General features: G+C 42.2%; 3 protein-coding genes across 9 annotated transcripts; 2 read left to right on the forward strand and 1 right to left on the reverse strand.

The window, feature by feature from the left end:
- The first annotated feature begins 1,820 nt into the window (after window positions 1-1,820).
- Window positions 1,821-5,721, forward strand: LOC115028399 (amphoterin-induced protein 2-like). The gene is made up of 2 exons (XM_029462171.1): window positions 1,821-1,984; window positions 2,869-5,721. The coding sequence occupies exon 2, from the start codon at window positions 2,905-2,907 to the stop codon at window positions 4,417-4,419; it is 1,515 nt and encodes a 504-aa protein (XP_029318031.1). The 5' UTR covers window positions 1,821-1,984; window positions 2,869-2,904; the 3' UTR covers window positions 4,420-5,721.
- A 13,760-nt stretch (window positions 5,722-19,481) lies between these two features.
- Window positions 19,482-60,620, reverse strand: LOC115028297 (anoctamin-4-like). 7 transcript variants are annotated; one of them, XM_029461982.1, is made up of 29 exons: window positions 60,241-60,620; window positions 57,547-57,621; window positions 51,741-51,965; window positions 44,371-44,571; window positions 43,467-43,600; window positions 43,182-43,331; window positions 42,609-42,709; window positions 41,728-41,772; window positions 41,515-41,643; window positions 41,289-41,395; window positions 36,072-36,127; window positions 35,746-35,867; window positions 34,851-34,985; window positions 34,064-34,160; window positions 33,809-33,869; window positions 30,049-30,131; window positions 29,477-29,617; window positions 29,022-29,186; window positions 28,825-28,861; window positions 28,598-28,709; window positions 28,209-28,266; window positions 25,773-25,870; window positions 25,495-25,637; window positions 24,767-24,919; window positions 24,518-24,665; window positions 23,988-24,107; window positions 23,026-23,131; window positions 21,495-21,698; window positions 19,482-20,610 (listed from the first exon to the last, which is right to left on the reverse strand). In XM_029461982.1, the coding sequence occupies exons 1-28, from the start codon at window positions 60,464-60,466 to the stop codon at window positions 21,507-21,509; spliced, it is 3,420 nt and encodes a 1,139-aa protein (XP_029317842.1). In that variant the 5' UTR covers window positions 60,467-60,620; the 3' UTR covers window positions 19,482-20,610; window positions 21,495-21,506. The 7 variants fall into 7 exon arrangements, with proteins under 7 accessions (XP_029317842.1, XP_029317840.1, XP_029317843.1 ...); XM_029461980.1 differs by having other exon boundaries at window positions 19,482-20,811; XM_029461983.1 differs by having other exon boundaries at window positions 21,472-21,698.
- A 7,266-nt stretch (window positions 60,621-67,886) lies between these two features.
- On the forward strand, window positions 67,887-71,564 carry LOC115028451 (angiopoietin-related protein 5-like). Its single transcript, XM_029462238.1, is given in 6 exon segments — window positions 67,887-67,952; window positions 68,158-68,289; window positions 69,640-69,757; window positions 70,207-70,232; window positions 70,234-70,387; window positions 71,114-71,564. Coding segments are annotated over 6 exon segments (786 nt in total). The 5' UTR covers window positions 67,887-67,889; the 3' UTR covers window positions 71,407-71,564.
- The last annotated feature ends 525 nt before the right edge of the window (window positions 71,565-72,089 follow it).

The raw sequence follows: 72,089 nt of genomic DNA on the forward strand, positions 1-72,089 counted from the left end.
TGAGGTTTCTTCCATTTTTCCCCCTTTAATTGTTGGTTTCTTTTAGGAAGTTCTTCCTTGTGCGATGCGAGGGTCTAAGGACACAGGGTCTCAGGACAGAGGGTGTCGTATACTGTACAGTCTGTAAAGTCAAATCAAATAAATTTGATTTGATTTGATTTGAAGAGATTAAAACATCTATTTTGGCTGTCCCTGTACTGTAATCAATCAATGTGAGAGTTCCTAGTGTTAGCCGCCATGTTGAAGCCTGTGAGGTTTCTGGAGCGGTCATGTGACTAAAACTATGAATAAAACCACAGATTGTGTCTTTAAACTGAAATACTGTATTTTATTTTATTTGAAGAACCTTTAGAAAAACTGCAATTTGAGTTGTGTAAAGCTACAGTTCAGGATGTTTCCATGACTTGTGCTCAGTGCATGCTGGGACAATGGGACGGCCTCTAACCCTGAACAGTATAAAGTGGTCGGAGCCAACACATGGACGGTTGTTGACCTGCAGCAGAACATCAGGAGTTCAACCCTCAGAATGTTGTTTTACACCTGGAATGTAAGATAGATGAGAAGGAGGAAGTCGACACGTATCGACCACATGATCCTGGAGCGATGTTGGACACAAACTGACAAAATCCCAGGAGGACTTCCTCTTTGGTGGTCGGCGCCATGGAAACATGCAGCGATCTGTGTGTCACCGTGACCCGGTGGAAAACTCATAATTACAAGTGATTAGAGTCCGGACTGTAAGCAGCCGCCCTTACACTCACTTCTGTCAGCTCGGCATTAACTCTTCTTCAGATACGACAATCTAATGGATTTTTAGTCAAGTGTTGAAAAATGTGAGGATCCACGAGACTGAACAAGAAGCTGACGGAGCTTCAAACTCGCAGCTGTAAACCCTGACAAACTGATAGACACCATCTGCTACACACACACACACACACACACACACACACACACACACACACACACACACACACACACACACACACACACACACACACACAAAAAGCGTTGTAGTAAATTAAGCTGGTCAGAGGAGTGGGGAACATTTAACGAATGAATAAAGCAGCAGACTACATTTTGTATCTGACACTACACGGATAAACAAATGTTGAAAAATGAGAGGATTATGTAAACCCTCTGCACATCTTAACAACGTCGGAAATGTTCTGCCTCAACAAGCAAATCCTAAAATGCTGCTCTGCTTCTACAGTGAACACAAGAGAAGTTTCATTGAGCTGCACTGTGTTTGTGTTTACAACACTCACTTCCTTTCTTCTGTCTTCTGTAAACCTTCAGATGAGCAGCTCAGTGCAGCTGTTAGTGTCTAACATTTACTGGACATGGACTGTGCACATATGAACCGGATTCACTCCAGATAGATTTAAAGATAATATTATATATATATAGCTGCAGTTACTATTATATGATGTGAGACGGTTTATATTTCTTTGGTCTTCTCATTCAGCTCAGAGTCACCTGCTGGAGATTATACTATATATACTATATATATATATATATATATATATAAAGCAGATTCTGTGGCATTTTACTAATTATATGTTCAGGTTCAGCAGGTGTTAAAGTGCACGAGCACATTTAGACCCAGTTTTATTCTGAAACAACAGAGAAACTGTGTTCTGTAACTTGTTCTAACCAAAGCGTCAGAGAGGATGCTGCGCCCTCCCCTCACAGTATTGGCTCGTGATATGTTCCGTATTGACTCTCAGGGCGACCCCTCCCCGTGCAGCATGCAACCCGAGCTGCAGGTGAACAGATCGGCTTCAGCTTCCCTGCTTCTCTTCGCTCTCTGGATCATTTCGCGGAGCGCAGAAGTTGCCTCTTGGATTTTTTCGGATTCGCAGACAAGACGCAGTCCTGCGTCGTGGATCTGCAGGCGGAGGTCTGGTGGTCCAGTGGTCTGAGGTTCTGGTGGTCTGATGGTCTGAGGGTCCGGTGATCTGATGGTCTGAGAGGCAGCTGCTGGGTTTGTTCGTTTGTTTTGGTTTCACAAAAATCGTATAATCCTCGTTGTTATCTCCATCGTGAGCCGGATTATGTGTGGGCTCATAATAATAATAATAATAATAATAATAATAATAATAATAATAATATAGAATATTATCTTTCAGTTCATTCCACCAGTCTATGACTTCTTGTTGCTATTTGTGCTGTTTCATGTTCGTACTTCTTAAACTTCACCTAGACTGTAACTGTCGATTATTTTCAGAATCGCTTAATCTGCTAATTATGTTCTTGATTAATCGATTGATCGTTTGGGCTGCAAAGAGTTAGAAAATAGAGAAAAATGATCATCAAAATTAAACACATTAAAGAGGCTGCAACCATAGAATTGTCTTAATTAATGATGATTTAAGACAATTCTATGGTTGCAGCCTCTTTAATGTGTTTAACATTAAAGAGGCTGCAACCATAGAATTGTCTTAATTAATGATGATTTAAATGATGAGCGATTAATTAATTAGCTAAACGTTGCAGCTCTGAACTTTTAGTTTGAGAGAGAACACAGCTGCATGTGGAGATTTAGAATCATAGAGTTGTGTAATTTAATTATAGTATAAATATTGCAGAGGTTTTGTATAATATTCTTGGTTTAATAATAGTGCTATCATTTTAAATAGAGAGACATTAAACATGTCAGGTGTTATAAGAAGATGCACCAAATGTTAGGATGGACTAAAAGTGCCATCATGGGAAATTATTATTTATATATCTAAAGAAAATATTGTTGCCTTTTGTTGCTGTTTAACTTCTTGTGATTTTTAGACTCGTGGGGACTCGTGGTGGATTATTTCTAACAGTATTCTAACTGTCCATTGATTTCCTTGTTTCCTCTCTGTGTCTCTTCAGTTCTCTACTGGATGCTTGTAACCGTGCTGAGGGAGGATGCGTCCCACGGCCTCACAGCTTTCAGGGAAGACCGGTGTTAGAGGCTGCCGCTGGATCCCGGCCGCTGCTGCCCTGCTGCTCTCCCTGCTGCTCTCCATGTGTCTCGGCTTCCCCCCCCCTGTGGCCACGTGCCCACTTTATTGCCTTTGTGCCAGTGATATAATTTCCTGCAGCGGGCGCAATCTGTCCGTGCTGCCCTCTGATCTCCCAAGCTATGCCACACGGTTGGACCTGAGCCACAATGCCCTCGCTGTCCTGCCTGTGGACTGGATTTCCCGACCGTTTGACCGGCTTGCTACGCTGGTTCTCAGCCGGAACTCAATTAGCCGAATCGAGGTGAATGCCTTCTCTGTGGCGCCGCATCTCCTCCATCTGGACATCTCGTCCAACCAACTAACAGTGCTGAACTCGTCCATCTTCTCTGGGTTGAAGGAACTGAAAGAGCTGCTGCTGTTTGGCAACCACATCCTCCAGATTAAACCCGGGGCCTTCGGAGATCTTTACAGTCTGCAGAGGCTCTACCTCTCCGGGAACAGACTGACGGATTTCCCCCTGGGGCTTTATTGGGAACCTGGAGGGCCTCGTAATCTGACCTTTCTCGATCTGTCGTACAACAGGCTCTCCAAGGTGCCCGTCCAGAGCCTGCTGTCTCTCACCCAGCAAGGTGGAATTTATTTGCAGGAAAACCCTTTGGTCTGTGACTGTAGTTTACTCGCACTGCTGGAGTACTGGATGTGGAGACAGTATTGCCCCCTGGTGGTCTTCCAAGGTGAATACCCATGTAGAGACGATTCACGGTCTGAATGTAGCCAGCAGGTAGTTTCAGATATGTCAGCTGAGGCACAGATTTACCACGGAGAGCCTGGTAAATGGCTGGGAGTGCCATGTCCAGGGCTGACTGCTCCAGCCCAGGAGGTGTTCTGGATTACCCCCAGGACCGTGCTGAATTCATCAACCAATGATCCGAGTGCTCACCTCATAGTTTCCCCCAATGGCACCCTTGAAATCCGAGGAGCCCTGGTGGATGATTCTGGTATATATGTGTGCGTGGCAGCCCGCGGGCGCCACAATGGCCCCGTCGAGTCTCTGGAAGTGAACGTTGTGGTCGGAAACGTAAGCACCGCCTCTGCCAGCGGCTTAGCACACAGTAGCAGGGCCGAGCATTTCAACACAGCCTTCACCACCCTGGCTTCCTGCGTGGTCAGCATCATACTGGTGCTGCTCTACCTCTACCTCACTCCCTGTCGATGCCAGGAGAACCGGGGCGAGGGGGCGAGAGGGTGCGGCGGACGAGCCTTCGTCCTCTGCTCAGACCCCAGAGAGGTAGAGTCAGGGCAGCGGCGGTCAAACGGAAAGAGAGTGGCTTTCTTAGAGCCTCAGGGGGAGGACTCTGATGTTGATGGTCCAAAAACACCAGCGATGAATTCAGGCCATGTTAGCACTGAGGGAATTCTCAAGAACGGAAGTAGGACAGCAGACCAGACCCTCACAGACGCCACTCACATGGCATAGCAAGAACACATTCCTGTACTCTCTCTGAATTAGTAGTGAAGTAGTGTAATGTCTTGAGAAGTGAAGGCTGCTCCTTTTTTCAGCAGTATTTCAATTATGTCTCGACTAAGTGGTGTCTGTTTTTTACATTAAGGGTTCATATGGAAATTTCACCGTTACCGCGGGAAATTGTAATTGCAGAGATCACAAAGATCATATAAACGTGGGCGGTGTTTTAAATTGGGCGGAGAGGAATATTCACACCTGATGTGATGAGCTGCTTGAGGCCTCGATGGTCATTACGCAGTGTGTGCTTTGTGCAAACTGCCACAACACTGACCCTTGTTATTTCTAACCACCTGTCTCGTACTGTGGATCATTTTCAAAACACGTCGGTAATATGTGTGAAATTATCTGAACTTTGATGTTTTGCGGATCACGCTATGTCTGCTACACGTCCTCTTCGAATTATGTAAATCAAATATAACCCTGTGAAAGTTCCTTTGTTGAAACGAAGAAACGTGTTGCTTTGAGATGGAAACAAAATGTTAAGAAACGTAGACTTGTGTTTCGTCAGCCAAAAATGTGATGAACTAAAAAGTACTTTTGGGAAGAAACACGATTACAAATGAATACTTAATCCTGGATGTGTAGCAGGGAGCTGATACACCCAGAGTACACTGCTCCACCAGCTGGTGGAGACCAAAGCAGAGCTACAAGGAATGTAAAGTACAAGGAGAGTGAATGTTGTGGAAACACGACATGTTGCTTCATGTCAGTGAGGAGATAATGTATCAGTGTTGTTGTTTACAGCTTGTATCACTGACTCCAAGTGGCTAAACAATGTATCAATAATGCTTTAAAGAAACATTGTTTCAGACTCTGAAATGTTTCCAATAACATGAGCAATTAAAAACCTTCTTTCTAAACATTCCCTAAAACCCCGTCCACTGTGGTGTTGTGGATCATTACAGTGTTAAGTGCCATTTTTCAATGCTCTGATAAAACATAATATATTGATTTATTGCACTGGTGGAAATGTCCTGCATGTCGAGATATCCCAGGACGACACCGACTGATGGAAGAACTTAAAATAAGATTGTGAAAATGAGACAAACACAAAGTGCACTCGATTCACCTGATCCTGATTCAGGACCCCCCCCCCCCTGTGTTGATTGTCTTACATGTGTGGACTCGTTTCCAAGGCTTCCTGAGCCGCTCTTGTTCCTGCTACACTGTCTGAATATTAACTTCTTGTATGTTTTCTGTCATATTAAAGCAGTGACACTTTGTCATGACTACAATTACTGACAGCTGTGAAATAAAAAGTTAAACCTGGAGTCTGAGTGTTCTTATGAAGCGAGTATAACAGTGATGCTCGTATTGGACTCGTGTGATCATGTTCGGCTCCTCTCCGGAGATCTGCTCAAAGCTGTTTCGGTATTACTCTGAGCTCAAATGAAAAGAGGCCGCCTGGGTGAAAAATGAAAAGTCGTGTTACATCAGAAGGATTTAAGCATGACAAATAACCTCTTAGTGAGTCAACAAATCGCATTTCAAAAATCCTCTTACAAGCCTCTTCGATGGTTTGTGAAAAGAAAAAGCAAAATCCTTTAAATCTTCTTTTTCTTGTGCACTTGTTGTCCGTCCTTCTCAGAGGGGACAACATGTGGTGCTTCTCCACCAGTGTGTGTGTGTGTGTGTGTGTGTGTGTGTGTGTGTGTGTGTGTGTGTGTGTGTGTGTGTTATTACATATCTTTTGTCTGGGTAGTGAGGACACAACACACCGATGGCAGCTGAGACTCACGGCAGTGACGGATCACACTGGGACTCATTTAAGCGTCCCTCGTCTCGCTCCGTCACAAGATGCGTTCACAGGTCAGGACTGACGAGTGTTGCAGGTGTTTTCTCTGCAGTGGAGAAAACTAACGACATCAGCCGGCAGCTCACTTCTGAATAATATCCTTTTAATGATGACAATCGCTGCAGCAGTTTATAGTATTTGTCGTAGAAGCCGAACCCTCGTTTCATTTCTGGATTCATTTATTTACAGGTTTTAACACAAACACACCTGATGAGCTTAAATATAACATTTATGGCAGAAAGCCACACAAAGAGTGAAGATGCAGAAACAACAGATCATTCAGAGTTTTAAAATATGTATTGTTCTTAAAGAGGAACTCCACTAAAGATGGTTTTGCTCTGCACAGTTCAGTCTATTATATTATTGTAGGTTCTGTACTTTAGTAGCAGCATACTGCAGTCGTACTCACACACAGATAATAACAGATAGTTTACGTTTATATAATAATATAAGTTATAAAATACCCTGCAACATGTGATCGACACAGAGGCGTTTAATCTCCCGGAGCCCAATATAAATGTAGTAATTTCACGACTATCCATAATTCAATGCTGGAGGAGCGTAATGGATGTGTGTGGGCTGCAGCTGAAATAGGAACATTAATATGAACACAGTCCAGACAACGGGACCATTTAGAACATTGTTTAATTAACATTATCTTATTAATGTTCTGCTCTCTGATCCTTCCTCACCTGTGATTTGCCTCCTGCAGATCGACTGTTTCATCACCAAACCTTTCTTAATATAACACTTTCAATCTTTCTCCTGCAACTGATTGGATCCGCTCTCCCTTTGGAGCCAAAGCTCAAACTGCAGCTCATAAATTTTTGAAAATATTCTTACAATATCCATCAGAGATGACTTGCAGCACATTACAGAACAGTAAGTGTGGACATTTGGAGCCCCGGTGGATTTGAACACCGTGTGCACCTGATACTCCTCATATTAGAGAGCAAAGCTGCTGACGTGCAGGAACATATTCATAAAAAGACGTTTCATTTTTCATAACTCATACAAACGAAGTGAAGAAATATTGTTGACTCTATAAAAATGAGAAATCAGATGAATAATTGTAGGGCAGGATTGTGAGAGGTAAATGTATAAAGTACTAGTTTGAGCTTGTAACATTATTACAAAGGAAGAACAGAGACCAGGTGTGACTTCTGTAATAACTGTGAGAGCTGCAGCAATAAGGTGGCGATTAGGTTTCAGACTTCATCTCTTCCTGCAGGTTTCAGACTTCATCTCTTCCTGCAGGTTTCAGACTTCATCTCTTCCTGCAGGTTTCAGACTTCATCTCTTCCTGCAGGTTTCAGACTTCATCACTTCCTACAGGTTTCAGACTTCATCACTTCCTACAGGTTTCAGACTTCATCACTTCCTGCAGGTTTCAGACTTCATAACTTCCTGCAGGTTTCAGACTTCATCTCTTCCTACAGGTTTCAGATTTCATCTCTTCCTACAGGTTTCAGACTTCATCTCTTCCTACAGGTTTCAGACTTCATCTCTTCCTACAGGTTTCAGACTTCATCTCTTCCTACAGGTTTCAGACTTCATCTCTTCCTGCAGGTTTCAGACTTCATCTCTTCCTGCAGGTTTCAGACTTCATCTCTTCCTGCAGGTTTCAGACTTCATCTCTTCCTGCAGGTTTCAGACTTCATCACTTCCTACAGGTTTCAGACTTCATCACTTCCTACAGGTTTCAGACTTCATCGAATACACGAATACAAGATGGACTTTCTTTGTCATATCTCTCTTTTTCCATCCTTTCCTGCTTATCAGTTATTAATATCAGGTTATAATCTTTCAAGCAGAAACACAGATTTGCATTTGACTCAAGCATAGATAAAATAATAAATAAATAAATGCAAATTTATGAAGATAAAATATATTTATTATTAACAAAAACGATTCCCCTTCATATGAGTCACCTTTTTAATATCACTGCATCAGGACAGTTTGAAAGATTAACACGCAACTGAGAAAGTTCAAATTGTCACACGATACTGTCAGAGAGCAGAAGGAGCTGAGGAGACAGAGAGGTTTCTGCTTTAGTTTAGGAGGCCTGTGAGTGAGGGTGGAGGAGGCAGACAGAGGACTGAGAGTGAGGACAGTGTTCAGGGAGGGATGTAATGTTATGACTGATGTAGACATGTGGAAAGATCTTTCTAAAAGAACGGAGTTGGGACGAGGTGGCAATGATTATGAGGTCATATCGCACCTCATTAAAAGGTATAATATGGCAGAGTACAGGGATACACAGAACATCAGCTGTGAAATATAATAAGTTGAATGAACATCCGCAGCTGAAGTGAGCAGAAAACAGCAGCAAGCTGCCATGTTCGGACTCCATGCTGAAAATGACACCATTTATAAGTTGCTTGTCCTCTCGATCCAGCAGAGAAAGAAAGTGAATCGATTGTTTGAAGCTGATGATTAGGATCTCTTAAGCATGATTCTATGAGGTGTGTGTGTGTTTTCCAATAATCAAAGTATTGTGAGCAGGAAATCTCCTCTGAGGGGCAAAAAGAGAAGGTCATGCACTAATGACAGCCATGAATAAAGCCAGATAATTTGCAATAAAAAGCTAATGATGGCAGCGTAATGATGTGGAAAGTAACTATGAAGCTTGCAAGGACACAATTAATTCAGCCTCATTTCTCCTCAGGCTTGCTGGTTAGAACCCCCCCCCCCCCCCACACACTTAACCGTCGTGTTGCTATTTTCTCCGAACATAAAACCCAAGCAGAGACGTTTGTGCAGTGAAAAGAAAATGTGTGTTCATGCACAGCCAACCTGTAATGATTCACTTTAGCAGCTCTCATTTACAATCAGCGATGGTTCTTCCAGCTGGTGCACGCTGAGCGACACCTGAAGGAGAGTCGGGAGCAGCGGCTCTCTAACGTTATCCTGGTTCTGATGCACCGCTGCACAGATGCACAGGCGCCGTGCAAGACGTTAGATTGAGTCGTTCAAAAAGAACAATCTGTGGTTGGTCTCGATATCAACCTGCAAGTGTTGCAGCATAAATAAACCATTTTCAAGCATAACAGTTTTTGTATCTTAGCTGTAGAATGCCTTGAGATGAAGGCCATCTTGTTTTTACTCTGATAAGTGTGTTGTGAGGACAACAGTGTCTCAGAGCGAGACAACAGGTTCAGCAGAATGAAGGTGCAGCAAACACAAAGCTCTGCTCCAGCAGGAGTTCTGCTGTGCACACTGCACATGCTCGATGTATGTCAGACAGCCATGATGCCCTTCAGCAGATAATTACACCGGCTATAAGACAGACAGGTGTGAAGTGCACCCTCGCACATACGGCCGCTGACGCTGACCCAGATTCCCTGAGAGAAGGTGAAAGCAGCGTCTTATCTCCAGTCATTTCCTCTGAGGCCGGCCCTCACAATGTGCCATCACATATTTCAGAGTGGATGTCGGGTCAGCGTCTGGGCAGGATGTGAGCTGCTCACACGTTCTTATCTGAGTGTGTGTGTGTGTGTGTGTGTGTGTGTGTGTGTGTGTGTGTGACCACATGATAAGAGCCAAATGTCTCACAGAGTAAATCAGATGAAGCACTTAGTTTGAAGGACTTTCTTTTTCATATATGTTCACATTATCATTTTCATGGTGTTGCTATTCTGTACACTCGACATCTGTTGCACGTGTGTCCGTCCTCTGTCGCTCTCCCCGAGGTTTCTTCTGTTTCCCCGGTCATTGGGTTTTCATTAGCCACAGCAAGGCTCTCAGCACAGAGGGGCTTGTATGCTCCACAGATTGTAAAGCCCCCGAGGCAGATCTGTAATTTGTGATATTGGACCTATAAATAAAATGTTCTATCTAAGTGAGCAGCTTAGAGTAAGTTCATGGACACTTTACATGACCAAAAGATCTTTGATTCAAAGTGGTTAAAATCAATACCTTCATATTAACAATGGAGATGGAAGAAGAGGAGATGAACTTGTCACCTTGGCAACTGCAGCCAGGAAGCGGGAGGAGGGTTTTATTTTCATGCTTTGTCTTTGTTTTCACAGCAGCGACGACCCAGGATGTGACATCAGGGCGTCGCTCTCTAATGTGTGAGTGCAAACAATGTGCCAGGCAGCGCATGAGCAGCACAGGAGCAGCACGAGCAGCACACGTATGTGAAGCACGCGGGGCTTCATCTGTACGGCGTGCTGCAGGTTGCACTGTCTCTGATGCAAATGTTCCACGTAAAGAAGGATTTGTGAAGGAACCAGAACACATAACTCAGAGCTGAATGCATCACATGAGATGAGACACAAATGCAACAACAATTACATACAAATTTATATTTAAGTGTAAATGAAGATTCAAATAAATTACAACCATTTACCATTTCTGCTGTAAAATACATTTGTCCATAAAATAGTTTGAATATCAGCACACAGCTGAGCTGATGACAGTCAGGGACCAATTAAATGCAGGTCAGCTGTCTGTGGCCGAGTGATACAAGTGATACAAGTCACACAAGTGATACAAGCCATACAAGTCATACAAGTTGTAACTCCCTCCAAGCACAGGCAGACACAAGTGGCTTTCTTATAACGGGTTTATTTGGAGCTTTCTCTCCTCCAGATCCACTGTGAAAACTAAACATAACACAAACAAACAATGTAGCATAACCTCCTACCAACTTAAATAACATGGCTGCATGCTATAACCTGAGGAAGTCTTGTGGTGTCGTTAGAAGAGCACTCAAGTCTTTTGTCACCGGTCCAAACTTTCCTCCGGAGCTCTTAAGTGTCTTAAGTGCAGGTGTTGCGCGTCTTAATTACACAGGAGCAACCAAACGAGACTTCCGCCGAGACTTCACAATAAAACTTATGTATACTAAATTAAATAATGTGAACAACAAATGCAACTTAAAGAGCCTACGAAATGATATTTCGTTAGTGTTATTGGCTTGGTATATGATAGAGGTTGCAAATCTATTGTGAAATGTGGCATATATATATTTTTAATATTGATGTATTCGTAATAAATCACGATCATAACAGCATAAAAATGACTTCCAATAACAACAATCGATCACTGCGCCGAAAGCATCCACTTTGGCAATGTTCGGGCGATGACGTCACAAGTAGAACACAGCCGCCGCAAGTAGAATACAGCCGCCGCAAGTAGAATACAGCCGCCGCCAGTGTTAGTCTGCGTTACAGCCACCGACGATATGTGACTATTCTTGGGGAGTATTGCCGGATGCTTTACGTGTGGGTGCAATGAGGCTTGATTTAAGCGTCCTCCCACTCTTACGATACCATCTTCGGCAACGAATGGATTCAACTTGTACAGATGAATGTCTTTGCTCTTGTCAATTACTTTCTTTTGTTTCAATCTCTTTATCTCATCTGAGAATGCTTTGTTCTTGCACTAACTTGATAATAAAAAGTTCTGCTTCTTTTCTTTCTTCTATACTTGTACATTTGTTGGTTCTTTCCTTTGAACCTTAGAATTCTTTGACATGCCTTTTCAATCTAGCAATTGCTCTTACTGTCCTTGACCAATCAGATAATTTCTGTAAGCGATCTATTAATGATCTGTCTTCCTTTGCCTTAGTGTTACACACAACCGCCTTGCGAAGTTCAGGATCATCCTCCTTCATTTCTCCCACCTTGTGTTCTCTGTCAGGTAGTTCTTTTTGCCAAAGAAACTTTGGTCCACTTAACCAGTTTGAGGTCTTAAGTTGCTCTGCAGTCAAACCTTGAGAGGCATGATCTGCGGGATTGTTTTCAGAAGCAATGTAAGTTCATGAGAGTTCAAGTCTTGGTATAGTTGTAACCTTGGTTGGTGAAACTCTTGACTTTTCTATTACCAGACTGCAATGGACTTCATCTAATTTGTTGATGACTCGCAGGTAAGTACATTCTCCATATCCAGAGACACTTGCATCCGCAAAGTGGTGCAGCTCATATGTCTTGACATTGCCGAAACTTGATGATACGAAGCATCTTTTTATTTGTATTTCTGCCAGATTGGTTAGGTCTCTGACCCAGAACTCCCACTGAGACCATAGTTTTTCCGGAAGTTCCTTCTCCCAGCCGATCGTGTGTCTGCACATTTGCTGGAGTATTTGTTTACCCAAAAGGACGAAAGGTGCCATGAAACCCAAGGGATCATAAACAGACACTACAGTAGAGAGTACACCTCTTCTTGTTAGAGGATTGAGTTTTGCTTGCACTCTGAATTTGAAAGAGTCTGATGTGATGCACCACTCTACTCCTAAAGCTCTCTCCATATGCGGTGAACTCAAGGCCATGTTAAAATCTTTGGTTGTGGTGTGGTGGAGTACATTCTTTCAACATCACACATGACTGCAATGGAATCTTGTCGAAAGCGGCACAAAACACCCACCAATGTGTTTGTTAAGTCAGGACCGATGACTCGTTGAAGGATGTCTCTTGATACTTATCAGAACAGTCAAATACTACACGTATTTTTCCTGCTTTCTGTGGATGATAAATTCCATGATGAGGAATGTACCAAGCCATATCTATATCAATTTCTTCTTCCGGAACCTTCTCTGCATTTCCACGTGAAATGAAGTCATCCATGAAGTTTAAGTCGTCCTTGTAGTACTTTGGATCTTTCTTCAGTCTCCTTTTAAGACAATTCAGGCAGTGTATCGCACGTCTTGTTGTCCGGTAATTTCGGTCTTTCCCCTTTAAACGGTAATGGCCTCTTATAGTGACCATTTTCTTTATGTGTGATGCTCTCTCAACATCGACAGGAACTTGAGATCTTCTTGGGAAACAGGATCATCTTCTCCAATTCTTTCTGAGAAGTCTGATTCAAGGACTCTTAATATGTCTGAGGGAGTTATTTATTTTACTTTGATTCGACTCACATAGTGTATTACATTTTTGAGATTGAGAGAAGGTTCCACCTCTGGTGTCACTATACGATGGCTGATTCCAATGGCGTCGCCATAATTTACACAGGGATTCCCATGGCCAATAATACTCCATCCAAGGTCTGTAAACTGTGCATAAGGCTAACATTCTTTGCCAGATACAACTTTTCTTGGAAGTAAGGCTTGTGAGCAATTGTAACCAATGAGCAGACCTACTTCACAGTCTTGCAGAGGGGCAATCTCTTCTTGAAGATGCTCTAGATGGGACCAAACTCTTGCAGTTCCATCTGTTGGTATGTGAGTTCTGTTGGCTGGAATAAACTCACGTGTGTAGACCAGTGGTAAAGGCATCTTCTTACCGGAATAAAAGCCTCTAACTTGTAGGTGATTTACTCTTTGGGAGCTTACTACTGTGGACCTTGAGGTCATAGTAGAGAGCTTGAGCTTGACTGGTACTTTGTCTGCTTCTAAAGCCTCAGCTACTTCACGAAGCACAAAGGTTGTGTCACTTTGAGAATCCAACAGTGCATATACAAGAATTTCTTCTGCTGGTTGCGTTGTGGATGAAAGCCAGACCGGAACTATAGCAGCCGTTTGTGTGTTAACTTCATCACAAATTACTCTATTTGAAGTAGCGGCTTTGGTCGTTTCTTCGTGTTGTGTTGATTGAGGTCTTTCTGTGTACCTTTGAGTTGTACTTAGCTTTTGATTAGCCTTTGGTGGTCGCTGTTCTTTGGTTCGCTCCTCGTGCAGACAGGTAGGATGCCTCTTGCAGCACGCGTCACAAACACTCCTACTACTACAGCTCTTTGAGGGATGACCATCGCAGTTCCACACAAGAACAGATAAATAACGGGCTGCACTGTTCTGGAAGCTGTCAACAATAAGCTGAGTGGAATGTCAGATGGCAAACAACCATATTCACTGAACTTGTAAACGAGATCAAAATAAAATGAAGTCTCTCCCCAAATAAACAATCCGAGACCATGTGAGCGTTTCTCATAACGTGACAAAGACGAAAACACGACAATTCCCCATGAATTCCCCCGGTAACAAAAACAAGATAAGGAAAAATAATTAGATAGTAAATTAAACGGATATTCGTATAATGATCCGTGACCTGTTTGGATATGGGGCTGCAAAAGGATTTACTAAACCGTTGTTAACAGACTAAATGAGATTACCAAAGGCAAAAATAAACTTGAGTATTAGAAGAGAAGAGAAACAAAAGCGTAGATAGGTTAACATTATAGCATGCACTGTTTGGATAACCAATGCATATCTTACCGGCCATTGTCCATTCACATGACACGTGATATAGATCAAAAACAAATAGCAAACAAATAGCAAACAAACCGGCTGTGTTAGTTTAAAGTCCAAAGTATATTACATGGTATGGGATCCACAAATCAGGCAGTAGGCTCGCAAGTTAGTCTGACCAGCCAAACAAAGATGAAGACAAATTCGTCTCCAGACGAGACGTCAGACAAAAATCAGCCTGCAGAAATAATCCAAAACTCTGGACGAGATCCCAGTCCACGCAGAGCAGTGTGCATTTAGTCCAAAACAGCGAGGCCATGTAGTTTAACATGATCCACTATTCACAGTCAGAAGAGCGCACAGGATCCCCGTATGCAGCCTGCACTGCCAGTAGAGAGATGATGAAGTCCTCGGCAAGTCTCGTGGACTGAAACGTCTTAATTTGACCAGCGCCCTTGACTTTCAGTGTCGCGGGGTAAAGGAGGAAGAATTCCACACCTTTGGCCCGGGCTGCATCCATGGCTCGAGAGAAAGCCTGGCGACGCTTAACAGTGTAGCTGCTGTAGTCAGGGGAGAAGCGAATCCTCCGTCCATCAATCATGAGCGGAGCTTTCTTCATGGCACGAAGGATGTCTTGGCGGGAGGTGTAACGGAGAACGCTGAAAATCAAAGTTTGAGTGGCACCCTCATGCTTCTTCCTGTTGTCGCTGTAGATATGATGAGCTCGCATTAACTCGCCCTGTATATTACCTAAGGAGGGGAACCACTTCGGAAGAGAGTGTGTCAGAAATTGGATGGCGTTAGACCCTTCCAGACCTTCTGCCAGCCCAATTATCCGAACGTTGCAACTTCTGCTCCGGTCCTCCATGTCCGCTAGCTTAAGTTGCACCAAGCCTCATGGGTGGCTAGCATCTCCGAATTGTTCCACACATCACCCCGTATCTTGCACATCTCCGCCTTTACGGTGCCAATGCTTTCAGTTAGTGCCACCAAGTCTGTTTGGATAGCAGCTAATTTTCCCTCCGTTTCCTTCCCCATCTGTTGAAGTTGGTCGAAGAGCGAGTCCAAGTAGCTTCGTTGCTTCTCCAGCACCGCGTTGGCTAACGCCTCCATGTCAGACTGTTCCCTTTTTTCGGAACCATTCTTACACAACGATTTTTTGCTCGATTTAGATAGTGCCTTCAAGCAGATATTCACATTGGCTAAAATATTTTAAAACAAGTTGTCTCAACGGTATAAACTAACAGAATTAGCAACACTGGGTTAAGTCGTTTCAATCTATGCTGCCATCTTGTCCAGCTGATCACGTGACTCTCAGTTTCTCTTTATCTTGAATGCCTTTATGATCAATCAGAGTTTCAAAGGAGATTTTCCAGTCGTTATATTTCAATAAATTCCCACTGAATACCGAAGGTTCAGGAACTCGAACTCTACTGGCAGTTAAAGCACCTGCTAGTGTCTTCACCAGCTCTGCTATGCTTTCATTTGAGGAGGTGACCACAGCTTGTGGAACAGGCCTTGTGGGAGCCCTCACTTGGTTATTTACCCCCAGCTCATTTTTCAGCACGTCTTTCCACTCTTCTTTTATGGAATCTTCTTGGTCATACACCCATATCCTTGCTTGTGCTGCATTGAGACTTTTCACTGCTTCCAAATGCTGTATTTTCATCCGTTTGTCCTCCAGAGTCTTCTGTAGATCTACATGCTCTTCTTCCATTCTAGCTCTAATGTTTGCGTCCTCTTCCTCTCTCTGTATTCTTCATTTCACCTCTTCTGCTTCCCTTTCTAAACAACGCCTAACAGCTGCTGTCTCTTCTTCGGCTATCTTTCTTTTAACTTCTACTTCCAAGCGCTTTATTTCCAATTGTTCTCTTTCTTGTTCTTGTAACACTTTCAGAACAGCTTGGCTTGCAGCAGCAGCCTCCCATCTTTTTACAGAAGACCTGCCCGAACGCTTTGAGCTGCTTTTCAAGGAAGAACCAGATTTGTAGGTGCTTGTATCAAAGAGAGAGCCTGCTTCTGGCCAATCTTCTTCTTCTGGAATCCTTCCATTCAGTAAACTTGATGCTTTGTTTAGAACAAACTTAGACAGCTCTACACACAGATCCATTCTTTGACGTGTGTCTTGGTCTGGAGTTGAGACTTTACGTAGATCATCATAAACACGTTGGACATCTGCAGAAAGACTTGTGACTTCCCCAATGATGTCATTTATCAGATCCTCAGGTAAAGGCTCTGTAGATTGTGATAATGGCTGCTTCGAAGATTTGACTTGTGCTTTCTATTTGTCATAAATGTAGTTGAATCTCTGTTGAAGCGCTATAGTTTTTTCTTCTTGTATTGCTTTACCTTTCTCTGTCAGAGTCTTGGTTCTTTGACCTCTTCTCGGTTGCTGCGCTTCAGCATCCTCCACTTGATCTTTTGATACTTGGTCTTGAGAATTTGCACTATCTCTAACGTAGATTGTAGGCTTGCTTGACTTTAACATTTTCAACTCCACAGTAACTCACTTTTACCAGAAGAAAATGTAACCCTTTAAAACATACTCCTATGTAAATGTCCCTTTAATGTTTACTTTAAAGCTGAAATGTCTCTAATGTTAACATTTTCAATAACAATTTGAAAAACAAAGTTGCACTTAGAAAATTTAAAATGTGCATAAGACAGCTTAATTAACTTTGAATATTACCTTACAAAATACACTCTTTCGCTCCATCGTCCCCTCACTCGCGAACAAGACCCCGAGGTACTTGAACTCCTTCACTTGGGGTAAAGGCTCATTCCCTACCCGGAGTAGACAATCCACCGGTTTCCTGCTGAGAGCCATGGCCTCAGATTTGGAGGTGCTGATCCTCATCCCAACTGCTTCACACTCGGCTGCGAATCGATCCAGTGACTGTTGAAGGTCGCAGACTGATGATGCCATAAGGACCACATCATCTGCAAAGAGCAACGATGAGATCCTCAGGTCACCGAACTGCAACCCCTCTCCTCCACGACTACGCCTCGATATCCTGTCCATGAAAATCACAAACAGGATTGGTGATAAAGTGCAGCCCTGGCGGAGGCCAACATTCAGTGGGAACGAGTCCGACTTACTGCCAAGTATCCGGACACAACTCTCGCTTTGGGCGTACAGGGATTGGATGGCCCTCAGAAGTGACCCCCTCACCCCATACTCCCGCAGCACCTCCCACAGTATCACCCGGGGGACCCGGTCATACGCCATCTCCAGATCCACAAAACACATGTAGACCGGATGGGCGTACTCCCAGGCCCCCTCCAGGATCCTTGCGAGAGTGAAGAGTTGGTCCGTTGTTCCACGACCAGGACGGAATCTGCATTGTTCCTCTTCAATCAGAAGTTCGACTACCGGCCGAACCCTCCTTTCCAGTACCTTGGAGTAGACTTTACCAGGGAGGCTGAGAAGTGTGATACCACTGTAGTTGGCACACACTCTCTGGTCCCCCTTTTTAAATAGGGGAACCACCACCCCGGTCTGCCAACCTCTAGGCACTGTCTCAGACTTCCACGCAATGTTGACGAGGCGTGTCAACCAAGACAGCCCCTCAACACCCAAAGCCTTCAGCATTTCTGGACGGATCTCATCAACCCCTGCGGCTTTGCCACTGTGGAGTTGTTTGACTACCTCAGTGACTTCTATCAGGGAAATTGACAATGATCCCCCATCAGCTTCCAGCTCTGCCTCTACCATAGAGGGTGTGTTAGTCGGATTCAGGAGTTCCTCAAATTTTAACATACAAGGAATTTAGTTTTGGTGTATTGGTGCTTAAAATTAAAACTAAATGCAAGTATTGCAAAAATGAAGAAACAGATATAGAATTGAGGAAACTACACTATACTATACTATAAACATATTTACAATATATCTAAATAAAAAATTAAAGAGCTGTTTTAAGGTAGTTTTGTGCAGAAAAGTGCAAAGATTCACAGTCCGAAGTATAACAAGTATACGTAGTATTTATCAAAGAACATATTTAATGCAAGTCAAAGCTGCTACGTTTGTGTTCAGACACATCTGTCTCTTTAGAAGAGCTCCACAACATCTGACAGGAAGGATCCATGTAGTTTGATAAAGTCATTTAGGATGATGATGATGATGATGATGATGATGATGATGATGGTTTCATATTCAGCACCAAGGTGAGAGTCTGAGTCCACGTGCTCAGCGTCCGCACACACCTCAGCTCAGCTGCCTAACTGGAGGATGTTATCCTCTGATAGCCTTACGTAAGTCCTGAGCGTGTGTCAGGGATAATCCTCTTAGAGAGGAGAGCAGAATACACAACAAAACTCCGTCCGCCTCCTCTGTCCCCGGCTTTTAATAATCAAAATGGAGTTTTTGCGAATGCCACAGCAGCAGAGTAATTAATGATGGAGGACTAGCCCTTCTCTCTAATCTATGATTCTTTGTATGTTCAGAACGAGCAGATAGTCATAGACGTTGTTAAACACGTGTTTGTGAACACGAAGCAAATCCCAGTGGATTCAAATTACTCACAAATGAATTCACACATTGTAACATGAAGTACAGAAGCATACAGGAGGGTTGAGGGGACACGAGCAGGTCGGCCTCGACACAGCACAAATATGTGGTAACATACACACACACACACACACACACTTTAAAAACAACTTGAGTTTGTATTACGTACAACTTGTGCAAAGCAGTGAAGTTATTATTATATTTTCATGGGCATTATGACAATAACTGTGTGAAGCATTAGTGTACCTCAGCCCTCTGCCCCCCCCCCCCCTGGGGGAGAGAGAAGTACTCCTCGACACTAACCTCTTAACAAATATAACTTTAGTATTTTCTCCCCAGAACGAGTGGAGAAGGCTTTGAATCAGCTTTGTGTAAATGATCAGTTATTAATATTTATATTAAATCTGCCGTGTATCAGTGCTAACTGTCTTTACTGTCAGGGAAAAAGAGGTATTATATATATATATATATATATATATATATATAAATATATATATTTATATTTAAATAGTTCAGCAGGTTCTTCTACCAGCTCTATAAAAAAAGAAACACAAACTCAAGTCAAAGTCAGATTTCTTTACAATAAATAATGTTTATTACAGCAGTTATGAATCTAAATTCCAATGGAAAGCACTTCCCATTGAAGCCAGCGGTCAGCGCCACAGAATATTGTCAGAGTAACTTTTACTGGTGGGATTGCTGCTGCTGACGGCTTCTTCTTCTACATTCTTCAACTTATCCAGGACGTTATCGCAAATTATCGTTGAAACATAATCGGTCAAAGTTTTTCTGGCATTTGTTCCGTATTCAAATGAATGGAGCCAATGTTAAAGTTAGTTGGTAACATTACACACAAAGTTAAACTTCTCTTCAAAGTTTCTCTTCAACTTTTCCTCGACACAACAATCTTCACACTTTTTTCATCAAGACGTAAACAATGTAATTATCAACGCAAACAGATTTACACTTCGTCACAAGAGATTAGACATTTCTGTGGCAAGAAAAAAAGACTTTTTTAAAGCGGGAAAAGATCAAAACAACATGGCTGCTGTCAGTAGGGGAAACATTTTCGAAATAAAAGCCCCCAAAGGTGACAAGAGCTCACAGCAGGCTTCCTTAGCACTAAAGACTTTCGAAATAAAAGTAGCAATGACTTTTTTTCTTTACACACACACACACACACACACACACACACACACACACACACACACACACACACACACACACACACACACACACACACACACACACACACACACACACACACACACACACACACACACACACACCAAATTAAATCCTGCTTGATACAAAGTGCAGTTCATCTCCAGACGTTTATAAGTGATGCTGCTCAGGAGCTCACATGAAGTCCAGCTTCCAGCTTTTCAAACAATGCAGTTTAGCTCCCGACTGTTCACATGTTCAGCCGCCAGCAATCCCACCGCAACTCCCTAAGAAATTGCAATTCTCTCGTTTTTATTGCACTAGCAGAGCAGATGACCTGACATTCATTTAAATATCTTTATTTACAATAAAGCAATATGTGAACTCCTCAAACAAGGAGACATGTAAACAGGGTTTGTCATTCAGTAAGCTCGGTAGTTATTTCTCTCGTCTTAAACAAGAAGTCTGTAACAGTTTAGTCTTGCTTGAAATCTACATTCAGGATCTGAAGACATACGCTGTGGAGTCCGAAGTGGTAGAAACTATCTGGAGGGAAAAAAGGTAGCAAAAAGAGGACATCCGTTATGTATGCAGCCACACGGGCCGGATGAAGTTCATCTACTGTCCACTAGGAGGTGCTGGTTTGACATGGCAGGAGGAAGGAATGAGGGTCCAGTATCATGCAGGAAACCCAGCACTCCTCTCCTTCCTCCACTGTGCAGTGAAAACCAAACACCAGCTGATAACCTGGGAATAAGAGAAAGTCCACGGTAAGGCCTGTCAACACTGGACACATACAGCGTTACACTTTAGATGTTTTATTTCCGCTCTGAAAGGCTCAATAAGATGTTTCCTTTAAACGCTTACTTCCTTTCCTTCCTTACAACCTGGTTTTGGCCTCTTAAAATCTATTTTAAATTGTTTTACAACTATATGCAAAACTTATTTTAATTAACCGTATAACTCGCTACACATCTGAAACTCTTAGTGACTGGCTGCTCATCTCTAGACACCGACAGCTGTTCATTATCTAACGTCTCTGGAAGAGTTTTAACCTTTCCAGCTGACTCGTATTAAATCGACACTCATGTAAAAGAGTCTTAAATGTGCTCGATATAGAACACAGAGCTAACAGAGGCTAAAGCTGCAAGTCCCATGAAAACAAGTTGTACTACATCGTACTGTACAGCGAGTTAGTTCTTACACACTCATATCTTTAAAAGGTATGTTTTCATTTAATGTAACGAGTAAAGGCTTTGAGTGAGCACAAATTGAGGTTTAAAAATACAACACTATCTTTGGTAACTTCAAGAATCCAATAAAGATCAGGACGGAGCTGCTCACGTTAGTGTGAGAGCAGGACTCCTACAGAGTTATGAACACAGCTGAAAAACGTCGTGTACAAACTGTTTCTGAATCTCCGGCTGTACCAGTTGGTGCTTTCAGGGCCACTCCTTGTGATGGGCCCTTTCTTTCTTCTTCTTCTCGTTTTTCTCCTTCTGCAGTCTCTCCAACTCGGCCTCATACATCATCTCCTGGATCAGGTACTTCTCTCTGCGCATTCTGTCCCGCAGGTCCTTTGGGAGGTCGGGGATCAGGTACGCGATCAGCGTCTTGATGGCAAACACCATGTGCTGCAAAAACATAGCACGTTATCACAAAAACCTGAAACAACAAACCAAATACTAAAGTGATGAGTCAGGAAACACCAGACAGGAAGTAGAATCCCTCACTGCTGGACGGAGACACGTTAATACAGTAAAACCTTCTCTACCCTTCAGTAAACTGAAGATGAGTCTTCCTGTTATGTTTAAGAACTTTTAATACAATTCTCTGTCTGTATATTTGTTAACAATCATGCATCCTTAATAGGCTTCTTTTTTGATTAATTCAGAGCTTCCTGTCTCGTGGCCATTGTTCTGTTACCTCTTTGGCTGTTTTAACGGTGTACTTTTAAAGCAGGACAAGGCTTTTTATCAGAGGGAAGTTTTGTGAATCTGTGAGATTTAAAAAACAACAGTTTTTTCTTTAGTTATCAAAAGTTTAAAAATAGTAATTTAATTTAGCTTTCTTCACAGAAATGAATAATATCCTGAGATCTAAGCAAACTGTATATTTTAAATAGAAGTTGTCTCACACCCCCGGCCCCGTGAAGCTTTGTCTTTAGTTATTAACTAGCTTTAAAGGGGATTTCTTTAAAAAACACACATGATCATAGTTTGAGCTTCTTTCCATCCACTGTGTTCTGTTTCTTATTTATCATTACATGCCCAACAGAAATGTTTTTGCTCTCGTTCGGTCCGACTGCTGCAGAAAAGTGTCAGTGGCTCTAAAAGAAGCAATGACTTCTATAATGTTCTGCTTTAAAATTAACAGATGTGTCTGTGAGGAGAGACACAGTGTAACTCAGTACAACGCAGGACCGGGATGACACTGAGGTCAGGTTACAAACAGCCTCTAGATCATAATACTTAACATGACAGTGAAGCAAAACAGTGAAGTTGCAGGCTGTAAAACCAAACAGTTTTACAGTTTGTCTTTTTGAAGCATAACTTCCGTGTGAACTAGTTACGTTTTGACTTTCAGGATTTAACTAAACAAGATTAATTTGAGCCAGCTGTGTAAAACCTTGTTAGTGGCAGCGTGTGCACACGACACTGTGCTGAGGCTGCTGGAAACAGCTCACAGGAATCATGTAGTTTGGAATCAGAAACAGCCACAATTTGAGTTAATCTGGTTTAAAAAGCGTAATAGTTCAGATTAGGGAGAATTTATAACAGCAAAACATTAAATCCATCGATCAAGTTTAATCCATCTGTAGAAGTATTAACGTAGAAGCATCAAGTCTCTTCAGCAGACCTCCTGATTGGCTATGAGCAGAATGTTATAGATGGACACTAATGGGTGGAGACGGGACCCAAACCCAGCCTGCTGTCTGCCGTCACAGATTAAAACACTGACCTCAAATACGATGATGAATGCGAGGCGGGCGGCCAGGACGTGCCAGAACTGCAGCGTGTACAAGTACGGCTCAGCAGAGCCCGGAGGCTCCCTGTAGTCCCGATACCTGAGGAGTCCAACAGACGGGTTCAAAGGTCATCACAAAGTAGCACTAATGACTCATGTAGCTCAGGATGCTGACAGCATCTGTACACATACGACACAACTGTCACATGTTCAACACTAGAAAGAACCGCAGTGTGTCCCTCTGCAGGCACATTGCAGTTTACAGAAATTGTCATAATTAGCGTGTGAATTCTTGAGGTATGAGTGAGGTCACACCTTGAAAATCTAATCACTTCCTACTCGAGTCCAAGTGGACTTTGGGGTTAAATTTGAAGAAATTCCCTCAAGGCATCGCTGAGATATCGGACGATGATAGCCGAGGGCGGAGGCTTTATAACTAAAATAAAAAAGATGTTGTTAGCTTGAGGTTGGCTTTTGTATAATGGGAAACATTTTAGGGTTAGGGTGTTTTCCTCTCATAACTTTAACCTTTTCAGTGTTTTCACTTCATCAAAGTGAATCAAACATTTTGGTCTCCTAAAGCGTTCGGTCGTACTTCGCTCCGTCCTCTCGTGTCACTTCTGGTTGCATAAAAACAAGATGGCCAAAACGCCAAAACTCTTCAAAGGCAGAGGCTTCAAAAGCGTAGTCCGCCAACCAATGGGTGACGCCACAGCGACCTTCTTATGCGCAGTGTATGGGTGGCACTAAAGCAGTCAAATACTGTTCAAATAAATAATCTTCCGACAATACGAAATAGATACTTATGCTTGATGAGCACTGAAAAACGTTTGTTGGGCACACGCACACACACACACACACATACACACACACACACACACACACACACACACACACACACACACACACACACACACACACACACACACACACACACACACACACACACACCTTACCTGCAATACTTCACAGCTTCTCCAAACAGTTCGGAGCCATTAGTCCTGGACTGTGATTTCCTCTCAAAGTCAGACACCTGGAATATGGAGAGACTGGCGTTGACGTATCCCATCATACACCTGAGGAATACACGAGACATCAGATGATCACCTTTTACTAATCCACACGCCGTCATTTTGGGTTTGATTCAACTGCTTGTAGATCCAGTGTCAAAAGGTGTTCCACAAGGATCAGTTGGGGGCCCTGTCTTGTTTACAATATATAATAATAACATTGTTATGTAAATGTAATTGTCAACCTTATATCAGTACTTAATGAAGGGAGAACTAAGTACAAATGCTTTTTTGTAGGGCAAGATATATTGATTTTAAAGCTCTCCACGTATCCGCACAGAATAAATATCTATTTGTTTTGATGAATGATTCACATTTAAATATCAAATTGAAAATCTCATGAAACTGAACAAAAACTCCGGCCGACCTTTGAACTGTAGGAAAAGTATATTGGAGGAAGTTACGTCATCACTTACCCCTCCCCTGCTCGACCCTGGCCAGCACAAGGTCCATACTTGTAGGCGTAAACAAGGCGAGGGATGAAGTCTGAGGTAACAGCGATGACGAAGGCGTTGGTGATGACAGACAAGATGCCGATTCCCTCCAGAATGCCATACCAGATCCCTGCCACAAACGCACCAATTACACATGACATTATAGCTAACAACCATATAAAACAGGAAGGCAAACATTAAGAAAAAAAACAATGAACATCGTTCATTTACCTATATCTTTGGCTTGTGAGGGCAGAGGGCGCCGCCACTGTGTCACAAACTTGTAGGCGTCTAAACGAATCTCGATGACGTTGTTGAGCAGCGCTAAGAGAGGGGCCAGAGGAAAAGCTGCCACAAAGATGGTGGTGAAACCAAACTGTAGAACTGAAACAGACACAAAACCATGAGCCTTCAGGTCCCATAGTCCCTGCAGAGGTACAGCAGAGCTAACATGTTAGCAAACAATTCTGTATTTACACATTCAGCAGATATGGAGCGACATCAGCATTCAACATATCAGGATGGTCCGATGATGTAACTCTGCATTCGGCCGTGTGTGCTTCTGTTCACTGCAGGAGGGTTTATTTTGAGGATCAATTTGTTTTGAGGACGGTCCGTCTCCCTTTGTGTATCGGACGTGTGAGTATGTGTCGTGTCGTCACAGCTCGGTGACAGGGAACCACAACAGTGTCGCTTTTTAGCTGGAAAAACTAAAACAATACGCTGAAAGATGCTAAATTGCTGAAGAAAACTGCATTCGAGTGATGATTCAACCCATCACATTACACATTCTCCATTGTTAACATAAAACCAGTGATGAATGCAGTTTGCTCAGTGTGACCCACTCAGTCACAAAGGAGAGCAACAGATGATTGTATTAAAGAATCTTAATCCATGGACCTCACACCTGATACCTAAAGGTTTGATTATATGTGCTGAACAAAATGTATGTAACATACTCATTTCTAAGTATTCATCAAACAGTCCATATGCATTCATTGGCTGCAGGTTGTAATCCCTCTCCCACTGTGGGAAGCCGGCCTTGGCGTTCGGCCCGTGCTCTCTCCTCAGCCTCCGCCGTGTCCACCAGTTCTGGATCAGCCTTGCAAAACAACAACAGACAGAAACAAGTAGATCGAATTTCCTCTGATATCACTCAGGAAAACAGTCGACTGGCACGATATCAGACTGAATAAGTTGTAAACTGTTATTATTTGTAGTTCGGTCAGAAACTCACGGATAGCCGAGCTCCATGAAATTGTTCCAGGTCTGTTTTAGCACCATGATGATCCCCATCTGCATACAGAGGTCAATGAGACAGCCGCTGGGGTGGCACTACAGCAACAGGGAGAGAGAGAGAGGGTCGAATCAAACCGTAGCTAACAATGACACTACATTAATGTGAAGACATAAATAGGTAAAGTCATAAAGTCAGCATGTATATGTTGCACACGTGGACACAAGAGGGACTTCCAGGACACGTGCGTGCGTTTGAAATAGATTTGACTTTGTTTTTTTCTGTAAATCCAGCAACACAAGCACATCAGTGCAACGCAGCTGCACAGCGTCGGCTCGGTCTCATGAATATGGCCTGCGCCCCTCCTCACCTGTAGGATCCCGAAGTGCTCCAACTGCCTCATTGTAACCAGAAGTTAACCTACGGAAATGTTATAGTTGCTGTTGCACATGAACATATATCAAAACATACTACAGTGGCCATAAGAAAATAATATAGCTTCATGTCCATTAATATGCCCAGCGTTACTGTGGGTCCCACGCTGAGTGTCGGCATCATGGATGTCCCAGACAGCTCAAGTCTTTACCTGGTGAGTCACAGCGGTACTTTGAACGTCAATCTTTGGGGATATTCTCTGTACAACATGACACGCATCTCCCTCTTCTACAGACATCCCTGTGATCTATGAAGTGCTAATCCACTAGCATGCAGGCTATTTATCTCCGACTGCATAACCCAGACACACACGTACTTTACTTCTACTGGTATTCATTCTGCAGCTGCATAAAACTACAACTAAAGACACTGACTTTAGAAGATCCAGAAGTTTTTTCCATCTTTCTACAGGATGATATTAATCTTGTATGTGATTCAGAGTTTCAAATGGAATTAGATGACAAAAACTGTTGTTTTTATTACTTTATGTTGTTGTAATTTCTTCCTTCTTACATTTGTACAACGCTTTATCCTGTACAGCAGTGTAGCCATCTTTTATTTGTGATCCCTCCAGCTGCAGCCTCCCTCGCCCTGAGCTGATTGCAGGTTATTCAGATCACCTGTTGGCTCCTAATTAAGGATTGAGACCAGCTTGGTGCGTTTCCCCTCGTGGCCAATCAGAGTGGGACGCTGGCCTTTGTTTAGGGCTGCAGAGGTGGAGAGGTGGAGAGACCATCGGGGTCATTCCTCACTTCATGCACAGCTCAGCGCAGTCACACACGCTGCTCTTCAGGCCCGTTACACTTCTTTACTGCCTGAACGTTTGTGATTGAGAGAGATCTTTCTGACACCTGCAGTGAACATTAATGTCTCCTGCAGGTTGACGTGTTGGGGAAGCTTGTTCACTGGAAGAACTACAGCAGAGATACCTGAGGGAGAAATCTACTTTGTTTTAAGTAAAGCTACTTTGTAAAACTAATTATGAATTGTCAATGTGTATGTGATATGAAATTACAGCAATATTATATAAAAAAAGTCAAATGCTAGCTGTTACGGCCTTATTTATCTGTGGGGGTTATTATGTGGATGTCTGCACCCTGTGTTCCCTATTAGGTATGCAGAGTGGATGTGTGATCCCCGGCCCCTGATTGGCTGCACGCAGGTCCTCTCCTCCCACCTTGGCGAAGGCCAGCCGTGATTAGTGTGCACCTGTTCCGGCTCTCCAATCCGAGGCGCACTGGAGAAAAGCGCTACAGTCGGGGCTGGCGTTGTCAGCCATATGCCATAAGTTTGTTTTGTTAAGAGCCCTCCTTTTGTTCTTTGTTGTGTCGTTAAAAGCAATTGTTTGTCAAATTGTCCACCGTATTTAATAAATATATCTTATTTTACCATCAACATCTGGTTATATGTTACTCCCTTTTCCCTCGCCGAGCCGGGGGCGTAACACTAGCAAAAAATGACTCAATTGAGTTTATTTAAAAAATAAATACCTCTCTACAAAATATTTAACTTGCAACTTATTACACAGTGACCGACTTGAGCGCTGATCTAAAGAAATGTTTTACACAGTAACACCCTGAACCCTATCTTTACTTACTTAGTTTCAGTAATGAACTACACAAAGAACGGCACAAACATTATGATGAGCTGATACTCTGGGGAATCAGCCAACAACATGCATTTATAATCAGAATGTTGTAATTAAAACAGCTTTCAGCTTTTATCAGCTTTGCAAATGTCAATGAAATCCACTAATCTCTGCTGCACCATCTTGATTCTGCACTCGTACTGTACACGTCACATTATGGAGAATTGTTCCATTTCAGTGGCCATGGGAACAAGTGGACACGTTACATCAGCTCCTAAAAGCGCCTTTTGTCCCCTTAGACCACAGGGGAGGGGGGGGGGGGTTCAATCATAGCTTAATGTCCAATTTAGAATTACTCAGATCCATCATGCTTTGCTCTTACTCCCCTCAGGGAAAGCAAAGTAATTACTCACTTCTTCCAGTTTCCAGCGATTGATGAGGCGGAGATATGCACCGGGCCGGCCTGTAAATCTGTCAGGATGAAACAATAACTTTAAAAATAAACTCATGTGGCAGCGTTAAAATCCTGTAACATCAGCAGACTTTGCAATGACCAATGGGATCAGTTTAATGTCCAACACATTGACCTCTTCTGAGTTTCAGTCATCTCATACAAACCAAAATCCCTGAAGAGTTCTGAGAGGAGAGTCAATATCCCCAAAGGTTTGTCTGTTTGTCTCACATCTATATTTATTGTTTCATCCAAAGGGTTTCTGTGTCTCCAGAGTATTGATGTCTGAGAAGCCTTCAGGACGGGGTCACGCGTTGAAGGGTATTTGTAAGTTCTGCAGGACTTCCTCACCTTCCCAAGAAGAAGGCGATGTAGAAAGTTGAACTGTTGAGGTTGACAAACTGAAAGAGGAACATCTTGAGCGTGAAGCTGTTCTCCCACTCGGACTCTGTCCGTGGCTGCTCTGTGGGGGCACGGAGAGAGAAACTAAAGACGCTGTGTTCAGTCCTGAGCTAACACCAATGTGCACTGATGATCACGCGTCCAGAACATGAGCTCTGCTGGTGCAGTCAACTTACCTAAGTTGGTGAGAAGAAGAGCAACTTTCTCGTAGAGCTAGAAAAAGACATAAAGTTGGAGGCCATCAGTGAGGGAGGAGGTGACATGAATTGTGATGTTTCATGGCCTATAGATGCAGTCTTTACTCGTACAGATGTGTTATAATCATCACGCCATCATGTCCCCCTCTGCTCCACGCACTACAGCAGACACTCACCACGTTCAGGAGCATGATCATGCAGAAGTTGATGCAGACTGCCGTCCCTGTGGTCGCCACCTGAGAGTTGTTCCTGATGAGAGCCCAGCCGAAGGCGGCGAAGGTGCTGACGGTGATCACGCGGTAAATGACGATGCCGAACACCGCGGCGATCACCACCAGTATCTGTCGCAAAAATACCACTAACTACACGACTTCGCAATATACATAAAGATAGGAACTAGTACCTTACTGTACATACATGAGTTATCATTAGATGGAAGAATATGAAATACAGTTAAAGATGGATTAAAAACAGTTAGTAAGTGTTTATATGTTTTACTAATAAAAGGCATTTGTAAGAGAATATTTAAATCTACAATCAAGAAATGTGGCTTTAACAACCATGAACTTAATAAACATAAAAAGCCTCTAAGACAATAAAGGGAGGAGACGGCTGCTTGACGTTTACTCACCATGAAGAAGATCCCGGATGCTGAGACGATGAGTCGGCTGTATTTGTCGGTGAACGCTTGGTAAGGTTCAGGCTTCCCAGATATCGGGTTCATCCTCTCCTTTTTGGAGTATTTGGCCTCAAACTGTGGGCGTATTTCATCCTGACAGATAAAGGACACGACACACGTGAGCAACGTTTAGCAGTGAATGTAAAGGACGTATCAGGTTGTTCTGCTCTTCTGTTCTGTTCTGTGCACAGCACTCACTGTGCAGTCTGTAGGAGCTTTCATTATAAAAGCGTTGTACATGTTTAGTGAGTCATACATTGATTCAGGACAGACTCCCTTGGTGCAGGCTCTCAGTGCAACACTCCCACCTTGTTAAATAAATGCCTGCAGACTAGCAGAGACCGAGGAGGCAAACATCTCTCCAGAGCAGAGCTGAAGGCAGACACATCATCAGAGCTGAACAAGTGAGCCCAATTAAACCACAAAGAAAGAACTCTCAATCGTTGGTTTTCCACTTTTTAAAAGTCTTCTCCCAACATTCACTAAATGTAAGTATGCACGGCCACATGCAGTACGTGCTTCACCTCCTCTTCCTCCCAGTCGATGAGGTCCCAGTCGTATGCGAGGGCGGCTCTGCGTCTTTTCCAGAACTCCAGGAAGACAGTTGCTAGAACACATGAAGAAAACCACGTCAGGTGTTTGTGTGTGAACATTAGTGTCACTGAAGAGTCCTGATCAAATAATGACCTGAGCTCTTCATCACATCTGAAAACCTTCAGGCTACAGCACCATGACTTGACTCCAAGACACATTTTCTATTTTTCATTTCTTCTTCTTGACTGACAAACATTTTTATATAATCCAAATCCAATACTATAACTATAAATGTAATATGTTACACAGTACCTAGTCCAACATTAACTCTCCTCCTCTCGCTCTGTTTTGGTCTCAAACCAACTCCTGATGCTCACGGTGCTAACTGCTAACTGTCTGTCTGCAGGTATTGTGCAGTGGGGGTTTTGTTGTGTCTGGAAATGAGGTTGGAAGTGAATCAGAGGATTAAAGTTGCCCTAAAACCAAAACAAAGCTGAAAGACACTAAAACGCTCTGTAGAGCTGAGGGGAACTGGCGAGTCGGGGGATGATTGTCTGTAGATTCGCCACTACGAGAGACGTCTTTCACGTCACACAGTCGTCTGACCGCTTCTCAATACAAACATATGAATTAGTGCAGCTTTAACGGAGCACAGTAGCTGCACCTGGACAGAAGGTCAACACATGCACAATGCTAACAACATTGTTTAAGATTTCAAGCTCCATAAAATCTGAGCATTCTACCAACACTGGTAGAAATGAAAAGGTAATATTTTACTATGAAAGGTCACATCGAGCTCTGATGATGCAACGATCAGAGTCTGTCGCAGACATCGACCGTTTTACAGCCTCATTTGACCAAAACACAATTAAGGGACAGTCACCAAAATCCGTCAAGTAAAGAAAAAGGTGAAGTCATGGTCAGATGATCTGAGTTGAGATTGGTGGTACGCAGTGCAAGCGGCTGGTTTGAAGCCAGGAGAGTTGCACTGTTGAACCCGTCAGTGTTCAGGCATTGAGCGAAGGTATTGCTGATCAAAGTCCTTTGGATAGATAACTAATTCCACACACAAATAGCTGCTTCTCCTCTCAAGCGTGAAGCAGAAGTTTTTATGCTCAGCCTTTCAAACCGTGCAGATTCTTTTTCTCCAGAGCAGCATGCTTTGTGTGTGAAGGCTGGGCTGTCTGAGAAGGCACCAGTTCCTCTGTGGAGTCAGCAGGGGAGTACACGTCTGAGGAACCCTAATGAAGGGATTTGAGCTGCAGAACCCCAAAATATATTCACTGGGACAGAAGCCGCAGCAGCAAGAAGCCGTTACTGTAAGGTCAGTGCTTTCAGACTCTCACTGGATACAAATGTTAAAACTGGAATACTTTAAAGTATTTCTGGTACGTCTGCAGCTGTGAAAACAGCTTCATCTTCCACCATCCTTTCAATGTTACATTTCAGTCGGATGCATGACGTTAGTTTGCACTGTAACTTATTCAAGGTTGTTAAAGTTAGTTTGTAGACGAGAGGGACTCAGATAATTAAAGTTAGTTTGACCTTTTTACTCCAGAAAATACGTTTAATATCACGCTGACGTCATTAAATTGTCTTTAAGATATCATCTTACTAAAATATTTGAATACCCTGAATTTCTTTGCCACACACTTTCCCGATATTTAAAGTTAAATGGATTTAAAGTTAAATGGACTCCCCAGCCTTCACAGCTCACACGATCCTTTGGATTTAAATCAAGTCTCTTTACACACAGACTCTGTCAATTAGATAAACTTAATATAAACACTGAACACTTTCAGTAATCAGTATGTAAACAATACCAAACACTGGTTCTGATTTGCTCAGCGTGAAAAGGTTTCACACGGTTATAACTAACTTAAGAGATTTGATCATTTTACTGTGCAGAAGAAAACTGTAATCATTGACAGGATGCAAGAGAACACAAGTGAACACAAGTGAACACTGTGCTGCACAGGTCCCGCTGCCGCAGCACAGAGGAACTGATGGGCTTTCTCAAGAACCAGAACAGGACCCAGCCAGAGGTCACCCACTGGGAGGCGACACCCCTGCTCTCTTCAGCTGGTACGGTAACATTCACAATCAGAGGCACGCTGGTCAGAGTTCATGATTCTGGAGCGTTAAAATAAATCAGCTCTAGAGGTTTAATTTCTTTCATAGATTCTGGTCTTAAAATGTAGTCACTTTTAAAATATGTTTTGCTTTGACTCAACATTAGTCCCCCTGTATCTGCAATTCACAATTAAACATGTATGAGTGTGAAACTGATAGGGTTTGAATTATTAACACACAACGCATCAGGGCGCTGCAGCACTTCACTGTCTTCAATTCCTCACTGTCGGTTTATGTGTGGAAGCTTTCGGTTACAACAAACTGATGGCGCTGCGATTCAAGTTCAAAAAGTACAGAACCTTTCGTCTTCTTTCCCCTCAACAGTTAACGACAGCATCATCATGCTGGGCGTGTTGACCTTTGCCCTGCAGCTGTGTTTAGTTCTGCTCTTCTTGCTGAGATGTTGGAGATTTGACAACAGAGTACAAAAGTCTCTGAAACACCCGGAGACTTTCAGCAAACCCATCGGTGAGCATCTGCTGGAGGTGGCTGCTAGCTCGTTTTAAGTTGATATCTTGTTTTAAGTTGAATGACGATCATTAGAAAACAAATGTTCACGAGATGTTTTAGAGAAACAACTCACTGGAGACTTGATGTAGACATTTTTATTATCAATTACTTGTGACACACTTATCAGATATGTCATGCCTCCGGGTCAGATTTTGAAGATTTTTAAAGATTCCTTTCTTGTCTATTCCTCAGCTCCCTCATTCTTCCACCTAGACATTTACAAACAGGCCAGCTGTCAGCTCTATGACGTGAACGCTGCTTCATCACCGCCTGCAGCAGTTGAAGAATATGAACCCGTCACAAACTCTCTGTTTGCACCTTCCATTCCCTGGGACCTGGTTCAGTGCTGATCCTGCTGCTGGACATCAATATCCATGATGAATATAGTGAATGCATCTTTTTAAAATAATGTACGAGCTACATGCAATGCAAATATGTGGCACTTTTTAAAGGTGCAGTAAGATGTGCCAGACTTTAAACTTAAACATTAAAACATGAACTAACATTATGAGCAGAACATGAAGAGTACATGCACACAGCAGTGTTATTTTAAACATCTGTGCATACTCTTGCCCTGCTGTCAGATTGTATGGAGCCGGTTTGGAGGTGAGACGGTGGCTCCGGACTACACATGCAACTTTCTTTAAATGTAGCGATAGTGGTTTTTATTATTTCAATAATAAGTAAATTGAAGGAAAAGCTGCACTAATCAATACTTTTGTATTAACAATGGGTCATGTGTGTAACGCGTTCACACAGACAAACATCCTCTCAGAGTGTTTTAGTTTCAGCCTCACTGCTCTCATCAGTGTCTCCTCCAGGAGCAGAGAGTGGTCCGTGATAAAGCTCCACTGTACGGTCCCTGCTCAGCACCAAACAGCAGACAAAGTCAACCACTTGTGTGGACGAAAGGCCAAAACGCAGAGGAAAGGTTTACAAAAACACCCATGTAGGTGTGGACAAGACCTGAGCCAGACGTCAACGCTTCGTGCTTGCTGTGCGGCTCCCAGGTGGCAAAACATCTTTCAATATTATTACATGTCAAGAGCTTTTCTAAGAGAAGAAACATCTGCAAAGTTTGTGCAGAAATGTCGACTGTTGACTTACCCCAAACAGCCATGAACACGGCGAAGAAAACAGTTGCCTCATTATCAAAGAGATGAGTGACCTGAGAAGAAGACAGCAAGTTGACAGGATGCTACAAAACAATTAAATAAAGACTTTATCTGAAGTTCACACTTAATATTGATGCAGTTTAACTTCAATCTCTGCACATTTCTGAGTGTAACACACTAGAGTTGACTGTGTGCATGTTGAAACACTCGTAAACATTCTCCAGAGTCCGTCATGTGTCTGTGGTACCTTGGCGTAGATGCAGCTGTCTGACAGCTTCAGGTAGGGGCAGTACTGGTCACAGATGGGGCACATGATGATGTCGGTGGCCTGGCAGATTTCTTTACTGAAGAACAACATGCAGTCCATCACACTCTGTTTGTAATACATGCCCAGCAACATGTTAAAAACCCAAACTGATAAGAACAGTGCTGCGTGCCTGTGTGTTGTTTTTATCTGAGATGTTAAAGGTCTGTTCTTCTTCTATTGTTCTGTTCTGCAACTGCAGTGTTTCAGACTTTTATAAAGTCACGACGGAGCAGTAAAGTTTATTTCTAGCTTCAGCTGACCAAAGTGCTGTAAGAAACATTCAAAAGTAAAGAATAAAAGAGAAACAGAATTATAGACATGATAACAATTAGTGGGACAAAAAGCGAATACAGATGTGGATGGAAGCAGCGCATCTGGAACAGCAGCTGGTTCAGTCGAATAATGTGATTTTAACATTAAGCATGTCAACATGTTCTAATAGAAGATAAAAGTATGAACTTGAAAAGGAACATATGTCCCCTTTAAGCAGAGAATCCTGAATAAGTGTAACTTCCTTCAGTTCATTTAACAGGCTTTAAGTTATACGAGCCTCATCTGTCACGTGACCTTCACTACATCTGTCTCTCTGGCCAGTACTTGTTGAGCACTGGTGCAGCATAAACTGAGGCTCGTTCTTCCGTAGAACATCTTTAATAATGCTTCAAATATAATGGAGCTACGAGCTCTGGAACATTTACATTTGTGAGAAGAGAGGAGATGTGTTTACCTGACCTGGCAGTGCTCCAGAGTGAAGATGCCGTACAGGAACACGAAGAGGCCGACCAGAGCGGCAGGAAACAGCATCCCTGTGTACCAGCCGAGCCAGGCGAAGTACAGACCGATCTTCTCCCCAAAGTACCTCCTGAAACAACAGAGTTCTTCCGTCTCAGTACTTCATCACACGTTACACATAAACATGTATTGTATCTGGTAAAATATCCTGATGAGCTGTGGACAGCTGCAGCCTGTCAGATTCAAGATGAAGGTTATAATGTCTCACTGCTAACTGTGACGATGGGGTCACAGGGTGACAGAGGGTGTCGTAACCTGTACAGTCTGTAAAGCACACTGAGACAAATGTATAATTTGTGATATTGGGCTATATAAATACATTTTATTTTATTTGCTATGTTTTTATTGTGTTTTCCAGTCCATACCTACCAGTTATACTCATCTTCAGACATCTCTTTCAACAACAAACTTCCGGCGGAGTGTATTTTATTAAAATTCAGTATATTCAGACCACTATTACTAAACTAAACTAAGTGATTAATCAATGTTTTGCAAGAACACAAAAAGAGTTATCTTTTGAATGAGACCAAAATCATGCATCTGGTGCAAATGGTTGAAGATCAGCTTTCAATTTACTTTGGGTATTTCGTTTGTAGGTATTTTTCGTATTTTCGAGTAAAGTCCCCCACCCCTTAAGAGGTTAAATGTGTTAGTCAATGCTAGCTGTTAGCATGCTAATTTCAGGAGATATCTCTGCAACACACAGACGTCTCTAATATCAACACTGTGATCTCTTCATGTTCTGATGATGATGTTAGTTCATGTTTTATGTCACAAACGTACATTCTGACACATCTTTGCACCTTTACGTGTGAATGCAGTTGTGCTACCTGATGAGGTCCAGCGGTTGGTACTTGTACCAAACGCCCCACCAGGCCCAGCATTCGTACAGCAGGTGCCGATGGTTCTCTGCTCCGTGTGTTCTGATGGAGTTTTTGCTGTGGTAGCTCCCCTGTTAAAGTCCACACACACACACACACACACACACACACACACACACACACACACACACACACACACACACACACACACACACACACACACACATGTACATACACAGACATGGAGAAACATCTGTGTGTATTGCTGTAATATCAGTACATGGAATATAACAGCAGTAGATATAATGTGTCTTTGTGGAGATCAGCACATTTACCTCGTGAAGAGGGAACGCTGCCTCATATGAGCTATTGCTCAAAAGACGATTAAGCCCTGAAATTAAAAACAGAGAATAATGAAAGCAGAGTGTGAAGATAGACTAATTAATCAATGTCTTATTCATTAAGTTTACTAATGATATATACCATATGTTCATATCTGAAGACATAACATGAGGCCTAAGGAAGTTAAGGGGGCCTCTCGAAGGTTATGAGAAGATGACCTCCACATGGCATAGACTGCCGTGGCGCCATAGAGTCTGGACAAGTCAATAATGATGATTGAAAGGTTGACTTGCAGAAAGTGTGTGTGTTCATGAACAACTCCTATTTAAGAAAGAGTTTCGCTTTGTCAGTTGGAGCTCTACTTGGCTGTGCTTGGAAGCAAGTAGTGTTCTCATAATTATTGTTTGTGTTGCAACAAAATAATAATTGTTAAACTATATCTGTGTCGGTGCTTTATTGATTCCTCTCTGTTTCATACCACAATGTTGTGAGCGATAAATATCCACAACATTACTTGGAGGTCCTACCGACGAGATGCCAATGCTGCGAGTTGCTGTGTTTCTTCTTTGGGAGATTCAACCTTCCCTGGCCAGGCAGCCATAGAAAGGCTGTGGTAAAACTCAAGGAATTGAGATACCAGACTTGGATTTCCAGTGAAGAAAGACCAACTCATAGTAAGCAAAACGAATTTGGAGTGCATTAACTTTGAAGTTGTATTGGTTACTTAAAAAAAAAAAAAAAAGCAGTGATGATTATCGGTGGTTAATAAGTCTGAAAAGTCTATTAATAAATTAGTTTTTAGTTGAGGGGTTTGAAAGTCAAAAGAATAGAACCTGACCTCGTAACTCAGAGTGCACAAACAAAAAGTGGACTAATTTCCATGTTTTTGTAAGGATCCTTTGTTAGTTTGTTAAACTCAGTATAGAGCGCTGAATATTGTTTGTGAAACATGGTTCCATTTTACCATTTAAAAAAAAACTTTTTGTTGATTAGAGAACTGCAGAGAGCAATCTGAAGTTTCTCTGTTAGTCCCCCTTTCCCTTGGTCGCCTCATCCTGTTGGAGGAGATGTTCTTTGTTTACCCAAGGGCTGTGAGTGGGTGTGTGTGAGGGATTCGCCCCCCTTTTCCGTGGACAGAGGAACTCCAGCTGGGGTTTTGGTGTGTCTGAATGAGAGTTGATCACTCTGTTTTTTTTTTTATGAATACATTTTGAGAACTAATTATTACCATTGATATCAGTATGAATTTTCATGATATTTGTCATTAAATTGCATTTGTATTTAATTATATATTATATAAGGGGCAACACATATTACATACAGTAACATTGAGGGAAAGAGAAGAGAGGTTTTACTGACGAAAGTGGATTTACTTTTTCTTTTTTAGAAAAGGCTAAAGCTTTTCTTTATTTCCACCAAGAATAGACATAGTAAGAAGAGTACAACGTTTTCTTATATATATATAAATATATATATATACATATAAGTAAAAATAAGAATACAAAAGGGAACACACACATACACACATGGAAGAACTATGTACTCGTTACTTTCTAAGCCATATATTTCCAAGTCATATGCAACGGATGTTTTGGTGGATTCCTCTTTATTCATTGTTCGTATTCGTATTCATCATTTACCTCCTCCCCCTGGGCACAATCCTCCGTCACCATGGCATCCACTTTCACTGCTATGCTGACGACATGCAAGTCTATATCTCAACCAAACCCACCACCGCCCTCAACCCCACCTCCCTCACCACCTGCCTCCAGGACATCAGGAGCTGAGCAGGAACTTCCTGAAGCTAAACGATAGCAAAACTGAGGCCCTGCTCATCGGCTCCAAAAACACTCTCTCCAAAATCCTAAAACATACGACATCACGATCGACGGCTTCCCTGTATCCTTCACCAGCCAAGTCAAAAGCCTTGGCGTCATCCTGAACAGCACCCTTTCGTTTGCACCCCACATAAAAAACATCACCCGGACTACCTTCTAACATATCTGCAACATTTCCAGACTCCGCCCATCCCTGTCACAATCCAGCACTGAAATCCTGGTTAACCCTTTAACACCGAATGTGTCGGCGACGACACATTTTGCAAGCAAAACTTTGGATTACCGTAATGATGTCATAGTTTGCGCAATCAAAAAAAATTCAACGGTTTCTGAAAGCTGAGACTCTGCACTTTACAGCATATATCGATTAATTACGGTAACTTCACTTACGGCCCTCCCGGAAGCCTGCGACACAGAGCCTTTGTTCTGAGCGAATACACACAGCGCTGGAGAGACACAGACAACACCGCGGAGAAATAGAGCCGGAAAACAGCGGATTTAATTCAAATGGAAGCAAGACGGTATGTGAATCAACACTTGTATTGCGTGGTGACTTGTTTAGAACAGTGTACCAAGTCTGTAAGGTTGTACTAGGTGTGTAATTGTACTTTATATCGTAAATGTGCGCGTCTTCTTCAAGCAGCCTGTGTCCTAGCAGAGGCTGTAGGCAGGCTGGAGCTGGAGAGGAGGAAGTGTCACCAGAGATCACGAGGTGTCACCAGAGATCACATTCAGGCCTGTAGAGGGAGCTGTGGGGATGCTGGATGATCTGGTGATGCTGTCAGACACAGAAGCCCCTCACCATATCACACCACAAGATGGCAGACTGAGGCAGAGCCGGATGATGGAGTCCCTCAACCACCCCAGGTGTCCAACCCCCTCTCGATATATCGGCATATCTCTGTAGAGTGTTTTTCCTGACGAAGTTTAAGTTTCCTTTAGGTTTCCAAACACGGGGTGAGACAGGATTCTAGCCTGATGATCGACAAACTTCACCAGATCTTTAAACTTGGCTCTTCTGTTGTTTCTATATTGTATATCACAAGCTTTAGCCCTCCATCTCTCTTTCAGTTTATATGGAAGTTTAGAACATGGAACAGCTCGCATGTTGACTGGGTGATCCATTTCCTCCATGTATTCAACGGTATCCATTATGTTGAGACAGCCATTAAGAAACACAGCAAATACTTTTAAAGCTTCTGGGTCTTCCGGTCTAATATATGACCAATTGAGAGCTTTGTCAATGTAGGCTGTCGCAATTAGGTAGTCATCTCCATAATGATGTTTTAATAATCTTTTTGCTTCTTCATATCTTTTGTTGGATTGCATATGCAAAAATGTTTGCAACTGCACACAAGTTCTCTTGGTTGGCCAATAGTGCATTGCTCCAAAAAGTAAAGCCTGTCCTTACTGTTCTCGGTCTTCTCCTCGATACCGTGCTCAAATGCTCTTCTGAAGAATAGATAATCCATTGAAAACAGGAATGCTGAGCGGTGGTAATGATGAAAGCTTCTGTTGCTTAACCTGTGTTTCAGTGATTACATTCTGCTTTTCCATGTTTATTAAGCTGCTTATGTTGTCCTCACCGATGCTAGAAGATGCGCTGGAAGACGGAGAACTTCTTTGAGGATGTGGTGTGATTTGCATTTCAATATCCTCTGCAGCATTTCTAGTCATATTAGTTTCCTTGATGTTTGGTACTTGTTTATGCATGTTCATATTTTGATGAGCGTTTTCAGGTTTGAGCGATGTGTTCACGAGCAGTGCCTTTGCCCGAGTATACACCTCTCTCCTTTCGTGAAATGGTTCTTCCACTAATCCTTTTCCCAGATATTCATTAATTTCATCTCCTGCATGGGGCATGACAGCATGTGAATCGTTAAATCCCTTGATGATGCTTAATTTTGCGGTGTTTGCTGCCATTCCAGCTGTTCCTTTTTGGCCTTCAGAATAGCTTCCTCCTTTTCTAGAGCTTGCTTCTGTGTCAGTCTAGCTGCTCGTGCTCACAATTCAGCTTTTTGACTTTCCAACTTGAGCTTTGTAGAGGCAATAGAAGATTGAGTGGATTTCCTTGAACCTTGAGAATAAACACTCTTTACATTAGAAATACTGTCCTGAGCTTTAACACTCTGATATTCATTTACTTTTTTCTGGAGCAGATTGGACACCGGAGTGATCCAATTTGACACTTCATCCGTAAACTCTTCCAAAGCAGCCGCTTTGGGGTTGTACCACTCCGCTTGATCAATTGCCACCGCTTTCTCCTCTTCAGTGGACAATATAACTCGAACAGAATCATTTAACTCTTCCATTTGCTTTCGTAGCTTTGAAAACTCTGTTTCCATTTTTGACTTAACCACTTCAACATTGCATACAGTTTCCATTAATTGTACAATTTCATTTCTCTTTCTTGTTAATGCACCCAACGTTGCACTCCTTGATGATTTCAGTCGCTTGAGCCTTTCCGTAAACACAGAATCAATGTCACTTTCCAAGCTTTCCAAGTCTGTCATTTTTGCTCAAGACAACAAATAAATACAACAAAACTCTCCTTTTTGAATTTCACTTAATTCTTTGTGGACTTTTCATTGTCTTGCATTGATTGTTGCGTTCAAACATTACACCGCATTCTTTGTTTTTGTCACTTTTAATTTTCTTTCTCATTCAGACTCCATCATATTATGTTTTTCTTCCTTTTACAAACAAAGAGGCAGGGATGGGGTGAACTTGCAATAAAACAAAACAACTTAAATCTACTTTTTCTCAGTGTAACACAGCGGTCAAAAAACCGTATAACTTCAAACCAAAAAAGACGCTGTCTTAATGACAACTCACTGTTATATACACCAGCTGATACGATCAATCAGCTGATGGTCAAAAAAGGGGTGTGGCGTCTGCACCACACGTGCCGATAATAAACAATCAACACCATATTCTGCATATTCCTATTTCCTATATTTGATTGTTTTTATACATAATTAATCAAAATCAAATAAATGTTAAAGGGAAATACAGTCAAACAAGTCAAAAGGCTCAAGTGAAGTGACGGCTCTGCTGATGTGAAAAATGTTCCCTCGCCAAATTTGTAGAAATAAACCCCACCGATACGACGGTGTTGCTAAAAATGTTTTATGTTCATACATATCCTCAGTGTGACATGGTGGTGAAGTCCAAGTTGCTGCTTACGAATAAATTCAAACAAATAAAATCCTTCTTCCCATGTCGTAGCATTTTAAAGTATTTTATTACTTATTAGGCCAGATAATGAATTTTCTTCTTTTTAAAGTGACGACGACAGCTGACCCTTGTCTGCACACACTGAACTTTCTCTATTGTCCTCACATTTCAAGTATTTCTAGAAGACAAACTCACCCATCTTATTTTTACCCTCCTCATATTTGACTCGCTGGAGGACGTGATGGACGATGCGACTTCTGGTGGCGTTGTTGAAAAAAGTGTCTTTGTTGTGGATGATGAAACTGCAGTGAAACAAACATCACAAATTGGTCTGCTGTCAATGATTCTTCTTCAGAGTGTGAGAGAAAGACAACACATTTCTCAGAGATGAGTTTTTAAAGGGTCGTTCAGTTGAACTCACTGATGTATCCTCGATCGACTGAAGGGGGCGGTGAAGCTCTCGTTCTCCTCCAGGTCGGGCAAAGTGTCGTTAAACTTCATGGGCTTGCGGGGAAGCCAGCCACGGAATTTGTTGATGCGCTTTTCCATCCTGCGAGAGAAGTTTCTGTTAAAGCTGCAGCAGAGTTGATCTCCGTCAGCTGATGTCATGCGACCTCTTTACCTGAACACTCACCTGCTCATGAACTTCTGCCGGCGGTGCATGTAAAGGATTTTTCTCCTGGAATATGTAAGAGGAAAGAACTTATGAGAGTTCGAAGGATAAACACTGGAAATCACCATTAATACTGTTTCTATCAGATATATTACGTTTTTATCATTACTGCATTTGCTGCTAATATTAAATATGTTGATACTACTAATAGTGAAAATATTAAAGGGAGTCACTGGAGTTTTTCTACCACTAGTTGTGCTGTGGAGCAATGTTTGTATGAATGGCTTTGTTTGATTTTGTTGTGCAAAAGCACACGTGACATTTTGCTGCTGGTTTCAGTAACATGTAAAGAAGCGCAGCATGAAACCAACAACGCCTGCTTTGAATGTTATCATCCAATTAAATGGCCGTTATCAGTGTTATCAGCCTCATAGGCTCAGAAGGGGCAGCTACACCAACGAAAAGGTGGAGGAGACACAGGACTTGTCGTTGTCTTTGTGTTCATGACATTAAGTTCCACTTTCACTTTACAAACATAGTTATTTTAACCTGATCTTTTCCTGACCTAATGTAAGTACATTTGTTGCTTTCTTCTGAAGAAGTTATTGTGTTTCATTCAGTTTTACAACGTGTTGTTTTTAACTTTCACTTTTATAAATGTTTTATATATGTGTTATCGCTGATAACATTAAAAACGCCAACGAAGGCAATGAATAAGACTGAAAACTAGCAAAGTGGGACAAACGAGGCAGCATTTATTGTTTGTTTTTAATCAGTTTGTAAATGTTAGCTATGAAGAGAGTGTTTTTAACACATTTTTCAAACCTTTGCTGAGACACAGTGAATGTAAACATCATTTTATTATGCCCCCCGCATTATAAGAGGAGGATTTGTTGTCTCACCTAAAAGGCATACGAATGTTCATGAGCTCTGCGTAGCGGCACAGGACGTCCCAGGGTGCATGAAGCTTCAGAAAGATCACATCACTGTTTGTTAAAGAGCCCTGCACACACACCAAACACACACTTTAATTTCAGCAAAGATGAGATGGTTAAAAAGGGGGATCAACATATTCACTGTCAATATGATTGTGTTGCCTGACGGAGTTTGAAAGGTACAAGAATCAGGAGGAAACTCGTCTACATAAACATGTTATCAATATAACCTTCAAAGATGTCGTCCATATTATCACATTCCTCCTGATGCAAAAAGAAGAAATGCACGACAGGAGTGCTACTGTTTTTATTCTGCTCTGATTTGGAAAGACAATAAATGATCCTTGACTTCTTAAGCTCGTGTGTTAGTCTCTCTCTGACCTAAAACCACACACATCTGTTTCCGTTCTAAATCTCTCTGGTGTAACTTACACTGAACTCCTAATATCTGCGTCAGATGTAAGGCCAGTCCTGACATGAGGATTTAGCTGAGCCCTTGTCAACATAAAGAAACAAGCAGCGAGTGTAAATGTTCTTTACCTCCTTTTCCATCTGTAAGCCCTCTGCACGGATGTTCCTCTCAAATATCTCCCTCTTCTCTGTCTGCGAGCTGGACTTCCTGTAAACCAGGATGTAGTCAATGCGACTCTTTCCATCGCTGAAGCAAAGGCAGCTGGACTTACTCCTCCCCTGACAGACAGACAGACAGACAAACCATTAGTAACACTGAGCAGTGGATTCTCGTGGATGTTGACACGTCTCTATAAACTCCTCGTATCCATGGCGTGTATCTCCAGTAGGAAGCCTGTCAGCTTCACCACTGACCTCAGACTTGGTGTTGTCATCAAGGATGCTGCTGTTGGTTCCCGGGTTGAGCAGCGTGGAGTCGTCATCTCTGGACGGGCTGCTGACGCCCTCTGAGCCTTTTCTCTGCAGCAGCACATTAACATCCTTCACAGCTGGAGGGAAGACGAGCAGAGAGGAAGTAATAATGCTGCACGGGCCCCGAACACACAGAGCAACATTAGCATCAATCTAAAGCTTCTGCCCCATGAAGTCCAATATTCATCTAATATCCATCATTCTGTCTCTGATGAACACTCCACTTACAAAATCTCATCCTGTGAAATTTAATTAAAGGATTTTGTATATTGTACAAAAAACTAAAACAAAGTCACTGCCAGACTGTAGGTCTGTTTCAATACGTGATTGCAAATATGTCATTAAAAGTTATTTGTAAGTTTAACATACAAAAAGTACAAAAAAAAAAAGTTTGGAGTTAAATTATGGATCAACATAAATGTAAGAATGTGTAACTCACTTTGGTTTTCAAAATAATGGTTTATAAGGCTGTGTTTGTGGGTTACAAGTGTGAATGATTTGTATTTTATTATCTTCAATTTAAGGGAGGGTAGTTTAAATTGATAAGAATGTAGGATAAGCATATATAAGCATTATGCTTGGATTGTATAATGTGTCTTTACACTTTATACGAAAAAAACTTTGTTCATCAGCTAAACAACCAACAAGAGAAAGAAAATAGTGAAGTTGCTGTAAAGTCCCATTAACAAGTGGACAGGAATACAGAGCATCTCTAACATTCAGGTGTTTGTACTCAGTCTGTAAGATGTGGACTCTGCACAGCCGCATCATCATCACCGAGGAAAGCAGCTGGAGAAGACGCACCTGGAGCTGTAACATCAGTAACAAACTGCAGGCTGGTTCTCACCGAGGGGAGGCGCGTCCACTTGAGAGCTGGAGTCTGTGGCTTTAGACGAGGATTCCTCCATGATGTGTGCCTTCCTACAGACGGGGAAGGCCAGAGGTCTGTCCGCTGCCTGGTAGCCTGAGGCCGAGGGCTGCAGCGAGACTCTGCGTCGATGGTGGCTCCGCCGCGGGGGCTCAGACCCATGTAGAGATAAACTCACACCTGCAAGACACAGACCACTTTCTGTACAACAATTTGTTATCTGTGTGTGTGTGTGTACTATTGGAACAATCAGCCTAATATTTTTAGCTAATTTATGACTCTCTTGTGGCTGCGGTGATTCCAAAGTAGTCAATTGACTGTTTTTTAGATTAACAGGCCTGTGGGGGGCTGCACGGGATCAAACCGCAGTTTGGACTCTTGTTTTTCGGGATTTGGGATTGTTCTGTCCAGTAGAATTCTTGATCTGTTTTTCTATGAACACTGATGCATATGGTTGTGTCTAAATAGTGCAATGCGTAGTGTGTGTGTGGTTGAGAGAGAGATATTTATTATTAAGTGCCTTCTTATTGGACCCTCACGTTTACACCCATATTATCACAAACATAGAGACGAAGCTGAGAGGCAAGCGTGCACGAGCAGACAGCTGCAGAGATTCAGCTGAGTGGGAATCTGTTGTGTGAGACGTGTGAGGGAAACACACTCTGATACACCTTTGGTAATTGTGGTTTGTTTTTTATTCAATCAAACATTACAGCACAGGGAAGAGATTTGCACTTGTTCTGATTGTCTTTTGTGTTTTATTTATTTGTCTCATATTAAAGACAAAAAAAGGTCAGAAAAGAAAGAGTCCTGATCAGCCAACATATCAACTCCCACTGATATACTTCAGTGCATAAAAAACTATGTTTATGCCCTTTAACATTCATTTGCTCTTCTGTGTAACGCAAACACTGGATACACTCAGGTCTTCTTTGTAGCGTCCATGTTGTTTCCACATTATGACGTAAAGCTTATGAACACACCTGAACAACGAGCTCCCAGCTCTGGAGGTCTGCACTCTCCCAGAGACCTTCAGTCACCACATAAACACACTTTCACAAACTTTCCCCAGGTTTGGCTGTAGTGTAAAAGCTAAATTATAAAAAGGTGGAATGAGAGAAGAGGAAGCAGGAAGAGAGAGAAAGCAGGAAGAGAGAGGAAGAGAGAGGAAGAGAGGAATCAGGAAGAGAGAGGAAGCAGAAAGAGATAGGAATCAGGAAACGAGAGGAAGAGAGGAAGTAGGAAGAGAGAGGAAGCAGGAAGAGAGAAGAAGAGAGGAAGCAGGAAGAGAGAAGAAGAGAGGAAGCATGAAGAGTGGAAGCAGGAAGAGAGAGGAAGAGGGGAAGCAGGAAGAGAGAGGAAGAGAGGAAGCATGAAGAGTGGAAGCAGGAAGAGAGGAATAGAGAGGATGAGAGGAAGCATGAAGAGTGGAAGCAGGAAGAGAGGAAGCAGGAAGAGAGAGGAAGAGAGGAAGCAGGAAGAGTGGAAGCAGGAAGAGCGAGGAAGCAGGAAGAGTCGAAGCAGGAAGAGGGGAAGCAGGAAGAGAGAGGAAGAGAGGAAGCAGGGAGAGGAAGAGAGGAAGCATGAAGAGTGGAAGCAGGAACAGAGAGGAAGAGAGAGGAAGCATGAAGAGAGGAAGCAGGAAGAGAGGGGAAGCAGAAACAGAGGAAGAGAGTGGAAGAGAGCGGAAGCCGAACGAGAGGAAGCAGGAAGAGAGAGGAAGCAGGAAGAGAGAGGAAGCAGGAAGAGAGAGGAAGAGAGTGGAAGACAGAGGACGCAGGAAGAGAGAGGAAGCAGGAAGAGAGAGAGAGGAAGCAGGAAGAGAGAAGAAGAGAGAGGAAGCAGAAAGAGAGAAGCAGGAAGAGAGAGGAAGTAGGAAGAGAGAAGAAGAGAGGAAGAGAGAGAAAGCAGGAAGAGAGAGGAAGCAGGAAGAGAGGAAGAAAGAGGAAGCAGGAAGAGAGAGGAAGAGAGTAAGCATGAAGAGTGGAAGCAAGAAGAGAGAGGAAGAGAGGAAGCAGGAAGAGAGAGGAAGAGAGGAAGCATGAAGAGAGAGGAAGAGAGGAAGCAGGAAGAGAGAGGAAGAGAGGAAGCAGGAAGAGAGGAAGCAGGAAGAGAGAGGAAGAGAGGAAGCAGGAAGAGTGGAAGCAGGAAGAGAGGAAGCAGGAAGAGAGAGGAAGCATGAAGAGGGGAAGCAGGAAGAGGGGAAACAGGAAGAGAGGAAGCAGGAAGAGGGGAAACAGGAAGAGAGAGGAAGAGAGGAAGCAGGAAGAGAGGGGAAGAGAGAGGAAGCAGGAAGAGAGAGGAAGAGAGGAAGGGGGATGAGAGAGGAAGAGAGGAAGCAGGAAGAGAGGAAGCAGGAAGGGAGGAAGCAGGAGGAGAGGAAGCATGAAGCGAGGAAGAAAGAGGAAGCAGGAAGAGAGAGGAAGAGAGTAAGCCTGAAGAGTGGAAGCAGGAAGAGAGGAAGCAAGAAGAGAGAGGAAGAGAGAAAGCAGGAAGAGTGGAAGCAGGAAGAGAGGAAGCATGAAGAGTGGAAGTAGGAAGAGAGAGGAAGAGAGGAAGCAGGAAGAGAGAGGAAGCATGAAGAGTGGAAGCAGGAAGAGAGGAAGCAGGAAGAGAGAGGAAGCACGAAAAGTGGAAGCAGGAAGAGGGGAAGCAGGAAGAGAGAGGAAGAGAGGAAGCAGGAAGAGAGGGGAAGAGAGAGGAAGAAGCAGGAAGAGAGGAAGCAGGAAGAGAGGAAGAGAGGAAGCATGAAGAGTGGAAGCATGAAGAGAGGAAGCAGGAAGAGAAAGGAAGCATGAAGAGAGGAAGCAGGAAGAGAGAGGAAGAGAGGAAGCATGAAGAATGGAAGCAGGAAGAGAGGAAGCAGGTAGAGAGCGGAAGCAGGTAGAGAGAGGAAGCAGGTAGAGAGAGGAAGCAGGAAGAGAGAGGAAGAGAGGAAGAAAAGAAAATGACAGCTCAGTAACTTTCATCTCCTTAATAAGGATTGACCTTGAAGGACCTTGAGAAGACTTCCTCAACATGAACAAAAGCTAATTGGGTCTATTTGTCAACCAGACTGTGTCCTATGGGGGGGGGGGGGGGGGGGGGGGGTGATTTAAAACTTAAATCATCCATCTAAAAATCTGTTCTTCTTACTTCCAGTTCTCTAGAGAGCTCTAGGAGAGGTGGGTGGCTGTCTTAAAGGACTGTGTGCTGATTTTTCGTTTGTGACATGAAAGGTGACTCAGCTAAATTTTTGTGCTGAGCCGAGGTGCCGGGACAGAGACAGAGGCTGTGGAAGCGTCTCGGTTCTTAATCAGCCGCTGATGCTTTGGAGCATCGGAGCCTGTGGATGCAGTTAACAGAAACACCATCACTTTCATAGCAGTGGAAATCAGAGCGGTAGTAAAGATTTACAATAATACAGCAAGACATTCTGTGTAAAAGCTACAGTAGACATGGGACCGCATCAACGTGGGTTCTGCTTAGGTGATAAATAAAGCCCCCTTCATTGTTATCTTTGTCCCGTTGTTTGGGGTGGGGGGTCTGGTGTCAGTCCAGTTCATCTGGGTGCAATCGTCGGGGGGGGGGGGGGGGGTAGCATGTTGTCCCTGACAGCAAGCAGTGGACATTTGGCGCATGCCAACCTGCTACTGGTGCCTGGATGTCACAAACACAGACACATGACCCTTTTCTGTGTCTTACAGCTGATGCAACATGGAGGATGAGGAAGTGTACGACAAAAAACACTTTTACAATTAAGAGAAGGGGAGACAGGTAAAAACAAACTTGTGTGTGTGAAGGTCAAATGCTTGCATGGTCACAGTGAAGAGATGAAGCAGTGTGTGATCAGGACGCAGCGACATGAGAGCACTGCAGCAGAACAAAATCCAGTCTTTGCTTCAAGACAACTTGACAACACTCACCGTGTGAAGGTGGAGAGAGGAAGAGAGGCAGCTGCACCCCTCAGAGGGGGAGAGAGGGAGAGGGGGGGCTTCCCAGCACAGCCGCAGCAGACGCCAAAACAGCCAGGAGATCCTTCCACATACATACATATGCATGCACACACACAGCGGTCACCCCTCCTCCCCCCCGGCCCCAGCGTGCAAATAACCTCGCTGAGGAAAACAAACAAACACGACGTCCCACGAGGGAAAAAAGCATCCCCACTTCCTACTCCTTAATCCTCAGCACTGCATCGGTCGATCCAACATCAGTGCACACACACACACACACACACACACACGCATACACACACACACACACACACACACACACACACACACACACACACACACACACACACACACACACACACACAGATCTGTCATAGATGCTATAACCAAAAGCTGTCAAAGATCTTCTCTGGAGAAAAACACAAGCATGAGCAGGATGTTTACAGTGAGGGAGAGAGGGGAGAGGGAGGGGGTGGGAGAGAGAGAGAGGGGTGGGAGAGAGAGAGGGGGGGAGAGAGAGAGAGGTGAGAGAAAGAGAGAGAGGGGGGGGGGGGGGGGGGGGGAGGAGGAGGTGCGTGCTGTTCATCGGCATTCTTGTTCTGTCTTCCCCGGCAGCCAATCACACGCTAAGCTGCTCTGTTAGCGACCAATCAGTAAAAAGGGCTGGCTGTGTCAGTGTTGCTGTAGCCGAAACAATGACCGTTGGCACAGATGACAGTGTCAGTGTGTACCTTCTGATGGAGACTCAAGGGCACACACACACGCACACACACACACACACACACACACGGATCTGTCATAGATGCTATAACCAAAAGCTGTCAAAGATCTTCTCTGGAGAAAAACACAAGCATGAGCAGGATGTCTACAGTAAGGGAGAGAGGGGAGAGGGAGGGGGTGGGAGAGAGAGAGAGGGGTGGGAGAGAGAGAGGGGGGGAGAGAGAGAGAGGGGAGAGAAAGAGAGAGAGGGGGGGGGGGGAGAGAGAGGGAGGAGGTGCGTGCTGTTCATCGGCATTCTTGTTCTGTCTTCCCCGGCAGCCAATCACACGCTAAGCTGCTCTGTTAGCGACCAATCAGTAAAAAGGGCTGGCTGTGTCAGTGTTGCTGTAGCCGAAACAATGACAGTTGGCATAGATGACAGTGTCAGTGTGTACCTTCTGATGGAGACTCAAGGGCACACACACACACACACACACACACACACACACACACACACACACACACACACACACACACACAGGTAATATAGGATTCGTCCTGGCCCTGCTGATGCTGAAGAGATCTTCATTCATTCATTTCAGTGTAAGTGATGGAGACACGATGTATAGAAACGTCTCCCTCCTCAGGAAAGGCAAAACCCAGAGGGAGCTTTGTACTAGAAACAATGTAACTTGGAAATATATCTACTCGACATGTCTCACACACACACACACACACACATTAGTGGCAACATTTTGCACAAAAATGATGAAAGGTCAATTTTCAGTTATTCCATCAAAATAATTTTAGGAAGAAAGTTCTTTGTAGCCAAAATGTACAGAAGAAACTACATGCAAATATATATATAAATATATATATATATATATGTGTATATATAAATATATATATACATACATACATGTATATATATATGTATGTGTGTATATATATATAGATATATATTTATATATACATGTATGTATATATATGTATGTGTATGTATATATATATATATATATATATATATATATATATATATATATATATACTAGTGTCTTTGTGTGTTTACATTTTTGCAAAACTTTTTCAAATTTAAAGACTCTTAATCTTAATCTTACACACACTTTACTCTGCTTTCACGTCATAATTTGTGTGTGTGTGTTTGTGTGTGTGTGTGTGTGTGTGTGTGTGTTATAATGTATGTATTGACTCTGCCCAGGTCTCCCCTGACAACATCCCTCATGTGGACCAGTTGCTAATCTGAATGTATTTTACTGATCTCACGAGGACGTATCACATAAAGCTCATAAACTGATAAACTGTGAAACAAGCCAGCCAATCAGAGCAGACTGGGCTTTTCAGACGGCGGGGGGCATTTCAGACGGAGGGTGACTAGGAACGTACATTCAGTATAAAATGTGTGTTTTGAACATTAACCACAGGGGCCATTGTTGAACTCATGCTTTCAAAATATGGCTCTGATAGTTTAAAACATTTACAAGAATGGTGATGAATGTGGTTTCAGTAGGGTCATTAAGTACGGCACAGATACGGAAACTAGGCATGATCTCCAATGTTATTTATACTATTTTAATGCTACTTCACACTCATTTACATCAACACTGTGATTATTGTACTGTAAATTCCCCCAAGAACATTACGATCATCCACTACTGGTTTATTAAATGTTCCCAGAAACATCCAAAAGAAAATTGGGGATGCAGCCTTTAGCAATTATGCACCAAAGCTATGGAACACTTTACCTGCAGACATTAGGGAGGCAAGCTCGCTCAATATCTTCAAAAGTAAACTAAAAAAATATCTTTTTACTTTAGCCTTTTAATAGTGATATTTTATATCTCTTTACTTTAGCCTTTTAATAGTGATATTTTATATCTCTTTACTTTAGCCTTTTAATAGTGATATTTTATATATTTTTATCTTAGCCTTTTAATGGTGATATTTTATATCTCTTTACGTTAGCCTTTTAATAGTGATATTTTATATCTCTTTACTTTAGCCTTTTAATGGTGGTATTTTATATATTTTTATCTTAGCCTTTAATGGTGCCACTTTAAACTAATTTAAAACATTTCATACATTTTTAAGCTTGGTTTTCCTGAAGGAGGATCATTTAGTGTTGAGGAAGTAAGAAAGTTAAAAGTAAGGTTTAGAGAGCAAGAGGAAAAAGTAATGTCAAAGAGAAAGATTGAATCTGAAGCGTTGAAAACAATGGAAGAACATAAAAGACAGTTTATGTTATGGGAGAAGGAAGCAGAGAACAGGGATAGGAAGAAAGTATGTGGATTATTTGCAAAGACAAATATAGATGAAAGTACAGAAAAAGGGATTATGTAAATGTCAAAGAATGTGTAAAGACTGCTATTTTATCTGCTATTTTAATTCAGCTATTTTTATAATGGTACTTCAGACTCATTTACATCAACACTGTGATTATTTTACCGTAAATGCTCTTATTCTGTCCTTGTACTAATTGTTATGTTTTTGATGTGAAGCACTTTGGACTGCAATTCTTGTATGAAAGGTGCTATACAAATAAAGCGTATTATTATTATTATTATTATTATTATTATTATTAACGAATGTAAACGTGTTCTCGTAGAAACCTAAATCACAGGCATGAAATGAGCAGTTAAATCTGTGCTGCTGCAGTAACTGGCTGGTGAAACATGCAGTGTGCTGCTCTCCACCTACTGGTGCTGCTGTCGCAGAGTGTCTCCTGGCTGGCGCTGCAGGTGGGCAGCGGGGTGATTGACAGGGACGCCGGGCAGGACACCGGCTCCGGATGCTCACTGACGGGCGGGACGGCGTGGGCCTCCGAGTGAACGCAGTCCGGACTGGGGAGATTGTGGCCGCTCGCTGGGAAAGGACTCTTCCAATGGGAGAAGCCGATGGCCACTTGACCCCCGAGGTCAATCCCTGCCGGAGCACAACGTGAAGAAGAAAGAGATTTTACTTGGATTTGTATTCCTCTTTATCATCACAACATCACAATGAAAGATGAATGTACTTCTTCCCTTTCGTACATGATGAAGACTTGTCGACCTCTGACAGTTAACTGGCTGTGATGCTCGTAGATCCATAACGGTCCAAAGTATCACAGTCATCTCCTCAGCAATGTTGCCCTCTAGTGGTGTCAACTGTCCCCATCATAAAACACCAGCTTTAGTATTGCAGCTGAGAGCAAGCGGAGCTCAGCAACTATGGTTTCTGAGTTTCAGGACTCATCCTGCAGCATCTACACAGAAGGTGTAATGGTGCATCTCATGCTCTTCTTGCTCTTATCTGCACACATTGCAGATGTGTGTGTGTCAGTGGTTTTCCACTGTACCAGTTACATACATCCCACTGTGTTATCAGGAGGTCTTTCATGTCTCGTATTGCTCCCTGCTGGGGGAGTAGAGGACGTTGGTGTTATTTGCATTAAATCAGGGTCATATATTTTATGGCGCAGGGTAATAAACTTTACGACTCTTCCAATCCTCCCTTTCTTTGTCTTTAAAAACTACAAACACAGCTGTACATGTGATCTTTTCCTGCTCGCACTCTGTATGACGAGGAACCTTCCTGCAGGAATAAAAAGCTCAAAGACAACTTATCTCCTCAGATATCTTTATTTCAGATTTACTTCGCACAACTCTTTAGTTTAGTTTGAACAATTTAAGTGTTTTTACTGGGAAGTTGATTCACCTAAACATTTAATCTGCTGATCTAAAGAAGTCTTTTATCCGTGTGTAGCACTGAAGTGTTTGGCTTATTGAAGTTATTGTTCTGCACTTTAACAATGAACCTGCAGAATTCTTATTGTTCAGAGTTGTGTCCTCGTGGTTGTTTGTAAAAGTCTTGTTGGAACCAACAGCATCCCCTGAAGTTGTAATTTAACAGTTTGGTCAGGAGGTGAAGATTATAAGAGAGCAGAGTGAAATGCGAGCGGCTCGAAGAAGTTCAGCACGTTGAACTTTGTGTATTCGTGTCCACTGAATACTCAGTAAATATATCAACTCTAGAAGAGATGCAGCTGTAAAATACAACACACAATATAAAGAATACATTAGAATACAATTAATATGCCAAACTACTATAGCTGAAATATAAACATTATACTATAGTAGGCTTTATTAATAACTGATGATACTGTATGTTCAGAGCAGGTGGTCAGAACTGCACGCTGCACCTGTAACTGAAACATTATTATATCTACATGGACTAACACATTAAGGCCACAGCACTTCTTACAGCTGCCTCATTAACTCACACTGACTATATCTCCATGTGTTGTGTGTCTGATACATTCACTATCTGAACAGTATGCTGTGGTTTCCTGCACACTGCTGTTATGTAACACAGCGGGGGCAGATAGGACTGGGGAACACTCTCTCTCCCCCCCCCCCCACCTCCTGGTTTTCTATGAAACACAAAGCCCAGCAGATTTTGCAGGAACATCAGCAATGAACAAACACAGCCCAATCAATATGAGAGTGGTGGAGGGCCTGGCAGCCTCTGAGCCGCTTGCAATATTCAGCCGGAGGATAAATTCTGAGGTAAATCAAAGCTGCACATCTCAGCTCAGCTGTTTCACTGCCTCATATTCTCCACACCGATATAAAGAAGGAAAAGGCTGGGTGTCCCCGGGAAACAATGTTTATGCTGAAGTCCGCACTGGCAACAACTAGAACACAGAGCAAGTGTTTGTTGTCCCTGAGGGGAACTGCAGCCCACAAACTGGAGTTGTTAAATAAGTCACAGCTTCAGGGCAGCAGGAGGGTTTTCAACTTCTGTTATTCCTCCAACATCTCTCACACAGTGCAGCTGCAGGCTCCTGCTGAGCGCTGTGTTGGGTTTTAGTTTTGTCTTTGGACGCGCACAAGAAGCGTAATCCTACTTTTTATTTCGACGACCGAAATTGTTACATTTTTAATTTAGAATTGAAATTGTGACACTTAAAAGATTCACAACAACATTTTTGACAAACTGCATAGAAGAGTGTTGTGGGATCATCACAGAGGAACACGTCAAGCAAAGCAGACAGAACTTCTGATTAGTGAACTCCATGTAGGGTTCAGGAACCCAGGTACGTAACTCAAAGAAGCCATCAGGAACTGGATTGTGCCAACAGTCCTCAACATCCCATGAAAGTCACCTGAAAAGGCGGGAGAGGCGGAGGTGGTAATCTACACCTGGTATGTCTCCGGACGACCTCTAAAAGTCACTGTGCACGCAGCCCTTTTGGACATAGTGTGTTCTAAGCAATATCTATGTCACAGTCATCAGAAAAAAGTGCCTGCGTGGCTCTCTGAGGAGAGCGAGGCCCAGATATGTAGCACCTCCACTTCCTGACACCTCAGAGGTAAGACAACTAATGCAGGTGCAGGAATCTGGGCCACGCGCTGCAACTTTCTACAAGAAGTAGAGAGACTTGGTGGATGCAGCGCTGCAGTGTGAATGTGCTTCTGTCAGTTGATGCAGAAGTTGCATAAAATAGCCAGAGGATAAGAAGTTTCTTCTAAACGTTATTACCTCACCATTATGGTTACAGATAAATACTGTGTGTTCAAGAAGGAAGAGGGACGTTCACCCCGTGTGGGCCTGAAGGATTAAACTCACAGCTTTCAGTTACTGGTGACTGTAAATAGCGGAAGAAGTAATTTATGGAATAATCCTTCTAACATGGTTATCCTCTTCTTTTATAACCATGTTTACCAGTATGTGGTTCAGACTTGGATAAGCACAAGCTTTACATCGTGAGAGGGAAAGAAGCAGTCGTGTGATCAATGAAAAGATCGTTTCATGAAGTGATTAGTGGAGCAGAGCGGCTGATATATTGTTGTTAGCCTTCTTTCTTTTGTCTTATATGTTGATATAAAATGTAATAACAACGAATGAGACACAGAACTGCTGAAGTTAAATGAACATTGATTTAACTCTATGATGTCTGAGCTCTGTCTGCAGAACATGTGCCTACAGGTTATCCAAACACTAAACTTTAGAGATGAATGATGAGTGTTGGTGCACAGCAGCATTGATCAGCAGCGTCTCACAGACGTGTGTTTACTTCCATGAAGGACCAGGCACTGATGTCTTCGGCCTGGAAAAACATGAGAAGTGTCTCTGCAACATGGACTCATCTAATGCCAATATCAGCACGGTGTCTCATGTCCTCCTTCACTGAAGCCCGGGGGACATTAGCTCCTAGCTGCACACGCACAAGCGCAGTACATTGCTACAACAATGGAGCAGGGTGGAATTAATGGAAGATTATAATCGATTAGAACTTTTAAGAACCTACAGTGATGCTGACTAGTATTTTCCTCTCAAACAAAGGCCAGCGCTCTTAAATCACAGGCGGCACACTGACTTCTTGATGTCAGAGTACAGAACGAGACTATAGATCTTTCCCTTTGTAAAACCAAGAGGGTGAGTCTCAATGGCCCAAAGCTCTCCCTCAGCACTTCATTAGTTTTTTTATGTAGCACAGAGAAAAGGGAGGAACACCTGCATGCAGCAGCAGCACAGCCTCAGCTGAACCCAACGTCTGTCACAGAGTGCAGTTCTCACACCAAGCACGCTGCAATACTCCTCAGGAACGTGTCAAAAGGCCGCAATACTGCAAAAAGCAGGAGGTTGCAGTTTTTGTGACAGACAGGAACATTATTTCACACAACGCAGTGTTTCCTGTGAGCAGCCCCCGACAGACAGACAAAGCTACACGTCAGGAGAATCTTTCCTTTTCTTACAGCAGCACTGTTCTGCAGAACTAACACACTCACACACTCACACACTCACAGCTGCTCTTATCACACACATTTACATCATTTAGTCTTCTCATCATTTGCTACTTCAAGTTTTCTTGTAACGACACAGCAGACATTTTGACTTGACCAGTGGCGTAGCTAGGCCTATTTAAAATGTTTTAAAGCCCACCCAAATGAACATTTTTTAATTAAAAAAAGAAAAGGGCATTCACCTCTCATGCTCCTTTTTGTGTGGAAAGGGGTTAACGCTATACAGATATTTTTAAAATATTGTTAATTTTGTATTATTATTTTCACAGTTGCAAGTACTATCAACAGTAAGGGCAAACATTCTTATATCTCCCCCCCCCCCCACCCCATGGGCTCACAGAGATTAGCAAGTAAATGAAAAATGAAATGAAAACAACTGGGATTCCCGGCTCATGCTCCTTTTTGAAGAATAAAGTTTTCAAAATGAAATACTTCACTTGTCAGTGGTTAGGGTATTTTTTAGACTTGATTGATTGATAGATTTTTCATATTAGTGTTGAGAGTTGTGCCCCCTCCCCTTACCAAGACCACAAAGTTTTATTAGATCTAGCATCTTCATGTTGCTCTCAAAGTGCACCAGATGCAAACAATTCACTTTAAAATGTTTTAAAATTTCTGCCCGGCGAGCATGCCCCCGGACCCCCCTAGAAGATGTGAAGTCCACCCTACTCCTAAGACATGTCAACATGACTAAGGCCAGATAACATGGACCAGGTAACATGGACCTGGTTAACATGGACCAGGTAACATGGACCTGGTTAACATGGACCTGGTAACATGGACCTGGTTAACATGGACCTGGTAACATGGACCAGGTAACATGGACCTGGTAACATGGACCTGGTTAACATGGATCAGGTAACATGGACCAGGTAACATGGACCTGGTTAACATGGACCTGGTTAACATGGACCTGGTAACATGGACCAGGTAACATGGACCAGGTGACATGGACCTGGTAACATGGACCTGGTAACATGGACCTGGTAACATGGACAGGTAACATGGACCTGGTTAACATGGACCTGGTTAACATGGACCAGGTAACATGGACCTGGTTAACATGGACCAGGTAACATGGACCTGGTTAACATGGACCTGGTTAACATGGACCTGGTAACATGGACCAGGTAACATGGACCTGGTTAACATGGACCAGGTAACATGGACCTGGTTAACATGGACCAGGTAACATGGACCTGCTAAAATGGACCAGGTAACATGGACCTGCTAACATGGACCAGGTAACATGGACCTGGTTAACATGACACAACCAGCACAGAACACTCTGGGTGTGTCGTGGCTTTGCTCAGTGCAGAACTCCCAGACTTACTTCTCCATCATCATGCCATCTGAGTTCCTTTAATGGTGACTGTACTACATATATATATATATATATATATATACATACATATATATACATATATATAGATATATATATATACATACATACATATATATACATATATATATATATATATATATATATATATATATATATATATATATATATATATATACTATATATATATATATATATATATATATATATATATATATATATATATATATATATATACATATATATATATACATACATATATATATATATATATACATACATATATATATATACATATATATATATATACATATATATATATATATATATACATACATATATATACATACATAAGCTATAGTAAGATGGTACTGACCGATGGTGATCTGACTGACGCAGCTGTAGAAGGTTCCTGTGGAGGCATTGTAGCTGCTGCTGCTGGGCTCACGGTCTGTAACACACAAGGGACAGGAAGGCATCACGTACACGCCTTTATTGGTTGTTGCTTGTAGCTCAGGTGACCGCTAAAGTTTTAGTTACTTTCTTTTCTAATATGTGTGTGTGTGTGTGTGTGTGTGTGTGTGTCTGGGTCGCAGAGTTTCCTGCAGTTCCACATGAGCTGTTCCTGTGACCCTGCAGAGTTACACGGATGAAACCCTGATCCTGCAACGTTAGTGCTGCTCCACACATCGAGCTGCACAAGGGAAACCCTTGACCTTGGCAGAGCTCAGGGAATAAAATCCATGAGTCCAGCAGCTTTAGTGCGTTCATCTAATAATTTAGGTTGAGAATGAAATCCTGCACTGTGAGTAAAATACACAGTCGCAGTGAGAATGAGACAGTAACCCTGGAAGACTAAGAGAAGACAGCCTGTCCTGGTCCTTACAGCCCCTCACCCTACTTTAGTGAAGCAGAACGACCACTAGGGCTGCACCTGCACATGATTATTATCCAAACTATCTGCACAACATTTTATTGTTTGGCCTGTAAGATATAACAAAATAGTGAAAAACGCCGTCACATTTCCCTGTTGACGCATCAAAGCATCAAATGGTCACATGAGAAGCTGCTTCTAGAGACTTTTAGGCAGTTTTGCTTTTAAAATGGCTTAAATGATTAAACAGTTATTCAAATAGATGCTAATTCATTTTCTGTGGTTGGGTTTTACTAATAATATAGAATAATGTAAGTTAACTTTGGACATGGCCAACCTGTTAGATAATAGACATTGGATCAGTGTTAGGATGTGTTTCTGACCGCCTGGTGAACCCAAGTCCAATATTTACTTCCCATGGCCTCCGTCAGTGCAGCTCGTTGTGAGCAGCAGGTTGTGTTCTGTGAAGCGGCTGCAGACAGCGTGGAGCGCCGTGAAACTGAAGCAAAACATTAAAGTCTGTCAAACTAAACTATGAGAGCGGAAGACAAAGGACTCGTGCTGCTGAGGGGAAATGCATTTCACTGACAATCCTCAGAGGGTTCAACCTTCACTTTGTCTTTGATCCATTGTTCATGTTGGAATATGGAAGAGTAGCTTTGTAAATCAGATTAAAGCTGATGATTTGTAAAATAAATCATGTATCACGTTACTGATACTACAAAATGATTTATGTTATGGAGGGAATGATCATTTGTGCATCATTATTCTCATTTTCATTAAAAGATCAAGTAAAAAGATGCCGCTGTAATATTTTAGGGAGGATCTGTACCATACAATTATGTATTCCTTAATCTGCAGCAACACTTGGATCAGAATGATTTCTTCACAGACATTCAGCCTCCTGTGATTTGGATATTGTACTCGTCCATAAAAGCATTTTGATCAAATTTCAATGAATTGTTCAGCCTTAGGTCAGATCTACATAATATACACACAGAAAGAAGTTTATTAATACACACAAGCTGCTGCTGTGTTTCTGCTGCATGTAAACAGATGTGTGTGTCGAGCTCATAACGCTGGCAGCTGATGATGAACGGATGAAGGGAGACAGAGGTTTAACATGACTCACACAGCCGCTGCGTTCACTACCTTCACTTGGTTTGCACTCTGAATACAAATAGTTCTGCTCATTTAGTAAGTCAGACAACTTTTGTAAAAATTTCTTCCTTCAGTAATCTAACACCTGCAATAAAGAACAACTGCAGCACAGCGTACACATTCATCACTGACTGGAAGTGTTTTAGAGAAAGCTCGCACATGTGCTTCCATGAGATGAACCTGCAGGCATCAGTTATTACCAAGTTATGGGAAGTCATCACATGGACTCAGCCTCCAGTCACATCCAAACATTTAAAATGTTTAACATCATTTCAGCAAAATACATCACAATGAGGTGAACTGTGAGCTGCAGATAAGAAGCCACATACTCTGATGCAGTGTGTGTGTGTGTGTGTGTGTGTGTGTGTGTGTGTGTGTGTGTGTGTGTGTGTGTGTGTGTGTGTCCCAAACAGACCGATTAGAAAGAGCTGGTGAAAAGTATCATAGCATAGTATTAAGCAGCTTTGAGGTCTCGAAAAGCGCTATATAAATTCAATATATTATTATTATCATGACTATCCTGATAAATTATTAAATATTATTAAATTAAAGTGTTTTTCTAAGTACCCTGGTGGTTTATGTATCTGCTGAAATCCATAAGGTTGTTGTCTGTGAGGGCTTCAACTCTTGGAATAACTTTGCTCAGGAACTCAGACTAGAAGACTCACTGCCATCTTTTAAATCATTTCTCAAGACTCACTTCTACCTTTTGCATTTTTTCTTATATTTGTTATTTTTATTCATCGTTTGTACTTCTGCTGTTTTTATTTGCTGACTGTGATTTTGTTTTGGATGTGTCTTTGTGAAGCAATTTGTAACGATAGTTCTGAAAAGCTGATTTATAAATGAAGTTATTATTATTATTATTATTATTATTATTATTATTATTATTATGAGAATATCGCTCTTGAGACATTTGGAGCGCCACACCCTCATTTCAGCCCCCACCAACAGTGAAATAAGGACAAACTGATATCATGTGTAAAGTAATGTTACTGTTATTCTCGGCCCATGTGCTGCATGTGCAGCTGTTACCTGCGGATCCGGAGGAGAGGCGCGTCGCGACGGCGAGCCGAGGACTGCGCGGACTCCCCGGACAAACCCGCACCACCTCCTCCTGACACTGCAGACATATGACCTGGTTCTCCCTGTTTTCTCCGACCTTGCTGCAGCCCATGTGCTCTCCCCCGGCCTGGATCTTCATCCCTGCGCTGATCTGACGGACCAGTCGCATGTCTGCTCCTGCCTCATGCTCGAGCATCCTCCTCACCGGCGGCGGTCACACTTATTACGCATGGCTTCTGCGTGCAAAGACAACAACTTCTCCTGCACCTAAAGCATCTTCAAACTCCACACACTGCACTTCAGTTGAAGCAGTGTGTATTCAAAAGCTGCTGCCCGCACGAGCTCACCTCCGCTCCGTCATGTCTCTTGGCTCGTGTCGCGGTTGATGTTGCAGTCTTTACGCACGACTGCGGGCGTGGCTACTCCACGTGGTTGGTGAGGTCACAGTGTCAACTTCCTATAGGAATATAAGTGGTGCCAAGATAAAGAAGTCATAAAATAAGGTCTCTCTATTAAGTGCCACTGAGATTCTGTAAGTCCCAAAAGGATTATTACTGTAAAACCAATTTAATGGAAACACCACAAAGTATTTTGGAGTTGCTGTAAATTCGACATGGACGTGCAGAGGATGTTCGAGGGGCAGGGGCGCAAACTCAGAAAAGTCCATTATTGCAAATAATTAAACAAAGATAATCCTGGAATGACTAGTACTTTGCAACACTGTTAATTAACAGCAACTGTTTTATTGGTTTTCTCTGGTTCATCTCCATTCTGCATCTGAATGTGTGTGTGTGTGTGTGTGTGTGTGTGTGTGTGTGTGTGTGTGTGTGTGTGTGTGTGTGTGTGTGTGTGTGTGTGATTGTCTGCCCAGTCATGATTAGTATTATAGTATTATTATCCTTCCCCTCTCTGTGTCAGTTCGTGTCAAGCATTCCAGAAGTTCTAGTGTTATTGTTTTTAATGAGTTTTTTACTTGTGATAGTTTTCCTGACGATTGTCTGCCTTTACCTCTGACATATTACCCGTGTACCATATCTTTTTTGGCAAGTAAAGAATGTTTTTTAATCAAGTTCCTGTTATAGTTGTGCTATTCAGTCCTTTGTCCACCATAGATCTCGAACTGGAGAAACCAGTCGCCTGAATTTCTTTGCTCCTAAAGTGGAGTTATGGTCAGGAAGGCCTCTGAGCGAGACAAAGTCCTGAACGTTACCACTGCATCGTTACCACAGTCTTGTGAAGGGAGGGCTGAGCAGAGGGGGATTCAGCTGGCTGCAATCTGCAACTGAAACACTAGATGTCACCAAATCCTACACACTGTCCCTTTAATGTCCAGGCTGGTTCCCTCTTGTGCTCGTGGTTTTGATGATTTGTCCCAGAGCACAGGGGAACAAACAATAGTTTCACTCCCAATTCACAAGTTTATATACATTATATATGTTCCACCGACTGATATTCACAAACTGAGCCTCGTAGCCAGATCAGCAGCTACTCGATGAAACAGCAGTAAAAACTACAAGACATTTTACAATTTATATATGAACCTTATGTGGCCAAGTCTGGCCAAGCATGCAGAGTCATGACAAACTGCTGAACACAAACACTGAAAGAAAGCAGTTTAATAATAATATACACGTGTATACTTTGGAGGTACTTGTATTTTACTTTTTTGTGTTACTTTATATTTCTGCTGCGCTACATTTCACAGTGAAAAATAATTTAGAGACATACAGACACTTTAATAAAAGTCCATATGTTATATTAGACTCTGAGCTCACTGTGAGCTGAGCTCACTCTTAATTAAGAAGGTGGGCGAATCTACCCGAAAATACCTACAAACGACATACCCAAAGTAAATTGAAAGCTGCTCTTCAACCATTTGCACCAGCTGCATGGTTTTGGTGAATAATCACTCCAAGTGCTTCTGGTTCTGAGTAATAGTGGTCTGAATATACTGAATTTGAAGAAAATACACTCCGCCAGAATTTCTTTGTTGTTGTTGCCACCAGGACGCTGAGCTTTGTCTGTAACAAAAGAAGTGGGTGGGCACTTTCAAGTTCAAGTTGACACTCATTGGCTCATGAAGGTTGTAAAAACCCATCGAAGCTCCAATTGGCTCAAATGAAAAGTCAATCTAACGCTAAGCTTCCGCCTAACATTCAGGAAGTAACTGGACAGCGCTGAACGCACGAGATATTCGTTATGACTGTGTATGATCACACAATGTAAAAATCGATCAGCTGATTTCACAGATTGCAACACCTGTTCATGGACTTTTATCGATGTGACGATGTTCACAGTGGATATCTTTTTACCGGAAACGAACATGTGGACCTCTGGCAATGCCTTAGGAGCGGCTTTTTCAAAATATTGCTGAAAAGAGGATATTTATGAGGCTTTATAGATAGTGTGCAAACACGTGACAAAACTGTGTGACGTATGCGTGCGACGCCATGTTGGATGATATACAAATTAACAATGCCGTCTAAAGCGAACAACAACAGCAATACAACTCCAACTTCTTCAAAGTATTTTGACTCTCTGGAGTCCATTGCAAAGGCAGGATTCAGAGGAAAAAGTCCAAATTTGCGGCCGTGACCCGTACACGCTAAAGCCGTCGGATTATATTGAGGATTTAGATTCATTACCGCCGATTGAATATCCGGATATTGTGAACTACCTTGTGCTACAAACGTCGTGGGCAACCAACGCACAAATGAAGGCATACAAGAGCTTAGATGCTTATAATGTCTTTGTTTCTGGCTGGGTTGGTAATCTTCTTACCAAACCACTGAAAAATGACAGGGTGCTCGTCCATGCCCGTGTAAATCACTGTCAAAGAGCTCGAGATACACCACTCAAGCCGTGGTTTGTGAGTGAGAAGAGCGGCGATGTTATCCTCGCACACTGTGATTGTATGGCTGGAGTAAGCAAAGCATGTTCTCACATTACTGCTTTGCTTTTCGCAAGTAAGTGAAGTAGTCTCAAGAATAAGCAAAACAAAAACATGCACAGAAGAAAAGAGCAAATGGCTGCCATCACATGTAAAGAAAGTGCCTTATATACCAGTCAGCGATATGGAGAAGTAAGGTCTTACAGTGTTCGGGTATATCATAAGCACAAATGTTTAACGTAAACATTGATAACATAGCTTTAGCATGAGCTCTTATCAGATATAAAGTGGACGCCACACACATGGGTGAATTATGCTTTGTCTTCTGTTAAATCCTCAGGAGTTATGTTGCTAAACCACAGCTTACAGCGTTCGGTAGTAATTCATCCCTCTTTTGTGGATCGTTGTTTTTGATGATTTTAGGAAATCTAAAGAACCATTTCTCTGGGTCACGAGTAGCGTTATGACCACAATTATACACTGCGCACACGATTGGCATTTTCTTTCAATCTTAGACGTTTAAATACAAAGAAAATTACGAAGCGTTGCAGCAACTCCCACGCGAACGGGCGCCGTCCTGGTTGTGTATATCATCCAACATGGTTGATTTACGGGTTGGGACGTAAGTGTGACGTCACATGCACACGATCTATAGGTAAGTAGGCTCAAAGTTATGATTATGATTTTGAGTGTACTTGCTGATTGTACCGCTGTTGTGATTTTCATCGCCATATTAAAATAGACGAGATTCTAAGCTTCCCAAAAATATAATTTCTTTATTTTTATTTTCAGAATTAAAAAAATGTCCATGTACAGGCGCAATAAAACACCTACTGGGCCCGCCGGCGGGCCCGCACCTTCTAAGAGGTTTCACATGGTGTGAATGAAACAAAATTAAAAACAAGTGTTCTGCAAACAAAACCATTTATTGAATATGTATTTATACTCAGGTGTTTCACAATGAATTAAAGGCATTTAGCATTAACAAACACTACATGCAGCCTTTCATTCATTAAATCAACCTAAATCCTCAGAAATGTGATCCAGTACATCAAAAGATGGAAGTTATGATTGAGCTCCAGCATCCTGCATTAACTGCCTTCCATGTTTCTATATGGTTGTTCAAACTTCAGATGTTTGGTTGATTTATGTCACAAAAACAAGGCAAGAATTTTAGAGATGCCTGTAAATTGAATTATGGGCATCCATCATCATTGTGCTTTGTTATAATGCTTTTCTAAAAATGGTGAATGGTGAGTGCTTGTAATGCTTCTATTGTGCAGCTTTTTCAGGTATTGTGAATGCTTTAAGGATACATAGATTGTGAAGAAAAAGATATAAAAGATGACCCATCCCATAAGGCAGAAATAAACAGTATGTATCTAAAAATAAAAACAACTGATTTGCGTATAATGAAGAACAAGACAAGACGACCGGCTCCTCTCACACAGACTTGATCATCATTCTGGAGGCCCTCATGGAGTAATGCTGGTGAGCTTTCCAGGTGTGCCAGTTGAACGCTGACCACCGAAAGATGTGATCACCAAAAGGATGCCATCTGCCGTTCAGACTGGCAGAGCTGCTGTACCACCAACCGCCTTCGTCTGAACGAACACATTTCCGTTTCAATAATGTCATCAAAGATGCAGGGGGAGCAGCAGTCATTGTCGCGGTCGATGGTGCTGAAGCCGAAGCCATTCTGGTCAACGCCTGGATAGGCACCACGGATGGCATCCCCTTTGGACAAAGTTGGAAACTATTTAAGGAACTTTTAAATTCAGAGTGGCCCTTTAAAATGTTGCTGAAGAACAAGATGATAGCAACTCGAGTTTCTCTTCCTTTTCAAACAACCTTTGTCTTACATTTGTCATGAAAATGTTCAAATGTTTATCTAACAAGTACAGAGGAGTCATAAAGCCAGTGAGCCTCTCCAGTAATGTCAGTTATACATCTGTATCTGGCCTAAGTGTGCCAACATTAGCTAACGTTAGCCACCACAAGCTACTGGTCATACCAGAACAAGTAAGGCTGTAGCAGTTGAACCCCTTAAAAGTGATATTGTGTCGCTTTGAAGCTGCCGTGTGTAGCATTTCATTATGTGTAGATCAACACATAATTGATCTTAAACCCGTTATAATGAGATCATTCCTGAGGAGACCGTCGGCCTCGAGTTTGGAGTATTCAACTATAATTCTAAGAGGTCCAGTAAAAGAAAATTTCCGCAAGCAAAGGTCAGGAGCTGCTCCTTTATACACGATTAAACTGCCACACCTCCTTCATGCGTCCTTCAACAATGCTGTAACCAAAAATTGCACAAGCTTGTTTCTCTGACTTTTCCTGTTTGGCTTTACTTGTCAAGAAAAACAACTTTCTGAGGCAAACAAGAAATACCTGTTCAGGCAAAACTCAGAAAACTGCTTTCAAATCCACCGATTATTAAAATAATCACGTCTTTTGAATTTTTGTGATCCCAGAAATCTTCATACCGGGCCACCAGCAGGTCAAACCTTTCTCATCCAGCGATGTATCTGTTGATCTGCTTGATGGATGGTGCAGAGATTCATGGTTCCCAGATGGTGTATCCTGATGGCTTTGGTGACCCCCCCCCCCTGACTTTTCTTCTAATGCCTCTTTGAGGTTGACACTTTGAGTTAATTATGTTGACAACTATTCTGTCCTACAAACGCAAAACACCTCAACTCACTGAGTATAATGTAGAACTGAGAAAAATTATTTTAAAGTCCAGATGAAACAATTGTCGGTGTAATATTGGAAATGTGGCAATTCTTTGTTTAAAAAAAGTCTATGGCACAGATTAAAGTTTGAATCTTCTTACCGTTGCATTTGTTTAACACTTCTGAATATAATGTCTTGTTTGCTCCCTGGGTACATGGTGGATTAGGGCAATTGAAGGTAAAAACAACAAAACATTTGTTTAATAATATAATATCTATTATTATTTAGAAATGTTAATATATATAATATGTATATGTAATATAAATTATAAATACTAAGAATAATAATTAGAATAATACAAACAGAATAATAATCAAAATGGATAGCACAAGCAGAACATGAGAGTAACAAAAATGACGAACCCACAAAGAACACTGAGTCGTGACAAATTCCTCCATTTTGGCCTCCATGACATCCTTTAATTGGCAGCAGCTCTTCAATTGCTTCCATAACTGTACAGTTTTCACATGTACTGAACACCTAAATATACAAAATAGGCAATATCCAGAAAACACAGCAATATTAACGTCATCTTAACTTCATACTATTTATAGGCCTGGGGCCCGTTTCACTCTTAAGCAGCTCATAAGCCTGTTATGGTTGTACAGAGGTCAGATCTACCTAGTAGCAACTTTTATCCTTCTATGAAGAACTCGCACAGAACTCTGACAGCACCCCCCCTTGTTTGAATACCGCTGCAGTAGGGGGTCCCGTTGCTACACCAGTTTGGGGGTCCTTGGCCTGAGAAATGTTGAAGAACCCTGCTCTAGTTGGTTTATAAGGTACTATGAGATCTTTAAGATATGCTGGAGCCTGACCATTAATTACTTTGTAAGTCAGGAGAAGGATTTTGAATTCTATTCTGTATTTTACTGGGAGCCAGTGCAGTGCAGCTAATACAGGAGTAATATGATCCTGTTTCCTAGTTCTTGTCAATACACGTGCCGCTGCATTTTGGATCAACTGAAGAGTCTTAAGGGATTTTTTGGGACAACCTGATAACAATGAGTTGCAGTAATCCAGCCTTGAAGTAACAAATGCATGGACTAGTTTTTCTTTTTTCTATAATCCATCCCTGTTAAGGTGGTGTAAAGGGGAGGACACAAACACAATACTCAGGACAAGAGTGTTAACTAAAAACAGATCTTTATGTAACAAAGATTTAAAATACAAAAAAGGTAAAAAGTTAAGCTGAAAGAACACAACAGCATAGAAATGATGGCACAAGGGAGCACTTAAGGGGCATCACCAAAGCCATCAGGATACACCATCTGGGAACCATGAATCTCTGCACCATCCATCAAGCATATCAACAGATACATCGCTGGATGAGAGGTTTGACCTGCTGGTGGCCCAGTATGAAGATTTCTGGGATCATGAAAGTCACTCTGAGTATCTGAACCAGAACTCATCGCAAACCACCCAACAGCTGTGGCCACGTTTCACTCAAACAGCAACGTGCTGATGACACAGGAGTCGGGAGTCAACAACGTCAGGGTTCATCCTCCATGGATCATAAATGTCAAAAATTCAAAAGACGTGATTATTTTAATAGTCGTGGATTTGAAAGCAGTTTTCTGAGTTTTGCCTGAACAGGTATTTCTTGTTTGCCTCAGAAAGTTGTTTTTCTTGACAAGTAAAGCCAAACCGGAAAAGTCAGAGAAACGAGCTTGTGCAATTTTTGGTTACAGCATTGTTGAAGGACGCATGAAGGAGGTGTGGCAGTTTAGTCGTGTATAAAGGAGCAGCTCCTGTTGATCTGGCAAACAAGGTTCATCCAACACACAGGTAAGACTTAGAAAGAGATTCTATTATTATTATTATTATTATTATTATTATTATTATTATTATTATTAGCCGTTATTGGACTTTAGTGCTGAAAGGCTGGAATGTCTGACTTCTGTCAGCTTCTCTTAGTGTTGTTTAAAATATTTAACTTCTGTATCATTTTTTTAAAAGATATTTATTTTGTCCCTTTTAAACTCAGGTCAAAATGAAGAGTCTGGTCGTGTATCATTTGCTCAACTTGGTGTTTCTTCTGAGCTGCACAGCTCAGGTAATACAAACTGTCTTCTCTCTGCAACGTCTTCACCTTCTATTCTCTTTAATATGACACTAATCATGTCTGTATTTTGAAGTCTAACTTTAAAACTGTTTCTGTGGTATTGCTAGACAACCCATGATGCTCATGCTGTTCCTGGTAAATGTTATTATTGCTTCTAATATACACATTTTGGAAGATACAAGGCTCATGTATTCAGAGTTAACGTTGTTTTTCTCTTTTCATGCTCACCTCAGTATATTCAGACTGCACGCAGATTAGGGCTCACGTACCACGAGCGCGCAGCGGGGTTTATTTAATCCACCCTCCTGGAGTCCATACCCCGTTTAAGGTAGGTGTCAAGTTATTTTCTAAATGTGCAGCTTTCCCTACTTGAAAGGGATGGAAACATCTACCCAAAGTTTTTTAACTGGATTTCACTCCAAAAGACCAAACTGCTCTTTTCCTTTTTTCCTCCTTTTATTTTTTGCAATTTCAGCAAGAGTCAGACAAGGTATTTAGAGTTAGGTATTTAGAGTTGAAAAACCTTTTGAATAGAAACAAACAGAAAAGAGAATTAATACATATTACAAGGCAACTCAGATAAATGTAAATAGCAAGATACACACATTTGTAATTTCCAACTAGTTCTACCTTAAATTAATTTACAACTGCACTCCCACTAAATGAACATAACACATGCACAGCTGCTGTCATCATTTTAACAGGAAATGCATTCCATATTACCGAGTAAATGTGTACTTCTAACGGCATTTTAACTTTAAGTACTACTCATTTTTAATGAAATACAATTATGCAGTCAGTTTTTAAATCACAAACGACACACACACACACACACACACACACACACACAAACGAGTAGCGGCAGCGATCTCCAGCAGGTAACAGTCTCTCAAGCTAAAAGGTTCAGCGTCTTACCGGCTGCCTCTTTGGTCTCGATAGATATTTGGGCCCTGCACAATCTTGGTCTGGATTTCGACGTAGTCACGAACACATCCTCTCTGCGCTTCCATAACGCCAAGCGGCGCTCTTTTAAATGGTAAACACTCAGGCAGATTGGTCACATCCGGTTTGTCCCATTACTATCTGGACAGCTCCAGTTTGACTTGACAGCTTCAGTTTAACTGGACAGTAGGGCTGCACCATTTAGGCCAAAATGATAATCACGATAATGTTTTGATTAATATTGAGATCACAATTATTTATCACGATTGTTCAGTGGTTTAAACTTCTAAATATTTTTTATTGCACTTTCATATTTAAATGAGCATAGCACTTAATTTCCACGTTTTGCTACATTCCTGTTAATGCACACATTAGGGCTGCACCATAATAGAAGGCGCTGCACACCTGGTGGTCAGTTCAGGTAGTGCTTGATGTGACATGCAGCAGAGTTTTCTATTAGCAAAGCTCGTATTTTAAACACCAATATCCCAGTCGAACATTTAATCGTGTGAAGCCAAAATTATGATTGTGACTGTTATGCATTGAATATAATATGAAATGTGTCACTTTGCCAGTTCACTCAATGATATAAATGTCTCCCTTAAGGAAAAAGGTTGAGAGCCACGGCTCTAACACATGTCATCTTTTCCAAAGCCTTGCAGAACATGTCTCAGTCTTCAGGTGTGTGTGTAAAGCTGCCTGCTGGTTTCTAAACGCATGTTTACTACCTGTGCAGGTGTACTGTGAGATGAGGCGTGATGGAGGCTGGACAGTGATTCAGAAGCGCTTTGGAGGTGCGGTTTCCTTCAACAGGAACTGGGCAGCTTATAAATACGGATTTGGATTCCTTGCACGTAAGTAAAGAATTTAAAGCTGGTTGTGTTTTCCTGATAGGTGTGAGGCGACATGTAACTTGTGATGACTGGAACGCCTTACTTAGCACACAGCTGCTAAACAACCTAGAAAGGTCTTTGTTACATTCACAACATACAGGACTGGGGATCCAATTTGCTGCTACGGTAAAACATTGCAAGAATGAAGAGAATGTCAGAGTGAAGAGTCGCAGGCCGACACCGTCCAGCTCTAAAACTAAATGAGATTACACTGTGAGGGCAATATGCACATTTTCTTGCACACATAATGTATGCACATCAGGCTGTGGGGCCAAGTTCTCCTGGAGGAAAGCACTGTGTGAACTTCAGAAGTTTCCAGCTGTCGTTGAATTCTCTCCTGCTGACTACCTGCAGGCGACCTGAAACCAGAAAAACCTAAATCCTTTCATGTGTTCTGCTGATTCCCTCAGACAACCACTGGCTCGGTCTGAATAGAGGTCTTCTCTCTGACCCGCTTCAGGACGTGGACCATGAGGGTGGACCTGTGGGACCATGAAGGTGCCTCTGCCTACGCCGAGTACAGAAACTTCAGAGTGGAGAATGAACATGCAAATTTCAAACTGCATGTGGGGCGCTACAGTGGAAATGCAGGTACTGCAGGCTTCTCTAACACGTTTCAGATCTTCTTTGTCCCGCTTTGCTTTTCAGAGACACATGTTATCCCGTGTATTTCACTTTCATTTATGCCGGATTGTAAAGTCTTTTGACTTTGAGTATTTTAACTGATGTAAATGAAAGTTGGTCAGTGCAGACATTTCTAAGGAGGTGTTATTATTTATTTGTTACGTTGGAAACTACGTGTTGTGGGGTCCACTGTGAAACCCCAGCACCCTCTTCCTGTTCATCAGTTTCACCACCAGCCTGATGCACAAGTGTGGAGCAGCTCGAGGCTGACGGCCTTCTCAGGAATGATCTCATTATAACGTCTTTACGTTCAATTATGTGTTGATCTACACATAATGAAATGCTACACACGGCAGCTTCAAAGCGACACAATATCACTTTTAAGGGGTTCAACTGCTACAGCCTTATTTGTTCTGGTATGACCAGTAGCTTGTGGTGGATAACGTTAGCTAATGTTGGCACACTTAGGCCAGATACAGATGTATAACTGACATTACTGGAGAGGCTCACTGGCTTTATGACTCCTCTGTACTTGTTAGATAAACATTTGAACATGTTCATGACAAATTTAAGACAAAGGTTGTTTGAAAATGAAGAGCAACTCGAGGCGCCATCATCTTGTTCTTCAGCAACATTTTAAAGGGCCACTCTGAATTTAAAAGTTCCTTAAATAGTTTCCAACTTTGTCCAAAGGGGATGCCATCCGTGGTGCCTATCCAGGCGTTGACCAGAATGGCTTCGGCTTCAGCACCTTCGACCGCGACAATGACGGCTGCTCCCCCTGCATCTTTGGGGACATTGCTCAATCACAATGTGTTAGTTTAGACGAAGGCGGTTGGTGGTACAGCAGCTGCGGCTCTGCCAGTCTGAACGGCATATGGCATCCTTTTGATGATCACAACTTTTGGCAGTCAGGGCTCAACTGGTACAACTGGCATGCTCATTACTCCATGAGGGCCTCCAGAATGATGATCAAGTCTGTGTGAGAGGAGCCGGTCGTCTTGTCTTGTTCTTCATTATACGCAAATCAGTTGTTTTTATTTTTAGATACATACTGTTTATTTCTGCCTTTGGGGATGGGTTATCTTTTGTATATTTTTCTTCACAATCTATGTATCCTTAAAGCATTCACAATACCTGAAAAAGCTGCACAATAGAAGCATTACAAGCACTCACCATTCACCATTTTTTAGAAAAGCATTATAACAAAGCACAATGATGATGGATGCCCATAATTCAATTTACAGGCATCTCTAAAATTATTGCATTGTTTTTGTGACATAAATCAACCAAACATCTGAAGTTTGAACAACCATATAGAAACATGGAAGGCAGTTAATGCAGGATGCTGGAGCTCAATCATAACTTCCATTTTTTGATGTACTGCATCACATTTCTGAGGATTTAGGTTGATTTAATGAATGAAAGTCTGCATGTAGTGTTTGTTAATGCTAAATGCCTTTAATTCATTGTGAAACACCCTGAGTATAAATACATATTCAATAAATGGTTTTGTTTGCGGAACACTGCTTTCTTTCAGTGTTTGTGTTCAGCAGTTTGTCATGACTCTGCATGCTTGGCCAGACTCGGCCACATAAGGTTCATATATAAGTTGTAAAATGTCTTGTAGTTTTTACTGCTGTTTCATCGAGTAGCTGCTGATCTGGAT

This window comes from Cottoperca gobio, chromosome 23 (assembly GCF_900634415.1).
Source record: "Cottoperca gobio chromosome 23, fCotGob3.1, whole genome shotgun sequence".
In the NCBI taxonomy this organism is placed as follows: Eukaryota; Metazoa; Chordata; class Actinopteri; order Perciformes; family Bovichtidae; genus Cottoperca; species Cottoperca gobio.

Excerpts from the sequence above, each read along its gene's own strand:
- LOC115028399 (XM_029462171.1), top strand. The coding sequence starts at position 2,905 with ATGCGTCCCACGGCCTCACAGCTTTCAGGGAAGACCGGTGTTAGAGGC.
- LOC115028297 (XM_029461982.1), bottom strand. The coding sequence starts at position 60,466 with ATGCTCGAGCATGAGGCAGGAGCAGACATGCGACTGGTCCGTCAGATC. Across the intron at positions 24,666-24,766 it reads CTCACAAGCCAAAGATATAG|GGATCTGGTATGGCATTCTG; the intron begins GTAAATGAACGA and ends CGTTTGTGGCAG. Across the intron at positions 23,132-23,987 it reads GAAGCTGTGAAGTATTGCAG|GTATCGGGACTACAGGGAGC; the intron begins GTAAGGTGTGTG and ends TGGACTCCTCAG.